The sequence below is a fragment of the Capra hircus genome, chromosome 8 (genome assembly GCF_001704415.2).
Source record: "Capra hircus breed San Clemente chromosome 8, ASM170441v1, whole genome shotgun sequence".
NCBI lineage: Eukaryota > Metazoa > Chordata > Mammalia > Artiodactyla > Bovidae > Capra > Capra hircus.
In genome coordinates, this window is record NC_030815.1 from 70,103,284 (window position 1) to 70,175,372 (window position 72,089).

At 44.9% G+C, this 72,089-nt stretch overlaps 1 protein-coding gene across 6 annotated transcripts; it reads right to left on the bottom strand.

Annotated features, from left to right (window-relative positions):
* Window positions 15,914-57,460, bottom strand: LOC102175959 (tumor necrosis factor receptor superfamily member 10B). 6 transcript variants are annotated; one of them, XM_018052327.1, is made up of 8 exons: window positions 56,926-57,460; window positions 31,786-31,885; window positions 31,038-31,151; window positions 29,921-30,032; window positions 28,849-29,096; window positions 28,294-28,410; window positions 17,628-18,220; window positions 15,914-16,031 (listed from the first exon to the last, which is right to left on the bottom strand). In XM_018052327.1, exons 1-7 carry the CDS (start codon window positions 57,082-57,084, stop codon window positions 18,117-18,119), a joined length of 954 nt encoding a protein of 317 aa, XP_017907816.1. In that variant the 5' UTR covers window positions 57,085-57,460; the 3' UTR covers window positions 15,914-16,031; window positions 17,628-18,116. The 6 variants fall into 6 exon arrangements, with proteins under 6 accessions (XP_017907816.1, XP_017907814.1, XP_017907815.1 ...); XM_018052325.1 differs by lacking the exon at window positions 56,926-57,460 and adding an exon at window positions 35,992-36,371; XM_018052326.1 differs by lacking the exons at window positions 15,914-16,031; window positions 56,926-57,460 and adding an exon at window positions 35,992-36,371 and having other exon boundaries at window positions 17,318-18,220.

The following is a 72,089-nucleotide window of genomic DNA, read 5'->3' on the forward strand; positions in this document are numbered from 1 at the left end:
GGATAATAAATCTAATAAATCAGCTAAGCTCATCTCATTTAGAGAAATAAACCTCAAGATAGAAAGGTCCTGCAAAGGACAGGAAACCATTAAAGACAATGACACAGCCAACTTGGAAAAGAACCAAACAGAATGAGCAGAAATAAAGAAGTGTCATAACGAGAAGCAAAAATACAACAGACGCGTTTGAAGACACTTGACCTCTTCAGGAAAAGGAGACACGTGGCCACACAGCAGGGGCATGCTGATAATGTATGCAGCCCCCTGCCCAGCCCCCTGCTCTCCAGGAAGAAACCCTGATCTGTAGCTGCATCATTTGCCAATTTCCGTGGTGTAAATACTCCCGCTGTGGCCTGTTTCATGTACCAAAGGGTTAACACCCGGCTGGCAGAATTCCCGATGAGCCAGAAAGAGCTGACTCTGGCACACAACCGGCCTGGAGACATGGGAGGACATCAAAACCGCAACCAGAGGGTCACAGACTTCCGCCCAACTACCTGGGACCAGGGAAGAGCCGTCCTTGGGAAACTTTAAAGACAAGACTCTTAAAACATGTCCAGAATTCCCTTGATAACTTTGCCATTTCCTTCTCCAGTTTATAACAAGTACGCTTCCACAAAACCAAGAGAGGCCCAAAGGAAGCCAGGTGGGGTGTATAAAAGCCTCAGCACTTAAGACTCAAGAGACATAAAAACTTTACAGCCAAAGAAATGAATGTATAATGGTGGAATTATGAATAGAGATATGAATAGCTTCGGGACTAGACAATGGCCCCTGACACCTCACTGTAGGAGAGGCTCATGGCATAAGCACTAAGCCTGGGGGTAAGAGTGAGATGGAGGCTGAAGACCACATTTTGTTGTTGTTTTCAGTCACTAAGTCACGTCCGACTCTTTGAGACCCCATGGACTGCAACACACCAGGCTTCCCTGTCCTTCACCACCTCCCAGAGCTTACTCACACTCCATGTCCATTGACTCTGTGATGCCATCCAACCATCTCATTCCTCTGATGACCCCTTTTCCTCCTGCCCTCAATCTTTCCCAGCATCAGGGTCTTTTCCAATGAGTCAGCTCTTCACATGGGTTGGCCAAAGTATTGGAGCTTCAGCTTCAGCATCAGTGCTTCCAATGAATATTCAGGGTTGATTTCCTTTAGGATTGACAGGTTTGATGTCCTTGCAGTCCACAGGGTCTCTCAAGAGTCTTCTCCAACTCCACAGTTCAAAAGCATCAATTCTTTGGCACTCAGCCCTGTCCTATAGTCCAGTTCTCATCGGTTCAGGGCAAAGAGTCTGACATGAAGACCCAGCACCCAGGTTCAGACTGGCCCTGTTGGGCCCAGTGGCCTTGATCTCCTTGCCCCACCTCTCAGAGCCTCAGTTCCTTCCCTCGGTAAAGGGATCTGACCCTTGTACCACAAGCCAGGTCAGGATGCCCACAGAAGGTGGGGTGGGGATGCGGCTTTGCATCCAGGCTGACAAGTCCCTGAATAACATCTGTTGCTGCATTATCCTTACATACGGAAGTTGTTGAAATTAGACTTGAGGTGCCTATAAGGTCGGACGACCCCCACCCCAATGTCCAGGCTATGAGGAGGGACCCCGCCCCTCAACTCCATGGTCATCACCACGCTTAGCCAAGTCTGGGAACTGTCTCAGACACCAGCGCATGGCCACAAAGCCTCAGCTGGAAACTGCAAGAAACATGCCCCTCTCCCCTGTCCCGTGTCCATGGCAACCCTGCCCACCCCTCAGCAGATGAAAGCCCCTCCATTCTAAGATGGAAGAACCAAGGTCCCTGAGTGGGGAAGCCACTTGCCTGAGGCTGCTCAGCCCCCAGGAAGTGGCCGGGCTGGGTCTCGGACCTGCACACGTGGCCTCAGAGGGGCCTGTGTGGGGTCTGAGCCTCTCTGGGAACTCAGGTACCCTTACCGGCTGACCAGCCATCCTCGAGTCTGGTGTGGAGGTGGCTCCCATCCTCCAGCAGGCACTTGCTTGCTTGCTTTTCAAAAAGCAATATCCATCGAAGATGGACAGATACCGCCACGGCCCACACCAACTCCGAGGAGGAATGAGGAGAAACTACAGCCTGCCAGCCCTGGGGTGCGGTGGCGAGCCCTCAATGGCAGCTTGAAAGCAAACTGACCTTGTAGGGTTCACGTGTCTGTGGCCTTAACAATTCTGCCAAATCCGGAGTCAAGTTCAACATCAGGGAGGTGTGGGCCTTGGTCACCCCCAGCACACAGCCGGGATTTTCCTGTGTGGCCTTTTCGGCAATTACCAGTGAACATAAATAATGCCCTGGCTTTGAGTTTGCACTTGAAAAATGCTGATGGGTTTCAGTTACAAGGAAACATGTTGGCCCACAAGTTCCTCTTGTCCATTTCCTGGGAACGCTGGCCACTAACCCCACAGCCATCTGAGAGACAGAGCAATGGGGGATGGGCGGAAGAGGCGCTCCTGCAGAAGGCAAGCCTGAGCCACCTGCCTCCAGGACCTTTTCCTACCATTTCCATCCTGTCTGCTGTCCCAGGGGTCTCTGACATGACACCCCTCCTGGACCCTCATGTGTGAAACTCACTTCAGGGGCCATCTTCTGGATCAAGGTGTCAGATCCTGATTTGACAATGAGGGCCCCTCTTGTGGGTGGCTGGGGAAGCAATTTTCAAGGTGAGGTCCTCTGGGCCCACGGTGCCTGGCAGAGGGTGTGGGGGCAAGTGGGTCACCTCTGGTCACAGCCAGTTGGCCAGGCTCAGCCTCCATCTGTCCTATATGCAGTTATGAGCACATTTCTTCCAGACCCACCACTACCCCCTCCACTGGGTTCCTGGCCCAGGCACCCAGTGTTGTGTAGGGGTCTCTGTCTGGGGTACCTCTGGGGCACTGGACAGGGGACTGGGGACTTTCGTAGACACTGGAGGGGAGCGCCTTCCTTGGGGAAGTTTCTGACAGCTCCTGGGAAACAGGCCTGCACGCTCCCCGCACCTCTAAGCATGGACCAGGGTCAGCAGTTTATACACCCTGGGAGCAGGTGAGAAGCGCACTGTGGGGCACCTCTAGACCTGCTAAAAGTCAGAACCTGCATCTTGATGACGTCAGGGGCTTCCGTGCACACCCTGGGACCCTGCACCAAGGCAGCCAGGCCAAGGCTATGTCCCTGCCAGACCACCTGCCCTGCTCAGCTCTCCAACCACGCGCCATGCCTCCCCCATCCATGGCTGTACTCAAGGGGTCCTACGTGAGCTCCCCCCATGCCTGGGATAACTGCTCGTGTGTAAAGGCTCAGCTTTGTGGTGGGGTGAATGATGCCCTCCAAAAGAGACACCCACATCCCAACTCCCCATATTTGCCAGGGGGCCTTTATTCGTAAATGGGGTCATTGCAGGTGAAATCAAGTTAGATAAGGTTACAGTGGATTAGGTGGGCCTTATGCAGAATGATGGGTGTCTTTATAAGAAGAGGAGAGACACACAGAGACGAGGAGGCCATGTGAGGAGGAAGCGGAGGCTGGGGGGATGTGGCCACAAACCCAGGAATACCTGGAGCCCCAGAAACTGGAAGAGCTGGGAGTGACGCTCCTCCAGAGCCCAGGTCGGGGAGCCCGGTCCTGCTGACCCTTGACTTTAGACTTCTGGCCCCCAGAACTGGGAGACAATCGATTAGTGTTGTTTTAAGCCTCCCCGCCACCCCAGTTTGTGGTCGTCGGTATCAGAAGCCCCACCTGGGACACTCAATGATCTGTGTCCCTAAGATCCACCAATCGACCGCTACCTCAGCCAGGCCAGTCTTCCCCCGGTCATCACGGATGTCTTCTCAACAATAAACCTCCTGACTCGGGGGAAAGGCTCACGCTGCACACACGGGCCCCATCAGTGTGGGGCTCAAAGCCCATGTTGCCTCGGAGCGGCTCAGCCTCACACACCTGCTGGCCCAGGGGGAGCAAAGGGGGTCACACACCTCTGAGCCCCTGTGACCTCCACACCCTGCCCAGTCATAACTGCAGACGACCGGGCCAGCAGACACTCCAGGAGGGCAGACGTGCTTATCTGTCCCCATTCCTCTTGCTTCACTGTCCTTTTCCATCCCCCCACCCCTGCTCCTGGGCTTCCCTGGGGCCTCCCTTGGGGCTCAGCAGGTAAAGAATCTGCCTGCAATGCAGGAGACCTGGCTTCGATCCCTGCGTTGGTACGATCCCCTGGTGAAGGGAAAGGCTACCCACTCCAGTATTCTGGCCTGGAGAATTCCATCGACTCTATAGCCCATGGGTCGCCAAGAGTTAGACACGACTGAGCAACTTTCATTTCCTTCATCCCTGCTCCTGGTCCAGCCTGTCCAGCTGGCCCTCATGTTTGGGCCCGGGGGACACTGGTGACATCTGGGGACATTTTCAGTTACATTTATGAATGCTGCAAGATATTAAATGCCAACAACACCAAGGTTGAGAAATTCCACTTTAAGACTCTTCATCTTTTGGGGGTCATTGTTTGAGTATCCAATGGAGTCCCTGGATTTCTTTCTCCCTGGGGAAACACGCATAAGCCCCAATTTGGTTTCACAGTGGGCAAGGTAGTGTGGCTGGGCTCTCTCCGAGGTATCTTGTTCCCCAAACCTTCCACTACTTGTAATCAGAGCACATCCGGGAAGGACATCTCTCCACTAATCAGGCTTGTGTGGACCCGCACACACCCTGCACGCTGCCTGTGCCCAGTGGCCCCTGAATAGACTCTGGTCTCGAGCAGGGGCAGGCAACAGGCTTCCTGGGGCCTGACTCATCTCAGGGGAAAGCTCGGGGTTGCAGGGGCCATGGAAAAGTCGGTAACGATCTGAAGACACCACAGGCAGATGGCTCATGCTCAGCTCCAGCTTTTTGAAATCTTCAACCATTTAGTTTATGCCAATAACAGTTTCACCTAAAAAGGGCCCAATCAGAGACTTCCCTGGTGGTCCAGCGGTTAACACTCTGCCTTCCAATGCAGGGAGTGTGGGTTCAATCCCTGGTTGGGGAACTAAGATCACTGCATGCTTCGAGATGTAGCCCCAAATTTTTTTTTTAAAAAAGGTCCAATCAACTGCTGAAAAACTTTTAAGGCTATAGAACCAAATTATCACTGAAATTTGGGGTCACTGTGACCTTGTGATTTGTATTAATAAGAAGAAATACATGTTTGGTCTTTGCCCTCGATCCTGGCACAGAGCTCCTAAAACTCTGGGAATTACCTAAGTGGGGAGAGCAGTCAAGGTGTCTCTTGTTAGGTGAATGAGGTGACTTTTCAGAGAGTGCCTCCTTTCCAAAGGGGGGCGCTGCTTGCCAGGGTAACTAAGCACATGGTTAGAGGATTGGAATTTCTGGTCCCTCCTCTGCCCCCACAACCTCCCCCGACCATGTTTAGGAAAGCCCGAAGCGCTTCTGGTTGAAGCAATCACAACAGCCAGTGACTGAATCAATTGTGCTGGTGTGATGACTCCTCCATAAAAACCCCCAAACAGGGTCTGGACAGCTTCTGGCTTGAGGAACACATGCAGATTTGGGGAAAGTGAGGCTCGGAGAGTGTGAAGTTCTGTGCCTCCCCCACACACACCCTGTCCTATGTATCCCCCTCCATCTGCTGTTCCTGAGTTTATTACCTTTTACAATAAGGCTGTGATCTACTAGGCAACATGTTTCTCTGAGTTCCGTGACCACTCGACAAATTAATAGAACCCAAAGTCATTAGAACCTCTGAACGGGTAGCCGATGGGTCAGAGCGCAGGTGACTATCAGGGCTTGCAAATGATGGCTGGAGTGGGGGCAGAGTCTTGTAGGGCTGGGCCTTTAACCTGTGGGGTTTGGAACTACCCCCTGATAGGCAGTGTCCACGCTGACTTAAGTTGCAGGAACCCCAGCTGCTGTCACAGAAGTGCTGGGTGGTGCCGGGGAAACAACACATGCATGTTGGAACTGGAAGAAGCCTCGTCACTTATTGATACAACTCGATCTTTCCTGGTGGCCATAACCAATGTCTTTATGCTTGATGTTTATTTCAAAGTCAGAAGTTTTAAAGAAGATACGTGTGGAGAAGGATTTAACTGGACTTGGAAAGGCTCTTCTTTCTCCTTTGTGAGCATGGCCATTCCATTATCATATGAGCAATAATGATATATGCCTGAATGTTCACATCACCAGTGAGAATTTCCCGAGTACCAGACTCTAAGTTAAGTACTTTAGAATAACCCAGTGATGTAATGACTTGTTTCCCAGATGGCTCAGCAGAAAAAAAAACCCGCCAGCCAATGTAGATTTTGAAATGCAAGAGACCTGGGTTCAATCCCTGGACTGGGAAGATCCCCTGGAGAAGGGAAAGGCTACCCTCTCCAGTATTCTGGCCTGGAGAGTTCCATGAACTGTATAGCCTATGGGGTCACAAGAATCATACACGAATGAGGGACTTTCACTTCATTTTCAAGAGCTATGACCTGAATCCAGATTAAACTGGAGTCTCCAAGTGTCATCTGGCATTTCTTCCCTGAAGCCAGCCAAAACCCACACCGTTGCATTTCCAGGGGCTCCACTTAGCCAGCTGGACAGAATACCCAGCGCGGTTCAAACAGTTGACAGACAAGCAGGAGAGGACTCACAGGCAGACGGCTTCCCTCCGGTTTCAGGTGGAGCTCCAGGCCCACATAGGAACCAGCTCTCTCAACCCCTGGGCTCAGCAGCGCCCTCATTCTCAGGCCAGCAGCTCTGCCCTGATGGGCTCAGGAAGGTCACCAACTGCCCCAGGCGGACCTCACGCCCCTCCCACTGCTGGAGCCTGACCTCACCCAGCCCCACCCCTTCTGGCAGAAGGCCAGCTCCTCTTCCCTTGATTCCAGCGTGAGGCCCGGCCCTGGGCCCCAATTGGTCACAGCACCAGTCCTGAGCCAATCACGGTGGCCAGGGGAGATAGAACACACCGATTGGCCAGGTCCAGATCATGTGACCGTACTCTCCAGGACACGTGTGAGCTGCTCCCCTTGTGCCAGTGGTGGAGACAGTGCCATGCCCCAAGAGCAGGGCTGAGAGTCCAGTCACGGTGTCCGTGTGCTCAGTGTCCTGGGACGGGCCTGCGCATCCTCTCTACACACCACTTTGTCCTCTGCAGGCAAAATATTCATGACACACCTCTTCCCTTCCCAAGCGCTGTTTCACACACCCACATTCAAGGGAGCAGGGCCTCCTGTTTGAAGATAGTCTAGGAGATCTTCTCTTGACCTCTGGGTTTGGTTCTTGTATCATGTTAAAATAATTTATTCAGTCTAAAAACCCCCTCAAGCACCACCACATGCTGCTTTGCATATTCAGGATTCTTAGCTGTTTTGAGTTGAGGGCATGGCCCACGGGCCTCCCAAAGGGAATGAATTTTGTCCAAGGAAGCACCTGAGAGGCTGAATCACTGAATCACTTTGCTGTACACCTTAAACAAATGAATAATTGTAAATCAACAATACCTCAACTTAAAGAAAAGATATTCCTTCATCCAAAATTGTTCGAAATTTTGCGAAGTTTTTCTTTCAATTGTTGTTTCTTCAGTTCAGTTCAGTTCAGTTCAGTCACTCAGTTGTGTCCAACTCTTTGCAACCCCATGCATTGCAGCACGCCAGGCCTCCCTGTCCATCACCATCTCCCGGAGTTCACTAAGACTCACGTTCATCAAGTCGGTGATGCCATCCAGCCATCTCATCCTCCATCGTCCCTTCTCCTCCTGCCCCCAATCCCTCCCAGCATCAGAGTCTTTTCCAATGAGTCAACTCTTTGCATGAGGTGGCCAAAGTATTGGAGCTTCAGCTTTAGCATCATTCCTTCCAAAGTATACCCAGGGCTGAACTCCTTCAGAATGGACTGGTTGGATCTCCTTGCAGTCCAAGGGACTCTCAAGAGTCTTCTCCAACACCACAGTTCAAAAGCATCAATTCTTCAGCGCTCAGCTTTCTTCACAGTCCAACTCTCACCTATACATGACTACTAGGAAAACCATAGCCTTGACTAGACGGACCTTTGTTGGCAAAGTAATGTCTTTGCTTTTCAATATGCTAAGTTGGTCATAACTTTTCTTCCAAGGAGTAAGCGTCTTTTAATTTCATGGCTGCAGTCACCATCTGCAGTGATTTTGGAACCCAAAAAAATAAAGTCTGACACTGTTTCCACTGTTTCCCATCTATTTGCCATGAAGTGATGAGACCAGATGCCATGATCTTCGTTTTCTGAATGTTGCACGTTAAGCCAACTTTTTCATTCTCCTCTTTCACATTCATTAAGAGGCTCTTTAGTTCATCTTCACTTTCTGCCATAAGGGTGGTGTCATCTGCATATCTGAGGTTATTGATATTTCTCCCAGCAATCTTGATTCCAGCTTGTGCTTCTTCCAGCCCAGTGTTTCTCATGATGTACTCTGCACAGAAGTTAAATAAGCAGGGTGACGATATACAGCCTTGACGTACTCCTTTTTCTATTTGGAACCAGTCTGTTGTCCATGTCCAGTTCTGTTGCTTCCTGACCTGCATGTAGGTTTCTCAAGAGGCAGGTCAGGTGCTCTGGTATTCCCATCTCTTTCAGAATTTTCCACAGTTTATTGTGGTCCACATAGTCAAAGGCTTTGGCATAGTCACTAAAGCAGAAATCATGTGTCTTTTTTGGAACTCTTTTGCTTTTTCCGTGATCCAGAGGATGTTGGCAATTTGATTTCTGGTTCCTCTGCGTTTTCTAAAACCATCTCGAACATCTGGAAGTTCACAGTTCACGTAGTGTTGAAGCCTGGCTTGGAGAATTTTGAGCATTACTTTACTAGCGTGTGAGATGAGTGCAATTGTGTGGTAGTTTGAGCATTCTTTGCATTTCCTTTCTTTGGGATAGGAATGCAACTAACCTTTTCCAGTCCTGTGGCCACTGCTGAGTTTTCCAAATTTGCTGGCAAATTGAGTGCAGCACTTTCACAGCATTGTCTTTCAGGATTTGAAATAGCTCCCTGGAATTCCATCACCTCCACTAGCTGTTTGTAGTGATGCTTTCTAAGGCCCACTTGACTTCACATTGCAGGATGTTTGGCTCTAGGTGAGTGATCACATCTTTGTGATTATCTTGGTCGTGAAGCCCTTTTTTGTACAGTTCTTGCCACCTCTTCTTAATGTCTTCTGCTTCTGTTAGGTCCATACCATTTCTGTCCTTTATCAAGCCCATCTTTGCATGAAATATTCCCTTGGTATCTCTAATTTTCTTGAAGAGATCTCTAGTCTTTCCCATTCTCCTGTTTTCCTCTATTTATTTGCATTGATCACTGAGCAAGGCTTTCTTATCTGTTTTTGCTGTTCTTTGGAACTCTGCATTCAGATGCTTATATCTTTCCTTTTCTCCTTTGCTTTTCACTTCTCTTCTTTTCACGACTATTTGTAAGTCCTCCGCAGACAGCCATTTTGGTTTTTTGCATTTGTTTTCCATGGACATGGTCTTGATCCCTGTCTCCTGTACAATGTCACGAACCTCAATCCATAGTTCATCAGGCACTCTATCTATCAGATCTAGTCCCTTAAATCTATTTGGTTCTTAGTATGTGTCTAACTGGTTTGGTGGTGTTTTGTGAGGTAGAGATCCAACTTACTTTCCCATATGGATACCAAATTGTCCCAGTGGGACGATTCTTTGGTCCTTTCTCCTGGAAATGTCCTTTCTGGGTTTACATATTTAGAAGATTTTTTAAAAATGCCAAGTATCAAGAACTTCAGATCTTTTTTATTTTGTAGAGCACCCCGGAGGTATGTTTCCATTTCTGTGTCTTCTCTTTACATTTCACCATTGCCAGTTTCTAGTATACACAAGTACCCTCAGAGGGTTCTCTGTAGTGTACCATGTATGTTTCTGTGAGAACAGAGGATGTGAGCATGGAGGAGGGTCTGAGTCCATAGTGACCATGTGACCATGCTCAGCAACCCCAATATTAAGTCTGGCTGAGACCTCCTAAGACAAGGTCTGTGTTTCTTCCTCTTGGCGTCTGGATATGCAAAACGATGTTGGTGGATGGGGACTTGGATCTCTGGGTCCAGCAGTGTAGAGATATATCCATAGCCTGCTTTGCCATTATATTTTCCTCCTGTAGGCTCTGCTGAGCTGGTGTGGAGATATTTCTGCTAACGGCTTGAGAGGTCATCAATCCTTCTGCTTCTCATCCCCTGCCTCATCTGTACTTCTGTCATTTTTAAAAAATATAGCTAATTTTCAATGTTGTTCATCCTTGTATCATTCTGACACTCAGGCCCCTGTGGTTTAATAGACCTTCAGCTCCCAAGAGCTCTTTGCCTGGTGGAGACATGGAGAACTCAGGGAGCAACACTACATCACACTGGAGCCTGGACCAGAGAGAAGGTTCTTGCCAGGAAGGCTCCATCCCTGCTCTGGGGGGTTCGGAGTTATCACTTGTGATTGTGCATCCCCCAGGCCCTCGGTGCAGGCCCCACTCTGAGGTCTGGAAAGGAGGTGGCTTCCCTCATTGACACAGAACTAGTATTTTTTTGTCCTCATCCTTGTCCAGTCCCATTTGGCTCCCAGGTTCTACCCTTGACCCTCGCCCACAGGATCAGGAGAGCCCAGTTCTAGAGGAGTTTCATACAAGGAGGAGCTCCTGGAGACACTCCAACCCCTCGGCCTAAATAAGCATTTCCTTGGAGTTTCACAGCCCAGGAAGGAGACACTGGTTTTGTGTCCATTTTACAGTTGAATATGTTGAGCCTCAGATCATTGTGTGATTTGCCCTGGGTCACTCTGCAGGTCAGTGGGTCAGCTGGGATTTGAACCTAGACTCTAGGTGTTTCTGCCCATCAGTTAAATTTATTTCAGGGTTTTTTTTTTTTGATGCATTTGTATATGGGACTGTTCTGTTCTCTTTCTGATGGTTCATATCTTGCTATATTGCTGAGTTTATTAGTTTTAATAGTTGTCACTTGGTGGAGTTTTTAAGGTTACATATAAATCCTGTTGTAATCAAATAGTGACAGTGTAACTTCATCTGTTCCGATGGGGATGCCTTTAATTTCCTTTTCTTGCCTAGTTACTCTGGGAAGGACACTTTCACTACTATGATGAGCAAGATAGGTGAGAGTGGACATCCTTGTTCTTTCCTGATCTTGTAGGAAAACCTCTGGTGGCTCAGATGGTAAAGCATCTGCCTACAATGTGGGAGACCCAGGTTTGATCCCTGGGCTGGGAAGATTCCCTGGAGAAGGAAATGGCAACCCACTCTAGTACCCTTGCCTGGAAAATCCCATAGATGGAGGAGCCTGGTAGGCTACAGTCCATGGGGTTGCCAAGAGTCGGGCACAACCGATGGACTTCACTTTCACTTTTCACCTCTTTACCACTGAGTTGGATGTTAGCTGTGGTCTTATCTTGTATACCATTTAGTATGTTCCATGTATAACCACTGAGAGATTGTATCAAAATTGATGTTACCCTTTGTCAAAAGCTTTTTCTGCAATTATTGAGAAGATCATGTGACTTTATTCTTAATTTTGCTTATATTGGGTATCACAGTAATTGATGTGCAAATAATAAATCATACTTGCAGGCACAGAATAACTTACATTTGATCATCGTGTATGATTCTTTTCATGTATTCATCAATGTGGTTTGCTAATCTTCTTTTAAGGATTTTTACATCCATGTACACCAGAGTCAGGGTTCTCTGGTGGTTCATATGATAAAGAATCTGCCTGCAATCCAGGAGACCTAGGTTTTACCCCTAGGTCAGGAAGATCCCCTCGAGAAAGGAATGGCTACCCACTCCAATATTCTTGCCTGGAAAATTTTCTGGACAGAGGACCTGGTGGGCTACAGTCCATGGGTCACAAATACCTGGACATGACTGAGTGACTCACACTTATAAGACTGCTTCTTGTCATTCTTAATATCTAAATTTAAGATTTTATCTCAGTCAAAAATTATAGTCAAATGCAAAATGTCAAAAGTCCAAGAGTCCTTAGAAATAAATAACAATAAGGCATAATGATGAAAGCAAAAAGGACTCCACATAATTTACTTTTCATAAGAATTTTAGATCTTCAGAGGAATTCTCATTAAGCTGAATTAAAATGCAGGCTTTAGTTTAGAATGGAAACCTTTTTTGGTATTATGTTTCTATGTTGAGACTGAAATTTCATTATGTATGTATGATATATTAAGCAATACTGTGTGGGTATTAAAATTGTATTTTCAAAACCTTTAATGACATTTATAAGCACTTATAGTGGAAAAATAACTAGGAAGAGAAGATGATCCCATGTAGGTTTAATGACATTGCATATGTGTTGCATGATAGTTTTCAGATTGTATTTATTTATTTTTAATTGAAGAATAACTGCTTTACAAAGTTTGGTTGGTTTTCCTCATACAACAAAAATAAGCCATAAGTATATTATCCACTCTTTGGTGAGCCTGCCTCCCACTTCCCACCATCCCACTCTCTATGTCGTCACAGAGCTCCCTGCTGGGCTCTCTATGTTATATAGCAACTTCCCACTAGCTAGCTATTTTGCATATGGTAGTGGCTATGTTTCAAAGCTACTCTCTCAATTCGTCCCCCCCTCTTCTCCAGCTGAGTTCACAGGTCTTTCCTCTACATCTGTGTATCTATTCAGTTCAGTTGAGTTCAGTTCAGTTCAGTTCAGTGGCTCAGTCGTGTCTGACTCTTTGCAACACCATGAATCCCAGCACGCCAGGCCTCCCTGTCCATCACTAACTCCCAGGTTTACCGAAACTCATGTGCATTGAGTCAGTGATACCATCTAACCATCTCATCCTCTGTCATCCCCTTCTCATCTTTTGTCATCTCCTTTTCCTCCAGCCTTCAATCTTTCCCAACATCAGGGTCTTTTCAAATCAGTCAGCTCTTCACATCACGTGGCCAAAATATTGGAGTTTCAGCTTCAACATCAGTCCTTCCAATGAACATCCAAGACTGATTTCATTCTCTTGCAGTCCAAGGGACTCTCAAGAGTCTTCTCCAACACCACAGTCCAAAAGCATCAATTCTGTGCTCAGCTTTATTTATAGTCTGACTCTTACATCCATACATGACTACTAGAAAATTCATAGCCTTGACTAGATAGACCTTTGTTGACAAAGTAATGTCTCTGCTTTTTAATATGCTGTCTAGGTTGGTCATAACTTTCTTTCCAAGGAGTAAGTATTTTTTAATTTCATGCCTGCAATCACCATCTGCAAGGAAGGATATAAGCATCTGAATGCAGAATTCCAAAGAGTAGCAAAGAGAGATAAGAAAGCCTTCCTCAGTGATCCATGCAAAGAAATAGAGGAAAACAATAGAATGGGAAAGACTAGAGGTCTCTTCAAGAAAATTAGAGATACCAAGGGAATATTTCATGCAAAGATGGGCTTGATAAAGGACAGAGATGATGTGGACCTAACAGAAGCAGAAGATATTAAGAAGAGGTGGCAAGAATACACAGAAGAACTGTACAAAAAAGAACTTCACGACCAAGGTGTGATCACTCACCTAGAGCCAGACATCCTGGAATGTGAAGTCAAGTGGGCCTTAGAAAGCATCACTACGAACAAAGCTAGTGGAGGTAATGGAATTCCAGTAGAGCTATTTCAAATCCTGAAAGACGATGCTGTGAAAATGCTGCACTCAATTTGCCAGCAAATTTGGAAAACTCAGCAGTGGCCACAGGACTGGAAAAGGTCAGTTTTCATTCTAATCCCAAAGAAAGGCAATGCCAAAGAATGCTCAAACTACCACACAATTGCACTCATCTCAACGCTAGTAAAGTAATGCTCAAAATTCTCCAAGCCAGGCTTCAGCACTACGTGAACCATGAACTTCCAGATGTTCAATCTGGTTTTAAAAAAGGCAGAGGAACCAGAAATCAAATTGCCAACATCTGCTGGATCATCAAAAAAGCAAGAGAGTTCCAAAAAAAACATCTATTTCTGCTTTATTGACTATGCCAAAGCCTTTTACTGTGTGGACCACAATAAACTGTGGAAAATTCTTCAAGAGATGGGAACACCAAACCACCTGACCTGTCTCTTGAGAAACCTATATGCAGGTCAGGAAGCAACAGTTAGAACTGGACATGGAACAACAGACTGGTTCCAAATAGGAAAAGGAGTACATCAAGGCTGTATACTGTCACCCTGCTTATTTAACTTCTATGCAGAGTACATCATGAGAAACGCTGGGCTGGAAGAAGCACAAGCTGGAATCAAGATTGCTGGGAGAAATATCAATCACCTCAGATATGCAGATGACACCACCCTTATGGCAGAAAGTGGAGAGGAACTAAAAAACCTCTTGATGAACGTGAAAGAGGAGAGTGAAAAAGTTGGCTTAACGTGCAATATTCAGAAAACGAAGATCACGGAATCTGGTCTCATCACTTCATGGCAAATAGATGGGAAACAGTGGAAACAGTGTCAGACTTTATTTTTTTGGGTTCCAAAATCACTGCAGGTGGTGACTGCAGCCACGAAATTAAAAGACACTTAGTCCTTGAAAGAAAAGTTATGACCAACCTAGATAGCATATTGAAAAGCAGAGACATTATTTTGCTAACAAAGGTTCGTCTAGTCAAGGCTATGGTTTTTCCAGTAGTCATGTATGTATGTGAGAATTGGAATGTGAAGAAAGCTGAGCACTGAAGAATTGATGCTTTTGAATTGTGGTGTTGGAGAAGACTCTTGAGAGTCCCTTGGACTGCAAGGAGGTCCAACCAGTCCCTCCTAAAGGAGGTCAGTCCTGGGTGTTCATTGGAGGGACTGATGCTGAAGCTGAAACTCCAATACTTTGGCCACCTCATGTGAAGAGTTGACTCATTGGAAAAGACCCTGATGCTGAGAGGGATTGGGGGGCAGGTGGAGAAGAGAACGACAGAGCATGAGATGGCTGGATGGCATCACCGACTCGATGGACAAGAGTTTGAGTGAACTCTGGGAGTTGGTGATGGACAGGGAGGCCTGGCGTGCTGCAAGGCATGGGGTCGCAAAGAGTCGGTCGGACACGACTGACTGAACTGAACTGAACTGAACTGAACTGAATGTGCTGAGAGTGCTATATCTAGATGATGGAGAAGCAGTGAGGTTTCTATATATATGCATCATTTTATCTTCTGCAGGAAATATGTCTAACAAAACATAGAATAAATATTATTTTTAAATATACAATATTTGACCCTGTTTATAAGAGAGGCCTTTTTAATATGATAAAATTTTCTTTAATGTAATTATTTCTCCTAACAAAACAAATGCTTGTAAGCAAGCATTACCTTGAACAATGCTAAGTTTTTTTTTTAGACATGAACTAATCTTTTTTTTTTTTTCACTTATTTATTTATTTTTGGCTGCACTGGATCTTATTGCTATGCTCAGGCTTTCTCTAGATATAATGCACAGGCTTCTCATTGATGTGGATTCTCTTGTTTTGGAGCATGGGCTGCAGAGCGTGTGTGCTTCAGTAGGTATGGCACACCAGCTTAGTTGCCCCAGGGCCTGTGAGATATCCCTGGATGAAGGATGGAACCTGTCTCTTGTGCATTGGCAGGTGGATGCTTAACCACAGGCCCAACATCGAAGTCCTAAAAAAAAACTTTTTTTTTTTGAAAGGGGAATTCCAGCCAGTTTCTTCATTTACAGTAATCACAGTGATTCAACAGTAACAGAGTGAATTTATTCAATGGTCCCACACACTGAGCATCCAATGTACATGACTTTAATCCTCATTTGTTGCTGTTGTTCCATCACTCAGTTGTGTCCGACTCTGTTACCCCATGGACTGCAGCATGCCAGGCTTCCCTGTCCTTCACTATCTCCCAGAGTCTGCTCAAACTCATGTCCACTGAGTCGGTGATGCCATCCAAGCATCTCATCCTCTGTCACTCCCCTCTCCTCCTGCCATCAATCTTTCCCAGCAACAGGGGCTTTTCCAATGAGTCAGTTCTTCCCATCAGTTGGCCAAAATCCTTGTTCTCCAAAGGACTCTTATGACTCTTCTCCAGCACCTCAAATGATCTAGAAAAATAATTAGTATGAAATGATTGCCATTTTAACCATCTCCTGAACGTGCCTTTCTTTATTTTAGAAAACTCATTTCCAGATTTCCTGCTTTTGCTTAGAAGAAGGTAAGAGTTACATAAGCATCCACCTTGAGCAGGCTGACCAAGAAATGCATCCTGGCCTTGGTCTCTAGCTAGGAACTGGGGTTTGTGCCATGGGGTGAGAAGGTGGAGCTCTGCAGAGCCTTTGTGTAATTGTGTCTTTATAGGGTAGTCAGGGTCTAGAATAAGCTTGACTTTCAGCCAAAGCACCTCGTGTTATTTTCAACTATTACAAAAGGAAATGAAAGGGAATAAGATGTAGTGTTCTGGTGCTATACTCTGTTTTTTAAAAGCAGGGTGGTTATGCAGAGTCTTTGAGCACAGCAAAAAGGTTTTTTTTGTTTTTTTTTTTTCTCCTCCTATTTATAGCCAGATGAAATTCTTGAGAAATCTAGGTAAGGGGCCGAAGTTGAGGTTAACTGGTGCTAAATCCAGGAGAACTGGAGGAAGCCAGGAAGATGGAAGAAGAAGTGGATGGGGCTGCAATCAATAAAATCGACACCCTTCTCCTGCATCACACCCCTCTGAAGTGTAACCCATGGCACTTTGTCTTCAGTCAGTCCCTCCCTCTAGCCCCATGAGGACACGAGAGCAACTCAGCTTTGCCCACTGGGCACAGGGGTGGTGGGCCCAGTTAATCTGCCCCTTGTTAAGAAATTGGGCCTGCAGCCCAACACACAGGGCACCAGACCCATCCATTCTGTGTGTTTAGGCAAAAGTGGCTGAGGATCACAGTCCAACAAATACCAAAGCTGCTTCTGATTCCAGACTCACTCCTGAGTGCATTTTCTTTAAAAGTATAATCAGGCTCCCTCCTGATTGCACTTTGTCTCAGATTGCATAATAAACATGCTTTTGTTTAAAAAATTGTTTTGCATTGTCACTTCTGAGCTATGTTGATGATGTCATATCTGACATATTGACAAAGTTTGGCATTTTGTTTTTATTTTCACTCAAGCAGCATTGAAGAACAACCTGAGAAGTGTCACTCTTTTGGAGGCCAGCACTAAGGTGAAGGATATTGCAATATCCAGGCAGAGGATAATTCCAAAAGATGAACTTCAATAAGGTACTTATGAGCATATTTTCCATGGGATTTTAGTAGATGAAAAAGATCCAAATATGGAGAAGGAATGACAACCCACTCCAGTATTCTTGCCTGGGAAATCTCATGGACAGAGGAGCCTGGTGGCCTACAGTCCATGGCATCACAAAGAGACAGACACAACTTAGCAACTGAACAATGACAATAGACAATCAGGCAGATTTGATTTGGGGAAACACTGCTTGATGGAAATGTAGAATAAAATGGAGAGTGAAGTGACCTAGCAATATGGAGTACAGAGTTTTGGAAGAAATTGAAAGTGTATAGAATAATAGTTGCAAATATTCAAACAATAAAGTCTGTGGCTAAAGGAAAAAAAGAAAACTATCCAAATAAAGAAAAGCAAGTATTTGTAAAAACGGATAAAGATCAAGCTTTTGAAATTCAGGTGACAATGATGCTCACCGAGAGTTGTAAGCTATGAGGTCTTCATCACAGAAATCTTCTTCCTGTCACCAGGATGTGTATAGAAGGAGAAAAGCCCTTGGGGATATCGGCTTACATGAACTGGGGGAATCTTAGATTGTTTTTATGGCAGTGCCAATTAGTAGAGGCCCATAATCCACAGGCGGTTTCTCAACAAGACTTAGTTCACATGACTGTTCATGTTGCCTGAGGAATGAGCTATCTGTCCAGCAGGGAAGTTATCCACCAAGATGTAGCTGTTAGGAACCATATGGCTGAGGACGCACTTCAAGTTAAGATCACAGACAATGCTATTTGCAGAGACTTGTTCCCCATGGACTATGTCATTGCCTGGGGGACGATGAAAACAGGCGGGTTTGGTGGACGGCCCTTGAAAGTCTGGTTAATGATGAGTTCTCCAGTGCCAGTGAGCGGTGGGCCTTCAGAGGGATGCTGTGGGAGCTAGCTTTTGACTCTGGGCCAGAGGCCCTACGTGGACATGGACCCCTTTGACATGGCTGCGTGCCATAAAAGACGGTTACCGCACTGTCCTGAGGAACTTTGCTGTGATGGCTTGTTGCAGGCCCTTTGATCTGGAAGAGAGATCCTAGTTTTAGCAGCTGGTCATGTATAGCCATCTCTGCTATGTCCTAATGATTACAGATGAGTCACTAATTCCACCCCATGTTCAGCTACATATCTTGAAAGAAAAAGATCAAAGAATTTGTGCATCTGCCTTAAAACCACCACAGGTAAATACTATTCATAATCTTGTTTATTCCTCTTAACATTTTTAAACACCTTTTTTTTTAATACATTTTTTCATTTCACTAATTATTTTGCTACAATGTTACTTTTGATAACTCCCTAACATACTGTATGGGTCTAACACCAGTAAGTTAACCAGAATCCCATTGGGAACATTTTAATTATGTTGAAGTTTTTGATGTTTGAATACTACTACAAAAACATTTTGTCACATAAATGTCTATGTGTGTGTTAGTCACTCGGTTGTGTCCAACTCTTGGCAACCCACGAACTGTAGCTTGCCAGGCTCCTCTGTCCAGGGGATTCTCTAGTCAAGAACATTGGAATGGGTTGCCATTCCCTTCTCCAGGGGATCTTCCCAACCCAGGTCTCCTGCATTGCAGGCAGATTCCTCACCATCTGAGCCACCGGGGAAGCCCACATGTCTCTAAAACCCATGAGCATTTAACAAGGCTAATAGGTAGACTATAATGGTCATTCATGTGGAAATGGTTTCAGCAACTCAGGGAATGGAGCAAAAGCCACGTGCTTAATAAGACATTGTCTGGACACTCTCCAGGGAGGGCGGGGTGGAAATCCTGGGAAGTGGTTTGCATCAGGAAGATTCCAGACTCCTGTGGGATCGTAGCATAATGGAGGACAGAGACAGCTGTCAACGCCAGAGACCCTTTGCTGTGATTCAGCAGGGAGAGCATGAGGTGTGCCCAAGGGGACAGAAATACAAAAGAAACCAGAGGAATACAGTCAAGTGCCGAGACATGGTAAAACCCGCGTCTGGGGAGTCGAGAGAAAACAGGCCAAGATGACTCAGGACCCAGGAAAGGGATGGGTGAAAAGTCACTTCACTTTTTGTGGAAATCTATTCCAAAAACTGAGTTTTGTATTTTCTATTTGTCCAACTCAAACTATTGGGAGATGTCAAAAAAATCTTTAAAAGTTTCTATGTATTTAATGAAATTCTATAGAGTGAATGTTTAACATCCAGGCAGAGAGAGTGTGTGCACCCTGCTTATCTTTACTACTGGGGACAAATTTCTGGCCTTTAATCCTATTATTTTCAGTTTATAAAATGGACATGATATTTTTCAGATTTGCTTAAAGTTTAAGTTTTTTGAGCAAAGACTGTGGGCAATTTTGCTTAAAGGCTGTTTGAAGGGTTAACAGGACTTTTCAGGTGGTGCTAGCGGTAAAGAACCCTCCCTGTCAATGCAGGAGACCTAAGAGATGCTGGTTCCATCTCTGGGCCAAGAAGAGCCTCTGTAAGAGCGCATGGCAACCCACTCCAGTATTCTTGCCTGGCGAATCCCATGAACAAAGAAGCCTGGTGGGCTAAGGTCCATAAGGCTGCAAAGAGTTAGACATGACTGAAGCAACTTAGCATGCAACAAGCACCAATGGTTGACACACCTTAGGAGGGAGAGGTTGGCTACTGCCCTGTAGGGACTCGAGGTTGTCCCCTGCTGATCAGGGCCATGTACTCACATTCTAGGCTTCTTTCCTCTGAAAGAGACTTTGTTTCTCTTCCAGAAGAAAATACAGGATCTTTCTTACTGAAGAGGAGAGCAGGAGCAGTTGTGTCAGCCATTTATTTAAGCTCCGAGTTTCATAACCTGGAATTTATGCGTAAACCCCACTACACACACAGGTACACATGCCTCTACCCTCTCCCCCTATGGGGAACCAGGGCTAAGTTTACTTGGCAACAAAACAGTCTGATCCTTGATCCAGAGATCTCACAACGTGATGGTGTGTGTACAGTTGGCTAGTATGTATGTTTGTATGCATACATATACACTTGTATACTGTTATAAATACATGCTACCCAGGTATACGTGCACACTCATAAAGACTCACATAAATAACTGTGGTAAGGTAACTCGTTAACTCGCAAGTAGGATCTCAGACCTGTCAGAATTTCAGACAAAATACCGAGAAATGGATCAAGAGAAGCACTGGGATGTCTCAAGATCAGGATAAAAGGATGGTGACTTCCCCCACCTCCAGTCACTCACGTGCTCTGATGAAACAAGCTGCCATGTTTTGTGCAGCCCTATGGAGAGGCCTGAGCTTCCCTGGTCGCACTGGGGGTAAAGAACCTGCTTGCCATTGCTAGAGACCCAAGAGATGCCAGTTCAATCCCTGAACTGGAAAGATCCCCTGGAGGAAGGCATGGCAATCCACTCCAGTATTCTTGCCTGGAGAATCCCATGGACAGAGGGAGCCTGGTACAGGATCACAAAGGGTCGGACACAGCTGAGGCGACTTAGCATGCACATATACACATATGGAGAGGACTGGGCTTCCCTGGTGGCTCAGCTGTGAAGAATCCACCCACTAATGCAGGAGACTTGGGTTTGATCCCTGGGTTGGGAAGATCTCCTGGAGAAGGAAATAGCAACCCACTCCAGTATTCTTGCCTCGAGAACTCCACGGATATAGGGGCCTGGTAGGCTACAGTCCATGGGGTTACAGAGTCTGACATGATTGAGTGACTAATAAACAATAAATGGAGAGGCCCACATCACAAGGACAACGGACAGCCTCCTGCCAACTGCCCCCAAGAACTGAATCCAGCCCCCACCTCATGTGTTTGCTTGGAAGCATGTCCTTTTCCATTCAGGCCTTGAAGGGACCACAGCCCCAATCTGGTGAGACTCAGTATCAGAGAACCAAACTACCCTGAACCATTAGAAATGGCGATGTAATAAAGGCTGTGACAAACCTAGATGCCGTATTAGAAACAGAGACATCACTTTGCTGACAAAGATCCGTCTGGTCAACGCTATAGTATTTCCAGCAGTCATGTACGGATGTGAAAGTAGGACTATTAAGAAGGCTGAGCACCGAGGAACTGATGCTTTGTTTAACCGTGGTGCTGGAGAAGACATGAGAGTCCCTTGGATAGCAAGGAGATCAAACCAGTCAATCTTGAAGGAAACGAACCCTGAATATTCATTGGAAGGACTGATACTGAAGCTGAAGCTCCAATACTTCGGCCACCTGATGGGAAGAGCTCACTCATTTGAAAAGATTCTGATGCTGGGAAAGATTGAAGGCATGAAAAGAAGTGGTCGACAGGATGAGAAGGTTGGATGGCATCACCGACTCAGTGGACATGAGTTAGAGCAAAGTCTGAGAGAGGGTGAAGGACAGGGAAGTCTGGCATGCTGCAGTCCATGGGGTCACAGAGTCAGACACGACTGAGTGACTGAACAACAAGAATAAGGCTGTAGTTTTAAAACACTAAGTTTTAGGGTAATTTCCACTAATACATGCTCTTACCTATCCTGCAAAACTGCTCAGATGCATCCCATATGTGAAATGTTAGTCGCTCAGTCCTGTCTGACTCCTTGTGACCCCATGGACTGGGACTTGCCAGGCTCTTCTGTCCACGGGATTCTCCAGTCAAGAATACTGGAGTGGGTTGCCATTTCCTTCTCCAGGAGATCTTCCAGACCACAGGATTGGACCTGTGGCTCCTCCATTGCAGGCAGACTCTTTATCATGTAAACCACCAGGGAAGCTCAAGCCTATTGATTATATAATATTGCCCATAACACCCTCACCACCCCCTCACCCCTCAGCTACTCATAAAGTGTTAACAGACACAAAAACAAATGGAGGCCATCAGTCTTCTCCATTCAAGGACAACTTAGATGATTTGATATAGGGGTCTCACACAGGCAACACTGCTTTTCAAGAATTTAAAGTAATTATAAATTCACCTCTTCCTCCTGATTTGTGATCTAAAATATTTTTCTTCCCACTCCTGATGTAATATGTAATTGTTCACAGGCAGGACTGGGGGCAGTAAAGGGGGTGTGCAGCTCTGCACTAGCACCTTTGCTCTGGGGAAGGGGACGGGCTGGGACCACAGGGCTCCCCCAGGAAATCTAGGTGGGTGGGGGATCCTACCCTAAGGCCCTAAGGTCCAGGGAAGGCAGTTGGGTCTCCCATGAGGTTGCAGGGCTGAGCCACTAAACCCCCTGTGATGAGGATACAGAAAGGACAGCAGGGACAGAAGGGGAAGGTGGCCCCAGAGTGGCAGGAGGCTCACAAGTGAGGGGCGGCAGAAGAACTCCAGCAAGCAGGGCCCCACCAGCCCTTCCCAACAGCTCTGTCAGAGCCAGTCTGTACATCCAGGGAGCCCAGCAGGCCCAGATAGGACTCAGAGACACCACAGCAGGGAGGCTGTGCAGGAGCCCGGCCCCTCTCCCAGGGGAACAGCGGGAGGAGGTGGACGGACGAGGGGCTGAATTCCAGTCCCCTAGGAATCTGGCATCTGAAAATCTTGAGTCAGAGCAGGAGACACACCCATGCAGCCTGAGGCATAAAGGGGAGAAGGAAGGAGTGGGTCACACAGCAAGAACACACCCCTGTACCCTTCACTCAGAACTGCTCCAGAGAACCAGAGGATGGGGAAAAAACACACACACATGCCTCTTTTTATATAAAATTACATATTTAATTTGGTCACAAATTCACAAAATTGTATATTTATAGAAAAGTATATAATTTCATAACATTTTGTAGTTTGTATACTTTTTATAATATTCCATATTTGTCAAAATGTACCAAAGTATATATCAAATTATAATATTTGTATATAACATCACATATTTAATTTGGTCACAAAGTCATAAAATTGCATGTTTACATAAAATTGCAAAATGTTTATGTAACTGCCATGTAGTTTGGTCACAAATTCATCCAATTGCTTATTTATATAAAATTATAAAATTTTTGTATAACATTGCATATTTAATTTGGCCATAAATTCTTTAAACTGCATATTTATAGAAAAATTGCAAAATTTGTATATAACACTGAATATTCAACTTGGTTCAAAATCATAAAATTGCATGTTTACATAAAACTATAAAATTTGTATATGACATTGCATATTTAATTTGGTCACAGATTCATTACTGAGGAGAAACTTGAACAGGCATCCAGCCTTCAAGTAAAACTTGAAACTGTCACATTTGCATTGGCATAAAGCAGTAATGCTTCCCAGATGGCTCAGCAGGCAAAGAACTCGCCTGCAATGCAGGAGACACAGGACACGAGGGTTCGATCCCTGGATTGGGAAGATCCCCTGGAGTAGGAAATGGCAACTCCAGTATTCTTGCCTGGAGAATCCCGTGGACAGAGGAGTCTGGTAGGCTTAGTTCACGGGGTCGCAACGAGTCAGACAAGACTGAGCGACTAAGCACCCACCGGAAAGCAACGAAGGAGTCAAGTTTCACGTTTCTTGAAGGTTCTCATTAGTAAAGCACACAATAAACGTGTACAAATGAATATACATGACAAATACTGACAAGGCTGATACTTTAGATGGGCACTCAAGGAAGCCTTCTGAGAAAGGGACAAGTGACCTGACACTGGACCATTTATGTTTTTAAACTGTTTTACAAATGCACATGTTTCTGTAATATAAAGGGGACAGTTTCAAATGCTATTGTACCTTGTTTGCTTATCTCAGCTGTGCAGACTCCTCACTGCGGCACACAGGCTCCTCTGGCTGTGATGCGCAGGCTCCACAGCACATGGGCTCAGTAGTTGCAGAGCACGTGCTTAGCTGTGGTATGTGGGATCTCAGTTCCCCAACCAGAGATTGAACCCGGGCTCCTTGCATTGGGAGTGCAGAGTCTTAACCACTGACCCACCAGGGCAGTCCCAAGAATTCATTTCTTTCTCCTGGGGATGAAGGCAGAGTGTCCTGCACAGAAACAACAGCAAAGACAGGAAGCACCCGGCTCCAGGACAGGGAGGGGCATCAGGGCCAGAGGGATGTAGCACCAAGACCTCGGGGGTCGGCCCTTCTACAGACACACGTGACCTCCACACACTGTGTCCATTTGTACCTACATTTTAGGCAATTCCAATTTTGACCACACCAGTCACATCAACCTTAGGGAAGATGGCATACAAGCCTTGAGATGGACTAGACCAAAAACCTCCCTGAGAATTGCTTCTGCCATTAAATTATCCTTCAGTGATCGGAATACTATGGAGAAGGGTTTAGCAGAAGTAAAACATTAAAAAAATTTTTTTAATTAAAAAAAACACAAAACCCTAATATAGCAGGCATTTGAAGTCAGTTCTCACAGTATTTAAGAATCGGCATTTCTGTGTCTTTTCTGCCGAAGGTCAAAGCTTACAGAGGGGCTGAGATCCTTAGTTAGCCAATTTAAACACAATAAAGGCAATTCTGGGCTCAGAGCACCAGTATCAAGGAGGGGCCCATCTAGTGCAGAAGAAGCCAACACTGAACATAACCCAGGAGCCTGTCCTTTCTTCCTCCCAGAAACCATGGCAGATTCCTGTCCTCTATTCCTTGAGTCCAGATGGAATGAAGGTCACTGATAACAGAATCTATCTCACACTCATATGTAACCCACGTCCCACCCTAACCTCCCAGAGGAGTAGGAGGAAGCCCAGGGAACGACAGCCCAGTGCACGGTCACCAGACACAGCACGGGGGTGCCACTTCCCCTCCCTCTCTGCTCACTTGTTAACATCTCCCTACTAAAAATACAAATATTCACCCAGCTAAAAGATGACATGTTTAAAGCCTGGACCCTAAAGAAGTCTCCAGGTAATCCCAAAGTGGTCAAACGCCCCCAGCAGTGGGCTTGCTCTCCTTCACTGTTGTTGTTTTGTAGGCTTTAGTTTGTTTCTTTTTGCCTCATGGCTTGTGGGATCTTACTTCCTGATCAGGGACTGAATTTAGGGCTGTCAGCGCAGAGTCCTAACCACTGAATGGCCAGGGAATGCCCTCCTTTTGTATTTCTAATTGCTTTGGTTTGCCAGTCCTCAACCAGGTAGCCCACATAAGCCTAGAAATTATATTTGCAAAATGTTTTTCTACACATATAAATATATGCACAAACATAAAAGTACAAAGACATACGAGATGTTTGCACATTAATGATGTATATTACAAGTCACGGGGCCTCCCTGGTGGCTCAGTGAGAAAAGAGTCTGCCTGCAGCGCAGGAGACCCAGGCTCTATCCCTGGGTAGGGAAGATCCCCTGGAGAAGGAAACGGCAACCCACTCCAGTATTCTTGCCTGGAGAAACCCCAAGGACAGAAGAGCCTGGTGGGCTACAGTCCATAGCGTCGCAAAGAGTTAGACATGACTCAGTGACTAACACTTTCATTATAAGTTACGTCATTAAATACATACATATTAACATGAATGACAAATTTCAAACAAATACAAATAAAAACTAGAAGTCTATTAGGAGTGTGTCCTGAAATGAAAGACTGAGGTCCTCAGTCAGGGCACAGCAGAGCCTGTCTCACTTTCTTCATAAACATGTTAATACTTTCCTGTTTTCAGCAGGCACTCTTGAATTGTCTGTTTTGTAAATTTTTGTCCCAGCATTTCCAAGACATCCATCATGGTGTTGACTGAGGTCCTCTGTCCCTTCTTGGTGACTGGCAGTATTTCACACAAGGCATCCGGAGAGACCCAGGCCTATTCTCTGCCCACAAGGATCTCATTTCATGTGAGGCCCAACTGCCTCAGGAGCGAATCACAGAAGTCACAAGGAAAAGATAGCTGCCAAGTCACTGAAGAATAGCTTCAGGCCTAAGCTGAGGGAAAGTCACAGAGACAGAGTCGGAACAGGCTTTCACAAAGGCAGAGGACCCTCAATTGAGGCCTTGACTTCAGGATGGGAACCTGAGGAGCTCCCCCTGCTGGTAAGCCTGCTGCTCTGCGCCCCTGACCTGCTTCCCAACAGCAGAGAAACAAGCCACACTGGCCTTGGGCATTGGACTTCGCCAGCACCCAGGGCAGTTGGGGGCAGTCCAGGTCAGCAGAAAGTCCTGCCCTAAGCAGGGGGTGAGGGCCCATCTGGAAGAGGAGACTGCTGTCACAGAGGGAGAAGGCATCTGTGATATGAGACAGAGGGTGGGACAGCGAGCGAGGGCAACAGACCTCAGAGGAGGGCACCTGCCTTTGTCAGGAGGGTGAGGCTCCCTGGCTGTCACCTCTGCACTGGGGACAAAGCAAAGGCCTGGAGGGAGGAAGGTCTCTGGCCTCACACCCTGCTCGGCCTCAGGGCCTGACACTGTGGTAGAGCTGGATGGGGACAGACTCTGAGCAAGAATTTCATCATAAAATGGAGCAAACACCACCCGCCTCATGGACTGTGCTGCAGATTCAATGCTGTGTGTGTGAAATGCTGTGCACACCACCATCCACAGTACACAAGGAGGGCACCCAACACAAGTTTATATTCTCTAACAGTTACACTGAAAACATGAAAAATAACAATACTAGTTTTCATAAAATATGGTACTAACTCAAAGTATTCTAAAAATTTTCATTTTAATATGTAGTATAGATAGCTAATGGGAAGTTGCTTTATAATACAGAGAGCTCAATCTGGTGCTCTGTGATAACCTAAGGGAGGTGGGATGGGGGCGTTTGAAGGAGGCTCAAGAGGGAGGGGATATATGTGTACCTAAGGCAATGGGACCCCACTCCAGTTCTCTTGCCTGGAAACTCCCATGGACTGAGGAGCCTGGTAGGCCGCAGTCCATGGAGTCGTGAAGAGTCGGACATGACTGAGCGACTTCACTTTCACTTTTCACTTTCGTGCATTGGAGAGGAAAATGGCAACCCACTCCAGTGTTCCTGCCTGGAGAATCCCAGGGATGGCGGAGCCTGGTGGGCTGCCGCCTATGGGGTCACATAGAGTCGGACATGACTGAAGCAACTTAGCAGCAGCAGCATGGCTGGTTCATGTTGCTGCATAGCAGAAACAAGCACAGCATTGTGAAGCAATTGTCCTCCAATTAAAAATAAGTTAAAAAGTTTTTTCACTGCAATATGTAGTGTTAGTTGCTCAGTTGTGTGTCTGACTGTGACTTCATGGACTGAAGCCTGTCAGGCTCCTCTGTCCATGAGATTCTCCAGGCAAGAATACTGGAGTGGGTTGCCCTTCCCTTCTCCAGGGGATCTTCCTGACCCAGGGACTGAACCCTGTTCTCTTGCATTACAGGCAAATTCTTTACCATCTGAGCCACCAGGGAAGCCCCTCAACATGTAATCAATATACAGAAAAAAAAAAAAAAACTGTTAGCAAGACAAATTATAGTCCTTTTTTCTACCGACTCCTTGAACAACAGTATCGAGTTATATACTACAGCTCATCTGCTTTGGCCACAGTTCAGGTGCTCCACGGGGCTTCCCAGGTGGCGCCCATGGTAAAGAACCTGCTTGCTAATGCAGGAGATGTAAGATGTGGGTTCGATCCCTGGGCTGGAATGATCCCTGGAGGAGGGCATGGTAACCCACTCCAGTATTCTTCCCTGGAGGATCCCATGGACTAAGGAGCCTAGCAGGCTACAGTCCATGGGGTTGCAAAGAGTCGGACATGATTCAAGAGACTTAGAATGCATGGACAGGGGCTCCACAGCCTCCCTGGGCCAGTGGGTGCCCTGCCGGACAGCACAACCTCTCAGATGTCTCAGAGCGGGTCAACCTGGCCCTGAGCACCAGGGAGGAGAGAGGATGGTGGAGGAGGCAAGGACAGGGAGGTGTCGGGGGCCACTGTTAGAGGACAGAGGGGTGCAGGGTGGGAAAAAGAGGAGGGGGCAGGGAGGGAATTAGAGTCCTGATGGTTCAGGGACAAGTCATGCCCTCTCTGAGTTTCCCTAACAGCTATGGAGACAGAAATTAGGACACTGTCCCTCCTCCCTCCACTCCTGAACCACTGCCCAGGCAAAAAACACTCACTTTGAGTGAGGGTGTCTCAAACAGGGCCAGCGCTGCTAACCAGCCTTAGGCCAGCTCTCAGCAGGCCAGTCTCCCTCCTACATTCAGCCTAGAGCCCCCAGGCCAGTTGAGAGAGTCAGAGATAACAGCATAGGACAAACCTGGGACCACGTCCACGCTGGGCTTTGTTGTGGGGCGGAAGTAGTTACTGAGGGTCTGATGCTGCCAGATGCTAGAGAAACCAATCATCACCTTGCGCCAGCATTCATCAAAGAGACCTAGAAGAGAATAGACAACCACTGAGTGGTGGGGAGGGCCCTCTTGCCGCACCTCCCATCCTGGGACAGGGTGCAGGGTGGGGGCTCAGACACTGAACAAAGAGCCCCAGGCCTGTGACTGCAAGTGGGACATTCTGAATCTGGAGAACCCACAGGGAGGAGAAGAGAAGGGAGAAAATGAAGTAAAATGAAACCCATGTACAATCTCTGTGCAGTGCTACTGAACCACCCTCTTCTCCTGCCTCCTCCCACCAGACTTGGCCAGGGGGAAGAGGGGACCATCAGCTGGGGGCCCGATATGATCACGGTTTTGTAGGACCAGGTGAGGCGGGAGGGGTTTCCTTGGGAACAAGATCAGAGACAAGCCAGGAGGAACAGGAGGATCTGGGGAGATGAGGGAGGGAGCCAGCACCTCCTCCTTCCCTTCTAGAACCTCACCTTTACAGGAGCACCACACAACACATGCGATTAGGACAATGATGATTGTAACTCCAGTTACAATTCCAATCACCTGCCCTGAAGGGCCTGCGGAGGGAGAGGGGGTGATGGGTAGTCTCTGGCTCACGGTTGCTGGCTCTCCAGAAACTGGGGCCTCTCCATGGGTCAGGGCACCTGATTCTCGGTCCACACACTTGATGTCGCTCCAGGGGGTACAGTCCGTGACCATGACCTTCCCATCAGGGCACCTGGGTACAGACACAGGGGTGATGTAGGGGACCCATCAGGGCCAGCTGCCTGGATGAGGAGAAAGAGGGGGCAGTCTCCCATCCTGGGTCCCCTGACAAGACAGTGGAGGGGGGACAGGCTCTTGCTGTCTGCAGGGGAGGGTCCCCTCACTCCCCTCACTGGCAGGAGAAGGATCCAGGATTGTGTACTGCAGCCCCCAGGCTCCTACTGAGTGTGCAGAGCTGTCCTTCAGGAGCTGGGCTTCCTCTGCCAGGCCCACCTGGCCTCCCTGGGCTGCAAAGGAAGCTCTGTGAGGTGGGGGCCTCATCCAGGTCAAGGGTCAGAAGGCTGTGGGCACACGTTTGACTCATCCTCAGTCAAACTTGAACACGAGGCCTTCTCATCCACCTGTTGACTCTTCCTACCAATCTCAGCCAACACTGGAGCATCAGAGGATAGTGAATTACTATTGGCCCCTGAGTCCCCAAATAGGAAACATTCAGGTGCTACTGGGGAACAAGGGGCTGGGTGTGAGGCCTGTCGAGTTGGCTCCGGTTTTATGGGAAGCTTGAGGAGCACACGTGGCCTCATCATGACTTCTGTCTGCTGTGAGCACTTTGGTCTTTCTAGGCCCCTCCCAAGGAGACATGGGAAGGGGCCACAGGGTAAGCCGTGCAGGACAGACGGTGGTGGTAGGGAGTGCTGCTGCAGGCTCAGGAGACCCCACAGGCACAAGGCAGCTCTGAGAGGTGGGAGGAGCTTCACGGAAGCAGGAGAGAGAAATGGGTACAAGGAAACTGGGGTCTCCTGTGGTTTGGAAGCCCCGCAGGCTCCTGTGTCTCACCTGGTGGTGCATTTTTGACAGAATTCAGGTGCATCTTCTCCACGGAAAGTGCCAGCTTTGCACTGACACTCAGTGTCCTTGGTGGGGGTGCAGCGATTTTTTTCTTCTTCTCCTACAGACCAAAGATAAGGTTTTGAGGGTGTGTTTCCCTCATATGTCTCTCACCCCTTCTTCACCACCCAGATCTCCATCCACTCAGTTCAAGAAGTGATCCGGATGGCTTCCTGGCTGCTCCAATGGTTAAGAATCCGCCTGACAAAGCAGGGGATGCAGGGTGCATCCCTGGTCTGGGAAGGTCCCACATGTTGCGGGGCAGCTACGCCTGTGTGCCACAGCTACTCATCCTGTGCGCTAGGGCCTGTGCACCACGATGAGAAGCAGCAAGAGTAGCCCCCCTCCCCACAACGAGAGAAAGCCCTTGTTCCGCAACAAAGACCCAGAACAGCCAAAAATAAATGAATTACTCTTTTTTAAAGTAATTTTGGGGTCATTTTCTGTGGCAACACACATGGACCATCCATGGAACAGCCACTGTTCACGTGTCAGCAACAGAGGCATACAAAAGGGACTGTGCATCATTACGGATTGCACCAGGGTTGGGAAGAAAAACGTTTTAGATCACAAAGGAGGAGCAAGAAGTGGGGTGGGGTGAGGTGTAAGCTGAGGCGCTGTGGATGGAGAGGAACTCTTGGGTGATGTCCCAATGGGTGATGCCCTACTGGAGAGGCAGAGGGACCTCAGGTCATGAAGGCTGAGAGAGGCTGAGACCCCAGAGCAGAGGGCATGGCTCCCACAGGAGCCTGGCCCAGGATCAGACACATCACACAGCTCAAACCCAGCCCTGCCCCACTCCCCCAGGCCTTCTGCACTCTTACCATCCAGCCCCCTCCATCAAGGGACACGTTATTCCCCTCTTTCCAGCTGATATTTTGAAAGACTTCCCTACCAGTTGGCATGTGTTATGCAAATAACTTCTGTTTTCATTTATTTTACTGAGTAAGACAGGATGAAGACCTAGCTGGGTTGGAAATCAGCTTCCTGACTCCTCCTCCCATTTAAACCCCATCTCATCACACAGCACCCTAACTGCAGGCACAGGGGACCACAGGTTCTGTACCTGATTTGCAAGTCGTGCAAGGTAAGCAAGAAGAGAGGGTGTTTGAATGACTGGTGTAGTCTGTCCCATCGGTGCACGGGGCACAACCTCCACTGGCTTCTTCCATATAGAATCCTGGGAAGGAAGGGAAAAGCTGGTGAGTAAACCCCACAGGATTCCCTGAGGCTGGCAGTGTGGCTGGGGAGGCCTCTTTTGGCTATCTGTGGAATCCACAAGGGGAACTCTCCTCAACCGGGCTTTCATCTCTTGATTGTTCATCTACCACATACCCTAGACAGACCCTAGACCAGTACTGCCAACAGAAATATATTACAAGCCACACACCCAAGTCACATTCATAGCTGGCACAGGAAACAGTAAAAAGAAAGGTCAGGGGCTTCCCTGGTGGCTCAGAGAGAAAAAATCTGCCTGCCTATGCAGAATACATGGGTTCGATCCCTGTCTGGGAAGATCCCACATGCTGCGGAGCAGCTGAGCCCAGGTGTCACAACTCCTGAGCCTGTGCTCTGCAGCTCGGGAGCCACAGCTACTGAGCACACCTGCTGCGACTCCTGAAGCCCATGCGCCCGAGAGCCTCTGTTCTGCAACAAGAGAAACCACCCCAGTGAGACGCTCACCTACCGCAACTGGAGAGGAGGCCCCACTCTCCACAACTAGAGAGAGCCCATGCAGCAGCAAAGCCCCAGCACAGCCAAAAATAAACACATACACAGGAAGACAAGGGCTGGAGACCAGTCTTAGAATCTACCTGGTAGACATAACTTCTGTTGGAGGCTCCCTTCCAGTGGGGCTGATGACTGCTGGTCAATTTCATCCTTCCTTACAGATGTGGCTGAAGCAGTTTTGACCTATGGGGACAAAGCAGGGACAGGCATGAGTGGCTTCCACACTCTCACCCCTTCTAGGATCCACCCCACATTTCCTTGACCACTACCTGCAAAATGAAACAGGACTGGGATCTTTCTTCCCAGCTCTAAACTCTCATTCTTTTCATGTTTGTCCTTTGGCCTTTTGTGCTAGCAAGTAACTTTCACTTCAGTTTTTGCCCCTGTATTCTTTCCTCTTAAAATATGTTTATTCCAGAAAGTATGTGCTCCGATTCATCCAACTCTTTGCGACCCCATGGATTGTAGCCCATCAGGCTCCTTTGTCCATGCGATTCTCCCAGGAAGAAATTTGGAGTGAGTTGCCATTTCCTCCTCCAGGGAATCTTCCTGACCCAGGGGTCAAACTTCAGTCTCTTACATCTCCTATGTTGGCAGGCTGGTTCTTTACCACTAGCACCACCTGGGAAGCCCAGAAAGCATATGCAAGGGAAATTTTTTTTATAAGAATACAGAAACCACAGAGATCCCCTTGATTAGAGAAGACATCCAGTATTTTGTGTCTTGACTGCTTCTATTTGACCACATGCGTGAATACTCTCAGGCTCTCTCTCTCACATGTGCATGCACACACACACACACAATTTTCACAAATGAGGGTTCTACCATGCATACAATTTTTCATAATCAGGATATAGAATCACATATTGAGTAATGAACTTGTGGCTTTAATCCAACAAGCTGTCCCCAAAAGGAAGCTGTCAGTGTTCCACAGAATACCAGAATCACATGGAGAAAGAAGAAACAGCAATGCAGGGTTTTCAGCCAAGTCTCTGTGCTAAAAATGACACAATGGGGCCAGTCAGAAATCACTGGAGTCTGAGGATTCGACCAGGATTATGATGATAGTGTTCTGATGTTCAGGATTATACCGTCATTTGGGGGGAGACTGTCCTCATTTGTGGGAAATATACATTCAAGTGTCCAGTCATGGGATCTGTCATGTCAGCAGCTATGTTTCAGATGATACAGGAAACAAAGGGTTCTGTATAGTTTTGTAACTTTAATCTGGGAGTGATTTAAAGTAGAAAGTGACATTAAGAGGAAAAAAAATAAAGAAAAACAAAGGTAAAATGGAAACAGCTTATGTTGAGCCCAGTTCAACTGCCTAGATCTAAACAAAATGCAACCTGTTAAATATTTGGGGACAGCTAAGCTCACATGTGTCCCCTAATCATCCCTTCTGCAGTCTGGGCCTCCTCCGAGTTACCCCAAATTGGTGGACTCTCCTTTCCCTGCCCTCACAACCCTATGCCTTCCTTTCTTCCCTGGTTCTCCTCTCACAGACTCTCTCCCTCAATGTTTCATTATGAACAGTTTCAAACATCCAACGAAGTTCTAAGATTCATTCACTAAACTCTTATATGCTCATCACCTAAGTTCTGTAACTTAGGTGTATCACATACTTCTTTGTCTATCCACCCCTCTCTGTCCATTCTCCTAAGTGTCTTATTTTTATGATGAAATTCGTATCTGCAACTCTTCATACATTGGCGTTATGTCAGTAACTTGAGCTCAATATTTCTTTAGTTTATTTCAATGTTAAGATTTCCAAAGAAGGAAGTGCACAATCTTAAGGGGACCATTCAAAGAGCTTTTTGTTGTTTTGTTTTTCTTTTTAATGCATACAGTTGGGAAATCCAAACCCTCTATCTAGATCATGGAAATTAGCTTGCTCCAAAACATTCCCTCATGCCCCTTCCTCAGTTATCCTAATCTCTGATGTGACTCCAAGAGGGAGTAGCCTTCATCATATGGAGGAAGGGCCCTTCTACCCTGATAAAATGAGGCTTTTTTCAGACAGTAAAGAATCTGCCTGCAACAGAGGCAACCCAGGTTCAATCCCTGTGTCAGGAAGATCCCCTGGAGAAGGAAATGGCAATCCACTCCAGTATTCTTGCCTAGAGAATTCCATGGACAGAGGAGCCTGGCAGGCTACAGTTCATCGGGTCGCAAACTGTTGGGACACGATTGAGCAACTTTCGCCTTCTCATTACAGAGTGTTGTCAGTTCAAATTATTTTTCTGCATCTGTTAAGCTGTTTAGTTTTTCTATATAGTTTTTCTCCATTACACTGGTTTGTGTGTCTGTTTTAACTTTTTAATTAGAGGATAGTTACTTTATTGTGATGTTTTCTGCCATAGATTTTAAAGATCTATTTATTTGTTTTGGCTGTGCTAGGTCTTTGTTGCTGCGTGCAGGCTTTCTCTAGTTGTGGCAAGTGGAGGATACTCTTGATTTTCATGGGTAGGCTTCTCGTTGCAGTTGTTTCTCTTGTTGTGGAGCATAGACTCCAGGTGCACAGGCTTCAGGAGTTGCAGCCTGGGGGCTCAGTAGTTGTAGCACATGGGCTCAGTTGCTCCCAGGCCTGTGGGATCCTCCCAGACCAGGGAATGAATGGGTATCTCTCACAGTGCAAAAGCTTCTTAACCACTGGACCACCAGGGAAGCCTCCACACTGTTAATACAGTGAAAAACACTGATTTTCAGATGTTAATCCAACACTTATTCCTGAGATTAATCCCATTTGGTCATGGTATGTTTTCTTCTTTAAATCTTCCTGAATTTAGTTTACTATTTGCTTTGTAAAGGAATTTTGCCTCTGTTTTTAGGAAGGGTATTTAAACGTATTTTTTCTTCTTTTCAAATGTTTCCGTTAGGTTTAGGTATTAGGGCTATGTTGGCCTTAGAAGAACTAGTGAAGAACTCCTGTTGTCTGAAAGAATTTGTGTAAAGATTTTTGTTAGTCCTTTTATTGTCTGTATTTTTGTGGCCTCCCCTGTGACCTAACCTGGGGTCCCTTGGTTATCCATTCCCAGTCTCAGCAATCTCATGGATCCTTGAAACAATCTACTGGAATGGAAGAATCAAAACCATGGCACTATGGTGCCCCATTTTTACTTCTTAGACTGGCAAAGTGTTAAAGTTCAGTGTGCAAGGGTGCAAGGAAATAGGGCACCCTTGTGGACTCCTGGTGTGAGTTAAAACGGTCCAGTCTTCTTTGGGAGAACAGTTTGTCATTATCTAGACAAAAGAGTAAAATCATCTAACCCACTGACCCAGCAATTCCACTTCTAAGGAGTTACCCAACAGACAATGCACATGGCTACACTGGATACTTGACAGGCACCCAGACCCATTCATCAAGTGGTGTTCATTGAGTCCTACCTATTCCAAACCAATAGTTTAAAAACTAATTCTATACTTCTTGTGAATACAAAATGCTGTTTCTTTCCAGATTTTTGGTACTAATTTGTTCAATGAAAGATGCATATTTTCACGATTCCTGTAACTTTGTTAGACCTTTAACTTTTTTTTCTTTGAACCTATAAACAACTTTGAAAAGAGCCTCAAACAATGCAAGAAAGCAGCGCCAAGTGTGCACATTTTTCCCCACTGTTTCTTAAAAACGCTCACTCAGGGGCGGGGAAGCCGGTGGGGGGCCGGCCATGGAGTTCCACAGAGCTGGACACCAGTGAAGCGACTTAGCAGCAGCAGCAGCAGTGGTGAACCACACCCAGAGCCTCCAACTCCCCCTCTGAAAGAAAGTGGTGAGAATCTGACCCAAGCTGAGTTGATTGATGGTTTCTATTCATAAAGTGCAAGGAGCTGGAAGCAATTTTGAAGTTGTTCTTCTTTCAGAGAAAAGGAAATGTAAGGGTGCTTAAGGTAGTGGTGGGCGGGGGGGCGGGGGGAAGAGATGAGGCCTGCACTGAATGATTCACAAAGACACGGGTTAGAAGATAAATGCAGTGCAAAATAGAAAGAGAGAGGGAGAGAAGAGTGAGGAGGGTCAGCAGAGGGAAAAGGGAAGGGAAAGGACAGAAATGAAGATCTGATGCTCGCTGGGCCTGGGGCCAATCCAGAGGTCAGGCGCTCCAAGGAGCCAGCTCTTCTGGGCAGCGAGTAGATGCCAGGGATCCGCACTCCTCTAGCGCCCCCCACCAACAGACCGCGCATTGGACTTGCCCGGGCGGGTCCTGCCGGCATTTGCCCAGCCAGGTGCCCCCGGGCCTTTTCCGGGCCACCAACAGCGCCTTTTGGAGCCAGTACTCGCGGCGGGAACTCACCAACAGCAAGACACCCAGGACGGAGAAGATGAGAGCCCAGGGGCCCCGAAGTCGAGGCCTGGGGCCCTGGGTGTAACCTGCCCGGGAGCTCGAGGCGGCCGCTGTCCTCTGTCCCCGCTGCCCGGTGCGGTCAGGGAGCAGTCGCTGTTCAGGTTGCCGCGGGGTGACAGCCTCCAGAGCCATCAGAAATGAGTGTGTTTCGTGGGGCGCGAGATAACCCCTGCGAGGTGCGCAGAGCAGAGCTCTGCTGTTCAATCTGCCTGCCTCTACTTTTATACCACCCTGCCCTGATTGCGCCACCCGCAGTAGCGAATGAGCCACTGCTTGCTGATGTAATCATTACCACTTCAGCCAATCACGCGTGGCTCAGGGGAGGAGCCAGGACTCTACGGAAGGGGAATTTCCGCCAGCGATTACCCTACCATTTTTCATTCAGCGCCAGCCAGGTCTGTGCCTTTGAGAGGCTCACAATCTGCGTTCCAGGCAGGTCCTAACTCTGCCCTTTGCAGGTCAAATGCCCCACGGGTTGAAAAAATGAATGAACCACCTGTCTTCTAACTACCGCCTTCTGCCCACTCCTAGCTTCTGCTCCTCCCCACCCACCCTTTATTGACCAGGGCCCCACGGAGGCCAGAGAACATAGACAGCCAAGAAGGAGATCCAAGAGGTGCCCTGAGCTGTACTCTAGGGGAGTGATGGGTCAACTAAGAAATCTTCAACTGTTAGTAAAATCAGTAGGTTGCCAGACTCACCTGCACTTTCTGAGATTTAAGTACTTAAGAAATGAGACAGACCTGGTGAACCTTTTTGCCCTGGGCCTATATCATATAAATAGTGTTAATAATCACTTTATTATGGAATTACAAAGAAGTGTTTATTTAAAGGCAAAGAATTGTTGTTTATTTGCTAAGTCATGGCCAACTCTTTTGCAAGCCCACAGACTGTGGCCCACCAGGCTCCTCTGTCCATGGGATTTCCCATCCAAGAATACTGGAGTGGGTTGCCATTCCCTTCTCCAGGGGATTCCTGACCCAAGGATGGAACTCAAGTCTCCTGCATTGGCAGGTGGATTCTTTACCACTGAGTCACCAGGGAGGCCCCCAAAGGCAAAGGATACACACCATATTTTCCTGTTGTGAACTCTACTTTTCAAAGATCTTAAGTATCATTAGCCCAGTTTATAAGTTTACTTTTGTCACTTTTATTTTATAAACCTGAAGTTCTACCCAACAGAACATTTTGGAGCCTGGTGAATAACTCCCCAATATAAGTGGCATCCAGGAGAAAGAAGGTGGCCTGGCTGTGACTATGTAGTTTAAACACTTGATTTGCAGATGAATACATCCACCAAGTCCTATTTTATGTTCACAATTCTGAATGTCGCTGATTTCACAAACTGGGGTCACCATTCACAATGAGGCAATGCAGTACTTCCTATCATCAGGCTCAGAGAAGGGTCCAAGTCACCCTGGACTGTCCCATCTCCCTAGTTTGCCAGGACCAACAAGTTACCAAATCAGGATTTCCCTGGTGCTTCAGTGGTTAATAATCTGCCTTCCAATGCAGGGTTCTCAGGTTTGATCCCTGACAGGGGGAACTAAGATCCCACATGCCTCAAGCTACTGAGCTGGCACACCCCAACTACTGAGTCCCGCCCTCCACAACTAGAGAGTGCATACACTATAAGGAAAGAAACCCACAGGATGGAAGGAAGATCCCCCCTGCTGGAACAAAGACCCAAGGCAGACAAATAAACAAATACTGGCATTTAAATAAAATCTATTTTTAGAAAGGTAACATTCACTCCTCAGGGTTCTCAGTATCTTCTTCTACTCTTCCTCTCACCTCCCAGAGGGCCTCTGATGTGTGCGGGCTCTTCCCACGGACTCCATATTGCCTTCCCGAGCCCAAGTCTGTCCCTCATACTTCACTGGTGCTGGGCTCTCTATCCTACGAGGGTGTGAGTACTTCGGACAGCAAGGCAAGTACAAATAGTTGTTTTTTTTGTTTGTTTTGTTTTTTTTTTAATAAAAAAAAGTTTCCATCAAAGTCTGTAACAGCACCTTTCAGATTTACTCATGCAACATAAAAGAGAAAGGAACCCTTATTATGAAAACCTCTTCCACTGAAAGGAATAATCTACTCACAGGTGAGCCTGGTTCAAAAAGGAGTTAAATCCCTCTCTGCCTTTGCTTTCTATCCCTCATCACTTTGCTCCACAGGCCTGCTTCCTGTCAGAATATTGCAGACTGGAAACAAGGGTTTCTGTCCGGGGCTGCCCAGCAGAGGTGTTCTGGAAGTTGCCCCCCTCAGAAGCCTGGTGGGGGCCCAGGGTGGGGAAGAGCTTTCGTATGTGCTGTCTGTCACAGCAGTGCCCCCCAGCCAGACCCTGTGTTGGATTTTTTTTTTTTAATTGTGGACTCAACATGTCCACTGAGAGCTCTGAGTTCTGATGATCCAGAGTCAATAAATCCCTGTGTGACTCAACATGTCCACTGAGAGCTCTGAGTTCTGATGATCCAGAGTCAATAAATCCCTGTGTGACTCAACATGTCCACTGAGAGCTCTGAGTTCTGATGATCCAGAGTCAATAAATCCCTGTGTGACCTGAGGAAAGTTTGGTGTTTTGTTTGTTAGGAAAAAATTTTTAATTAATTAATTTATTTCTGGCTGTGCTGGGTCTTCACTGCTGCACACTGGCTTTTCTCCAGGTGCGGAGAGCAGGGCTACTCTCTGGTCCCGGCGGGCGGGCTTCTCGTTGCCGTGGCTTCTCTGGTTGTGGAGTACAGGCTTAGAGCGCAGGCTTCAGAGGTTGTGGTGCAGGAGCTTAGTTGCCCCGAAGCATATGGAATCTTCTCAGAGCAGGGATCGAATCCCTGTCCCTGCTTTGCCAAGCCGATTCTTAACCCCTGGACCACCAGGGAAGTCTGAGAAAGTTTTTTGTTTGTTTCATTTTATTTTTTGGCTGCCTTATGGCATCTGGGAACTTAGTTCCCTGACCAGGAAGCAAATTTGTGTCCCTGCAGTGGAAGCACAGAGTCCTAACCACTGGACCACTGGGGAATCCCCCTGTTTTGTTTTGTTTTTAATTTAAAAATTAAAAAAAAAAGTATACTTTGTCCCTTGGCTCCTGAGGCCTGAGGCAGGTCTTTTGGTAACAGTCCAACTAGGGGTGGGGGAAGTCCAAGCTAGTCCTGGGGAGGGAAGCTGCCACAGAGAACCCAAGACAGACTGGATGGAACTGATGACTCGGGCTGGGGGAGGTCCTGTGTACCCCCAGCCTCATCACCATCACCGAGAACCAAGAGAAAGCAAGAGAAATTTTAGCCAGCCCCCCAAAACCCTCCCCAGTCCCTGTGCTAAAGCCTGCAGTCATGCACGCTCTTGAGTCTGTTAACTCTCAATTTACATCCAGTCCTTCTTTCCTTTCTTTTTGCCTTTTGTTTCTCTTCACCCATTTCTCCCACCCCACCCCGCTGCCTCCTACTTCTGGCAGCTATCAATTTGTTCCCTGTATCTCTGAGCTTGATTTTTTTTTTTAAGATTTCATATATAATAGAGATTATATTGTATTCACTTTTTCTGTCCTGTTTATTTCACTTAGCATAATGCCCTCAAGGCCCATGCATGTTGTCACAGATGTGTCTTCCTCAATGTCTCATTTTCAATATACATATCTTTCACCTCCTTGGTTAAATCTATTCCTAGAAATTTTATTCTTTCTGATGCAATTGTGAATGACATTATTTCCTTAATTTCTCTTTCTGCTGGTTTATTATTAACATAAAGAAATACAATAGGTTTTTTCATACGGATTTTGTATCCTGTAGCTTGACTGAATTCATTTATTCTAAGAGTTTTTGATGGCTTCTTGAGGGTTTTCTACATATAATATCCTGTATCTGAGAATAGTAACAGTTTCACTTCTTTGTTTCCTATTTGGATGCCTCTGATCTCTTTTCCTTGCCTAATTCCTCTGGCTAGGACTTGTAGTACTATGTGGATAACAGTTGTGAGAGTGGCATCCTTGTCTTTTTCCTGATCTTAGAGGAAAAGTTTTCAGGTTTCCTGTACCACGCAGAGAACTTCCAGATAAGGAAGACACCTCTAGATCAGCAAAGGGTACTTCTTACTGCCCTTTAGTTACAATCAAAAAGCATTAAACAAGATTCAAATACCACTAGGCTTCTCTCAGACCTCTCTTGTGAAGGAGTTATGCTTTCAAAAGCCCAGTCACATGTGGGATCCTCCCCTTTTGAGGAAGGACACAAGAAGACACCAGAATGAATCCGCTTTGGAGGGTGCAGTCATTGTAACTGCCATTACTCTTTCTCCCGGGCAGCTGAGAATGGTACGGGTGACATCATGTGTCACCCCATCACCTTTTTGGGGCATCTTTTCATGGGCAGATTTCTCCCTGTCCTTAGCTGCAGTCAAGAGCCAAACAGGACAGTGCTGGAGAGAGATTTCTCATAGGAACCTTTATGTGTTATCTGATTGTTGCCATAATGGTATGTTTATTTTCTATAATAGTGTTAGTTGCAGTCTTGCTGAACTCTTTGCGACCCTATGGACTATAGCCTGCCAGGCTCCTCTGTCTATGGGATTTCCCAGTCAAGAATACTGGAGGAGGTTGCCTTTCCCTCCTCCAGGGGATCTTCCCGATGCAGGCATTGAACCCAGGTCTCCTGCATTGCAGGCAGATTCTTTACCATCCAAGCCACCAGGGAAGCCAGGAAATGCAGGTCCCTGCTTTCCGATACAGACCAGGGCATACAGGATGGGGGTGGGCTTTGTCTGGACCACTTCCCTTCCACGGGATCTTCCCTCCCTACAGTGATGACATTCCCCCTCTGAGGATCTCATGCTCCCTCTGAAGGTGTGAATACTCTGCCAGGGTCTGCCCTCATTCACCTGCAGAATTCTGAAGAGCTCTGTACAGACCTGCCCCTGTCCTGGCCCCAACAGAAAACCCTCTGACTTCTCAACTCCAGTCCTGGGCCTGACTTTTCTCCGTCATGGGGCAGAGCAAGTACATTGTGAGCAACCCTGACATCATAACGCCCCCAAATCTCCAGACCAAAATGAACGAACTGTTGCTAAGAACCAAAACAGGGACTTCCCTGGTGGTCCAGTGGCTGGGACTCTGTGCTCCCAGTGCAGGAGATCTGGGTTTGATCCCTGGTCAGGAAACTAGATCCCACATGCTGCAACTAAAGAGCCCACATGTCACAACTAAGACCAGCGCAGCCAAGTAAATAAATAAAAATAAATATTAAAAATTGTACATACATTAAAAAAAATTAAAAACAAAAGAACCAAAACAGTGCATGGGTATTTTTATATGTGTGTGTGTGTGGAGAAAAAAAATACCCCTCTAGGTTAACCCAGATATTCTATTTCTTCTAGGAAGCCTCATGTTCTAATAAGAACATCATCAAGAATCTAATATAATCTATTTTCAAATATATTCACAAGTTCTTGGCTCTCAGGATGCTGGTGATTGAGGTTTTTGGGAGAGAGGGTGGTTGAAGGGCGCCAACATAACACTGGATACGTGCCATCTTGGGAATGCACCTATCTTCTCACAGTTCTCTTCCTAACTGTCAGAGACAGCCCCACAGGAGGTGTAGTGTCCATGTTGGGGTGGGGAGATTGGGGGAAAAGTGAAATGTCAGGAAAAAAGCTACAGAGCTGGAGAATGGGAGTTTCCTATTGTGAGATGTCACAGGACATCTGGTGCTGGTTTGGAGGAAAGAGGGGAGGATAACTGAGCAGGAGCAGACTGTGGAGAGGAGAGATGGCCCTGGAGGCCTGTAGGGGGTTAAAGCAGCAGGCTGTGCTCCCGTGGCTCCAGGGTGAGGCAGAGGGGCCAATGGGCAGGGGCGGAAGGGCAGCCGCTCAGAGTGGATACAGCTCTGTACGCAGCACCTTGGCTTTGGGAAAGGGACAGAAGCCTGACCATGGGGCCTCCCAGGAACGCAAAGGGACAAGAGCTAGGGCCTAAGGTCCAGGAGAGAAAAAAAAAAGTGCGTCCATGTGAGGTTGCAGGGCTGAGTCACCAGGCCCACTGAGAAGGATACAGAAAGGCCAGTGGGGACAGAAAGAGAAGGTGGCCCCAGAGTGGCAGGAGGCTCACAAGTGAGGGGCCACAGGAGGACCCCAGCAAGCAAGATTCCTTCCTGACTGCTCTGCCACAGCCAGTCTGCACCTCCAGGGAGCCTAGCAGGCCCAGGTGCAACCCAGAGACACCACTGGGGGAGGCTGTGGGGAGTCAGGCCAGGCTGGGGCCCCTTTCCCAGGGGAAGGGCAGGGAGGAGATGGACGGAGGAGGGGCTGAATTCCAGTCTTCAAGAAACCTGCTGCCTGGAAATCTTGAGTCAGAGCAGGAGACACACCCATGCAGGCATAAAGAGGGGAAGGAAGGAGTGAATCACCCAGCAAGAACATACACCCCTGCCCCTGTGCCACTCACAGCTTCTCCAGACGAGACTGCAAGGAGGGGGAGGAAAGTACACACATGCTTCTTTTTATATAAAGTTATGTATTATGGTCATGGACTCATGAATATATGAGTCTTTTCTAGCCAGTGGATAATGTAGCTATTTCTTGTATTGTTTGATAATATCAACAAACTCTTCAAAGGGATCTCCAACTGCTTTCCTTTCTAGGAGAAGAGATAAACCAGGGACTCTGTGCCTTCTTCAGGAGAGGCACATGCAGAGGCTATCTGTCCTGTGTTCTTTTGCCCTATCTTCAAGCTCACAGTCCTTTCTTCTACCGGTCAGCTGCATAGTTAAACACGTGTAGTGTGGATTTTTCACTTCAGCTATTTGATTTTTCAGCCGTACAATTGTGTTTTGATTCCTTTTGATAGTTTCTATTTTTATAGACCATTCCCTGCAGTAATCCTCACTTCTTAAGTATCTGCTCCAGCTTTGATAAGTGTATGCAGCTGAGTAGCCATCACCCAATCAAGACACAGAACATTCCCAGCACCCCCACACAGTCTCTTGTGCCCCAGAAGTCCTTTCCCACCCACCCCACCAGGACAGGCACTCCATCCCAGGATATATGTGACTCAAATGAGGAAAACAGAAGTAATCATTATTCCACAAATTCGGAGACGCTTTGCACCATTATAGTAGTCTAAATAAGGAAATGAAAGCATGCGATAGTCTCCAGAGAAGGTGAAAAGATAAAATTAAGTACCAATTTTGATTTTTTGAAACCATCTCAAAACAGGAGGCTGCATCCACAATGATAAGAATTTCTACATGAAGCTAGGATCCAACCTCATTCTTTTCTTAAAATTTAATTTAGGACTTCCCTGGAAGCACAATGGATAAAATCTGCCTGCCAATGCAGGGGACACAGGTTCAATCCCTGGTGCAGGAAGATCTCACATGCTGTGGAACGACTAAGCCCATGCGCCACAACTACTGAGCCAGAGCTCTAGAGCCTGCAAACGGCAACTAATGAGCCCAAGTGCTGGACCTACTGAGGCCGCGTGCCCAGTGCCCATGCTCCGCAACAAGAGAAGCCCCTGCAATGAGGAACCTATGCACTGCACTGAAGAGTGGCCCCTGCTCACTGCAACTAGAACAAGCCCGTGCGCAGCAGTGAAGACCTACCACAGCCAAAAATAAAAATAAACAAATGGATCATAGGAAAATTGTTTTTTCACAGTTAGGAAAAATAAAACAAAGACCCACAACATCAGATCAAAACTACTGAGTTCTAGGAACCAAAGCTGGATGCACCTGTGCCCACGTGTGTGTGTGTAGCTGGGTTACAGTAAAAATACACTTGTATATTCACAAGTACAAAATATGCTTGGTGGCTTGACCCAGATTCTACTCTTCTAGAAAGTCACCTACTAATGTCATCAGAAACATATATGGTTTTATTTTCAAATACATTCAATGTAATAATTTTGAAAAAAATCAGACATTTTTAGTTTTAGGAGGATTATTACTAAATATTTTAACAACCACACAGTGGAATACATGCAACCTTTATTCAATCACTCAACCACCATAGGAGCACCCACTCTGTGCTGCCTGCTTTAGGTTTCAGGAATATATTGGCAGCTACTGAAAACAAGACAGGTAATAAGTAGCATAACATCTCTTAGAGCAACCAGTCTACCACAGCTGGCTCCCTTCCCCTCCATGAACCTGATCTCCCTCCTTCACCACTTCCTCTTGGGGCAGAAGATCGGACCAGAACGGACTTTTCCTGTTTCTACTGCAGTTCTGGGCAAGCAGAAGGGCCAGGGCCCCACAAAGCCCATCACATGCTCATCCGCATGGACTCTGTTGTTTTTCTACCTTTAGTTTCATTACTTTCTGTTCTAATCTGTATTATTTCCTTCCTCTGTTTACTTTACCTTTAGGATGGTCTTCATTTTCTCGTGTCTCACTGTATAGTATTAGGTTACTGATTTGAGATTTTTCTTCTTCCTTAATGCAGTCATTTATAGGCATAAATTTCTTTCTAAGTTTTCAGCTGCTTTAGCTATATCCCATAAGTTTTGGTATGTGGTATCTTCAGTTTCATTCATCTCAAAAGATTTTACAGTTTCTTTTTTGATATCGTCTTGGACTAACTGGTTATTGGAGAGTGTGTGTTTAAACTGTATCATGGCTGTGAAGTTCCCCAGCTCCTTCCTGTCTGTGATTTCTGATTCCATTCCATTGTGGTGGGAGGGCACGTGTTCTATTATGGCTCTCCTTTGAGATATATGGATATTTGTTTTATGAGCTAGGATATGGTTTATTCTGGAGAATGTTCCATGTACACTTGGGAAGAATGTCTTTTGTTGTTGACTGGAGTATTCTATAGATGTCTGCTAGGTCTAATTGTTTTATAATGTTGTTTAAGTCTACTACTTTCTTGTTGATCTTCTTTCGGTTCATTATGAATCCTTACAGATTAAGGAAATTACATTGCTAAGTGTGATTTGTGTTCTGAGTACTTTTTTCTAGTTTGTTTTTATCTTTGTCATGATTTCTTCCCTTTGGCTTTCTTCTTAATTTTTATAAAGCCTTTAGGCAAGTTTTATAATTTGTTGTCATACTGAAGAAGTTCATCCTCTCTCCAAAGTGGTAAGAAATTTTTTCTCATATTTTTGCAGTACTTTTCTGGTTTCATATATTACAATTAATTCATTGATCCACCTATTTTTAATTATCTAATAAGAAGAGTATAAAGAAGAAACATCATTATTTTTCAGAAGTCATCCTAGTTGCTGTATCATTATTGAAAATTTTTTATCATTGATAGGAAGTGTCATCATCATACCACATTATTAAGGAAAGGTTTCACAGGTTGGGTTTTTTGAAGAGCATCTTTCATTATTGATAAATATGAATTCGATGAGAGAGACAGATCCTGCAAGGAAGACTGAGGTCATCTGAAGGAGGAAAGCCCAGGAAGTGAAGGTCAAGCCTAGGGACATGGGGTCCTGGGTTGTGACAGCTCTTCCAAGTCTTCAGCTCAGTTCCAGATCACAGAACCCCCTTCCTTTGGGTCACTGTTTGACTCTCTACAGGTCAGACCCATTTTTCCTCTTGTTTTCCCGCCAGGGCCCAATGGCATGAGCTTTGTTTGAAGGCTCTTCCCTCATCACTGTATTTTTTCTGTGCCTCTTTGTGTCTCTTAATGACCACGAGCTCATTGAGAAAAGGAATTAGGACTTCCTTCTCTAAGTTCTAGAGGCCCAGGTGGTGCTGTTCAATAGAGTAATCACCAGGTCCTTATGGGAATGGAGCACTTCAAACAGCTTCTCTGAATCAAGATGTGTTGCAAGTGAAAAACACATTCTGAATTTCAAAGACAGTATTTAAGAAAAAAAAGTCCATCAATGTTTTGTATTGATTGTTGTTGTTTAGTCACTAAGTCATGTCCAACTGTTTGCGACCCCATGGACTGTAGCCTGCCAGGATCCTCTATCCATGGGATTCTCCAGGCAAGAATACAAGAATACTGCCTTCTCCAGGGAATCAGGGGATCATTCCCTTCTCAGAGGATTTTCTCGACCCAGGGATGAAACCTGGGTCTCCCGCGTGGCAGACAGACTCTTTACCATCTGAGCCACCAGGGAAACTCCTGAGCTTCCCTGGACTCCATTTTCTCCTCTCTTCCTATAGAGCCCCATCACCCCCAGGCTTTCCCATGCTGGTTGGGTCATCTGAGGCTGCAGAGGCCCCTCCTCATCCGACTGTGTGGCCCCACTCTGCCCCCTGCAGTGTCCGCAATGTCCATCCCCACACCTCTTCAACACATTTCCCCTTAGGCCAAGCTAGCTTTTCCACTGGGCACAGTAGGCTGCAGGTTAGGGCCCATGATCCCATCAGTGGCCCACGAAAAATTTTAAAATATATATGTAGAATCTAGAAAAACGGTACAGATGAACCTACTGCAGGGCAGGAGGAGAGACACAGATGTAGAGGACACACATCTGGACCTGGAACGGGCGCAGAGGTGGGGGAGGGAGGGATGGGACGAACTGGGAGATTGGGATTGACATATATACACCGCCATGTGTAAAATAAATAGTGGGAATCTGCTGTATAGCATAGGGAATTCAGCTTCATTCTCTGTGATGACCTAGAGGATTGGGGAGGTCCAAGAGGGAGGGGTATGTGCATACATACAGCTGATTCATTTCACTGTACACCAGAAAATAATATTGTAAAGCAATTATACTCCAAGTTTTAAAAAAATCTTGAAATCATACAAAACTATTTGGATGGAGTTCAGTCTCAGTTATATTCATCTTTATACCTATTGAGTCCTAAATATAATCTTTAATTTTTTTGTAAGCAAGAAGGGGCCTAGAAAGACCAAAGGTGCTGACAGCAGACAGAAGTCATGATGAGGCCACGTGTGTGCTCCTTCAAGGTTCCTATAAAACCCTGAGCCAACTTGACTGGCCTCACACCCAGCCCTTGTTCCCCAGTAGCACCTGAATCTTTCCTATTTGGGGACTTGAAGGTCAACAGTAATTCGCTGTCCTCTGATGCTCCAGTGTTGGCTGAGGTTGGTAGGAAGAGTCAACAGGTAGAGGACGAGAGGGCCTCCTATTTAAAGCTTGACTGAAGGATGAAGCTTAGCTTGTGCCCACACCCTTGTGACCCTTGACCTGGATGAGGCCCCCCTCACAGGACTCCCCCTGCAGCCCAGGGAGGCCAGGGTGGGCCTTGCAGAGGCCCTGCAAGGACAGCTCTGAACACTCAGCAGGAGCCCAGGGGCTGCAGTGCACAAGCCTGGATCCTTCTCCCGCCCAATGAGGAGGAGTGAGGGGATCCTGACCTGCAGGCAGCAGGAGCCTGTCCCCCCTCCACTGTCTTGTCAGGAGACCTGGGACAGGAGGTTGCCCCTTCTTTCTCCTTATCCAGCCAGCTGTCCCTGATGGGTCCCCTACATCACCCCTGTGTCTGTACCCAGGTGCCCTGATAGGAAGTTCGTGGCCATGGCCTGTACCCCCGGAGCAATGTCAAGTGTGTGGACCAAGAATCAGGTACCCTGGCCCATGGGGAGGCCCTGATCCATGAGCAAGACACGGTCCATCACTCCCTCTCCCTCCTCGAGCAGTTCACACACACACACACACACTCTTACAAATGAGCATTATACTAGTGCAAACAAACAAAAAATCAGATATCAGGATCAAACCTTAAGGAACTATCCTCAGGTTTTAAAAGACCTTGATCTTTTGTGTATTAACTATAGGTTTTGTTTTGTGAAGCCCAAGAATACTGAAGTGGGTAGCCTATCCCTTCTCCAGGGGAACCTCCCAAACCAGGAATTGAATCAGACTCTCCTGAATTGCAGGGGAGTCTTCACCAGCTGAGCTACCCAGGAAGTTCTACATATGGCAACTTATATCTATAACAGTCTATTTTAAGTTGACAACAAGTGTGATCCCATTCTAAAGCTCATCATTTTTAGTCTCCTACCCCCAACACTGTACATTTTTGATGTCACATTTCACATCTTTTCATCTTGAATATTCCTTTGTTAATTATTGTAATCATAGGTATTTTTACTGCTTTTGTCTTTAAGCTGCATATTAGCTTCATAAGTTAACAAACCAGTACTGTTACTAAATATTTACCTTCCAGTGAGATTTATTCCTTCATATCTGTTCTTGTTATTATTTGATGGCTTTTATTTTCAGCTTAAAAAAGAAAAATGTTTTAACATTTGTTGTAAGGCCAGTTTAGTGATTAACTCTTTTAGCTTTTGGTTGTCTAACCATAACTATAATGTGCTCAGTCATGTCCGACTTTTTGGAGCCCACCAGGCTCCTCTGCCCATGGAATTTTCCAAGCGAGAATACTGAAGTGAGTTGCCATGTCCTCCTCCAGAGGATCTTCCCCACCCAGGGATGCAACCTGCATCTCCTGAGTCTCCTCAATTGGCTGGCGAGTTCTTTACCACTAGCACCACCTGTCTGGAAAACTGTTTCTCTCTCTTCCATTTAGGAATAATCACTTTGCCATGTAGAGTATTATCGGTTAAATGTTTTTTCCCATTTAGCATTTTGAATATATTGTGCCACCCCCTCTGCCCTGCAATTTTTGTGCTGAAAAGTCTGTTGATAGCCTTATGGGGGTTCCCTTGTATGTAACAAGTTGTTTTCCTCTTGCTGTTTTTAATATTCTCTCCATATCTTTAATTTTTGACATTTTAATTATAATGTGTCTTAGTAAGGATCTCTTTAAGGTCTTTATTTGGAACTTTCTGAGTTTCCTGTATCTAGATGTCTGATTCCTTCCCCACATTAGGTAAGTTTTCAGCCATTATTTAATCAAATAAGTTTTTTGCCCTTTTCTAGTTCTTCTCCTTTGAGTGAAGATGCTCAGTCATGTCTGACTCTTTGAGACCCCATGGACTGTAGCCCACCAGGCTCCTCAGTCCATGGAATTTTCCAGACAAGAGTACTAGAGTGGATTGCCATTTCCTTCTCCAGGGGATCTTCTCAACCCAGGTCTCCCACACTGCAGGCAGACGCTTTACTGTCTGAGCCACCAGGGAAGTCCCTATAATGCAGTTTTGCCCTATAATGTCCTTTAATGTTGTCCCATAAGTTCCTGAAGCTATCTTCACTTTATTTCATTCTTTTTCCTCTCTGATGTTCTGATTGGCTGAGTTCCACTGCCTTGTCTTTTTAAAAACATTTTTAAAAATATACATTTGTCTATTTATTTGGTTGCATCAGGTCTTAGTTTTGTCACATGGGATCTTTCATAGCAGTGCATGGACTCTCAAGTTGTGGTGTGTGAGCTCAGCAGTTGCAGCGTGGGCTTAGTTGCAGCATGGCATATGGGATCTTAGTTCCCCGACCAGGGATTGAACCTACATCCTCTGCATTGCTTTCTGGTAGCTCAGCTGGTCAAGAATCCACTTGCAGTGCAGGGGACCCCAGTCCAATTCCTGGGTTGGGAAGATCTGCTAGAGAAGGGATAAACTACCCACTCCAGTAATCTTGGGCTTTCCTGATGGCTCAGCTGGTAAAGAATCCGCCTGCAATGCAGGAGACCTGGGTTTGATCCCTGGGTTGAGAGGATCCCCTGGAGAAGGGAACAGCTACCCATTCCAGCATTCTGGCCTGGAGAATTTCATGGGCTGTATAGTCCATGGGGTCGCAAATAGTCGGACACGACTGAGCGACTTTCGCTTTCCTCTGCATTGTAAGCTGGAGTCTTAACCACTGGACCGCCTTTGTCTTTGAGATGACTGATCCTTTCCTTACTTTACCTAGTCTGCTGCTGAACCCTTCTATTGATTTTCAGTTCAGTTATTGTATGTTTCAGCTCTGTGGCTTCTATTTGAGAGTTTCTTATATTTTCCATCTCTTTGTTGAAGTTCACACTGTGTTCATCTATTCTTCTCCCCAGTTCAGCAAGCTTCTTTATGACCATTACGTTGAACTCTTTATCAACTAAATTATTTACTTCCGTTTCATTAAGGCTTTTTCCTAAGGCTTTATCTTATTCAGTCACTTGGAACAGATTTCTCTGTTTCTTCATTTTGCTTGACTCTCTCTGTTTGTTTCTATACAGTAGATGAAACAACCACCTCTCTCCCAGTCTTGAAGGAGCGGCCTTGTGTAGGAAATGAATTTTTCATTCAGCCCTACCCCTGAACATTCGAGTACACATGTCTCTTTCAATTCTGGTTTCCTTGGTGTGTATGCCCAGCAGTGGGACTTCTGGGTCGTATGGCAGTTCGATTTCCAGTTTTTAAAGCAATCTCCACACTGTTCTACATAGTGGCTGTACTAGTTTGCATTCCCACCAACAGTGTAAGAGGGTTCCCTTTTCTCCACACCCTCTCCAGCATTTATTGTTTGTGGACTTTTTGATAGCGGCCATTCTGACCGGTGTGAGATGGTACCTCATTGTGGTTTTGATTTGCATTTCTGTGATAATGAGTGATGTTGAGCATCTTCATGGTGAGCTGTCTTACAGATGCTGAAACCCCAGGTGGAGAAGTTAACTACAATGACCAGACTGTACCCGGGACATGAGCTGCCTGATTCTAAGAACTGGCCTCAGAGAAACGGGAACAGATGGACCCTGGAACTGTACCTAAAACAATCAAGATGATGCTGGTCAGACCACCGATGACCAATTTGAAGATGACTATCAGAGCTGACTCTGCTGTTTCTATATGTGGCTCCCTCCTTGCTTCTGTCTATAAAAGCTCTTGCCCACAGGTTGCCAGTGGGGGGCAGGGAGTCGGCCTTTGGATAGATGTTCACCACTCTGGGCCCCCAGCTGCCAGCATCTGAAATAAAGCAAACTTTCCTTACCACCAACCTGGCCTGTTTATTGGCTTTTGGGCAGAGAGCAGCCAGACCCACATACACACTTTCAGTAACACTATCCCAAACGGGAAGATCTCAGTGCCTAGATTGAGGTTGACTGGAAGTCAGCCACATACACACACAAAGAAATTTACAGGCCAATATTCTTGATGAACACAAATGCAAAAGTCATCAACAAAATTTTAGAAAGCTGAATTCAACAACACATTAAAAGGAGCATACAACATAATCAGTGGGATTTAGTCTAAGGATGCAAACTATGGTTCAAAATTTACAAATCAAAAAAAAAAATCACAAATCAGTCAATGTGATATACCACATAAGTAAAATGAAGAACAGAAGTCATATGATCATCCCAATGGGTACCAAAAAAGCATTTGACAAATTCAATATTGATTTATGATAAAACTCTCAACAAACCAGACACAGAGGAAATACACCTCAACATAATAAAACCCTATGTGACAAGGCCACAGCAAACACCACATTCAATAGTGAAAAGCTTGAATTATCTCCTCTAAGATCAGGAACAAGATAAAGACACTCACTCTTGTCATCTTTATTTAACATAGTATTGGAAGTCCCAGCCAGAGCGATTAGGTAAGAAAAAGAAATAAAAAAGCATACAACTTGGAAAGGAGAAAGTAAAATTGTCACATTTTGCAGGTGACATGATATTATGTATAGAAAATGCTAAACACTCCATTAAAAAAAAACCTCTTAAGACTAATAAATGAATCCAGTATAGTTACAGGATATAAAAATCAGTATGAAAACATATGGTGCATTTCTTTACATGAATAACAAACCAGCAGAAAGAGAAATAAGAAAACAATCTAATTTACAATTGCATCAGAAAAATAAAATTCTTATGAATAGGTTGAATAAATTCAGCCAAGGAGGTCAAAGACCTGTATATTGAAAACTGCATTGAAAAAGACACAAATAAATGGAAAAAAAAATCCATGCTTATGGATTTGAATAATCAATATTTTTAAATGTCCATATACTCAGAGAAATCTATAGATCTGATGCAATTTTTATCAAAATTTCAATGGCGCTTTTCTCAGAAATAGGACAAATAATTAAAATTTTTATAGAACCACAAAAGACTCTGAAGAGCCAAAGTAATTTTTTAAAAAAGCTAAGGAAGGCTGGTGGCCTCTTGCTTCCTGATTTCAAACTATGCAAGTGAAAGTGTTAGTCGCTCAGTTGTGTCCGACTTTGTGACCCCATGGACTGTAGCCAGCCAGGCTCCTTTGTCCATGGAATTTTCCAGGCAAGAATAATGGAGTGGGTAGCCATTCCCTTCTCCAAGGGATCTTCCTAACCCAGGGATCAAATCTGGGTCTCTCCCACTGCAGGCAGATTCTTTACCATCTGAGTCACCGAGGAAGCCCTGTATTGGAAAGGGGGAGTCTTAAACACTGGACAGTCAGGGAAGTCCCTCAATTAAGGATTTTTGCATGTATATTTATAATAGATGTTGATCAGTATTTTTTTTTGGTAATATCATTGTAAATTTTTGATACCAGGGTTGTGCTGGCTTTATAAAACAGTGAAGAACTGTTGCTTATTCTTATTTTCTGAAAGAATTTGTATAAGACTAATATTATTTTTTCTATGAATATTTATAGAATTCATCAATGAAACTACATGGGCCTGCAGTTTTCATTGCTGTAAGATTTTAAGTGATGAATTCTAATTCATAAAAAGATATAGGGTTAATCAGATTTTCTTTTCATCTTGTATCTGTTCTGCTAAATAATATTTTCAAGGAATTTGTCCATTTTATTCAAGTTGTTGTCAAATTTATCAGCATTAAATTATTCATAAGTTCCCCTTATTGTCCTTTCTATGGCTGCAGAGTTTGTTATAATATCTTATCATTAATTGCTGATATTGCTTTTTTGTTTTTTGGCCTTTTTTCTTTCAAAATTTGGTTTGTTAATTTTATTAATTTTGTTAATCATTTCAGAGAATCAACACTTGGTTTGTCAATTCCTTTCATCATTTGTATTCTATTTCATTGATTTCTACTCATATTATTATTTTTTTTCCTATTCTTTTGAGTTTAATTTGCACTTATTTTATGGTGATTTAAAAATGTGAATCTTCAGGTCGCTTTTTTTTTTCTTTAATTAAAAAAAAATTTTACTCCCCATTTCTCCCAACCCCCTATTCTTTCTAATAGAACATCTTTAATTGGAAGAGTTTCCCAGGTGGTGCCAGTGGTAAAGAACCCACCTGCCAATGCAAGAGACTTAAAGAAATGTGGGGTCAATCCCTGGGTCGGGAAGATTCCCTGGGGGAGGGCACGACAACCCACTCCATTCTTGCCTGGAGAATCCCTTTGACAGAGGAGCCTGGCGAGGTACAGTCCATAGGGTTACAAAGGGTAGGACACAACTGAAGTGACTTAGCATGCACTCACACTTTAATTTGGAGAATGTGATGGCACCCCACTCCAGTACTCCTGCCTGGAAAATCTCATGGACAGAGGAGCCTGGTAGGCTGCAGTCCATGGGGTCACTAAGAGTTGGACATGACTGAGTGACTTCACTTTCACTTTTCACTTTCATGCACTGGACAAGGAAATGGCAACCCACTCCAGTGTTCTTGCCTGGAGAATCCCAGGGACAGGGGAGCCTGGCGGGCTGCGTCCATGGGGTCGCACAGAGTCGGACACGACTGAAGTGACTTAGCAGCAGCAGCAGCACATTTTAATTGAAAACTGCACGGTTTAAGCATGTGTTAGCAGCTTTTCACAAGTTTCCATGAAGTATATATTCATTACCATTTGTTTTGAAATTCAAAAAAATATTCTTTTGATTTCATCTAAGAACCATAATGATTTGAAGGATGTTGCTTAATATTCAAATTTTGGAGTCTTTTTCTAGAGACCATTCTTGACTAGCAATGTAATTTCATTAAAGTCAGAGAACAGAGGTTATATGATTTCATTGCTTTTAAACTTATTTAGACTTTTTAAATTGTCTAGAATGTGGTCTATCTTAGTGGAAGTACCACATTCATCAAAAAAGAATGAGTCTTCATTAGATGTTGCAAGTGTGCTCTCTGAATGTCAATTAAATCAAGATGGTTGGTTTTTCTTTTTCTTTTTTTTTAAATTTGGTCTCTCTGTGCAGCTTCGAGGATGTTAACTCCTCAACCAGCAAAACTTGTTGTGCCCTCCATAAGAGGGCAGATTTCTAACCACTGAACTGCTAGGGGAATTCCCATTATGGTTGACAGCATTACTTCTGCTGTTGTTTAGTGGCTAATTGTGAGAGACTCTGCGACCCCATGGACTGTAGCCTGCCAAGCTCCTCTATGGGATATTCCAGCAAGAATGCTGGAGTGGGTTGCCATTTCCTCCTCCAGGGGATCTTCCCCAGCCTAGGAATCTAACCTGTGTCTCCTGCATTGGCAGACAGATTCTTTACCACTGAACCACTGGGGAAGCCCGATAATGTTACTGCCCTTTTTCATTTTCATTAAAGGGTGATATGATAGTCCTTCGATTTCATCAATTTTTGCTTTATGTATTTTTAAAGCTCTTTTATTAGGCACAATATATTTATGGTTAAGATGTCTTCCTGATGAATTGACACTTTTAACACCACAAATGTACATTTAAAAAATCTTTGGTAACATCAGATGAAAACTTGAAATAGTCCTGGGCAATCCCTCAGTGTTGACATTCAGTTACCTCTGTTCTGTCCCCAGCTTGCCGATCACATTTCCCATCACCCAGATCAATACCCCCATGCTCCTCAGGGCAGGACAAAACACTAACATTAGCGCAGGCATCTTAGAACCCACACCACCCACACATTCAGGGGGAGCCCTGACTGCAGCCTGCTGAGTGAGTAGCCCTGTGCAGGGGCTGTGGGGCACTGGGGACAAGGCGAGGTCCTTCTTTTCTGAGCTCAGGGCAGTTCTGGCCACAGGAACCTGAGGCAGAGACAGCAATGCCCGTAAAGTCACCAAGGTGAAAAGAGCCTGGAAGGGCTGCAAGGCAGATGTGACAAGACTCCCAGTGGCAGGGAACAGGGGTGGACATGCAGGGGAAAGTCCCACAGAGCCAGGATCACAGACAAGAATGGTGGAGATGTGAGACTTTGCCACTCACAGACTTGTGGTGTGTGTGTGTGGAGGGTGGGTTGGGGGTGTGAGAGAGAGATAGAGACAGACAGAGGAGGGAGACAGGAGGGCTGCGGTGGAGCAGCAGTGTGGGACAAAAGAGAGAGGGAAACGAGGGAACTTCCTGGTGGTCCAGTGGTTAGGATGACGCACTTTCACTGCAGGGGTCAAGGTTGGATCCTAGGCTGGGAACTAAGATTCCTGCAGCCTTTGAGCCTTAGCCAATTAAAAGAAAGAAAGGAACTGAGAATGGACAATGGATTGTGGCAGCGTCTTCAGTTCGGCTCCACAATTTGTTCACTCTGCTACCAACCTGGTGAAGTTCAGAGATGAGTCAGGAGTGGGGATTTCTTTTCATGCTTTTAACTACTTCCTGCAAATGATGCAGTACTGTTAGCTGGGTTTGCAGAGTCTAATTGGACCTTGCTGCATGCCCGTGTTACTTTCCGGAGCTGATGCAACTGTTTTAGGGTCGTTTGATTTTCACTCTCCCTTGATAGGTCAACCAAAACAAGACTACTCTTTCTCCCTGGGGACAAATGGTGCCTAAAAGCTGCACCGTTACTTTTTTTTTTAACAACTGCTGCTGCTAAGTCGCTTCACTCGTGTCCAACTCTGTGCGACCCCATAGACAGCAGGTCACCAGGCTCCCCTGTCCCTGGGATTCTCCAGGCAAGAACACTGGAGTGGGTTGCCATTTCCTTCTCCAATACATGAAAGTGAAAAGAAAGTGAAGTCATTCAATCATGTCCAACTCTTAGTGACCCCATGGACTGCAGCCTACCAGGCTCCTCTGTCCATGGGATTTTCCAGGCAAGAATACTGGAGTGGGTCGCCATTGCCTTCTCCATTCTTGAACAAAAGATTCTTTAAATTCTATAGTGCTTTACAATTTTCAAGCTATTTACACACATGATTTCATATAATCTCACAATAACTCTTCCTTTCCCCTCATCCTTATCTTGCCCCTCCTTGCTTCCCTCTCCCCACTGGTAACCACCAGGTTGTTCTCGGTTATCTGTGAGTCCGCTTCTTTTTTTGTGTTACTCACTAGTTTTTAATTTTTATATGGCACGTGTAAGTGTAAGTAACATCATACAGGGTTTCTCTTTCACTCTAAACTTCATCAGCTGTGACAAAGCCATAGCGTCACACTTGTTCTCAAGGTCTTCCTGTGGTCTGAGACCTGTCTCTTCTAAGATTTGTGTGGCTGTGGGTAGTTGCTTTTACAAGTAAAAAGATAGCTAGGTTAACAGTAAACCCTTTCGCCTGGAATTCAGGGCAGCCATTAAATAGATTTTTCAGGATGAATGCCACACCTGTTTCAGCCTCAAAACAGAAATCAAAATAACATCTTCAGTCCCTTTCCTCCGAAACTAGACAGAGCCTCTGAGGCTAGCCGCTTGATTACTGGGGATTTACCCTGTAAGCCCTGTGGGTTGCTGCGGAAGAAAGTGGTGAAGGAATTTGCAAAAAGACCGACAGCAGCCGAAAAGGGGTGCTGAATGCAACGGAGGGTGGGAAAGCTACTTTTCTGTAAAAATCGAGAGGAAGAATAGATGCGTTGAGCATGTTCTAGAATCTCAACATAAAAGGGGAGGAGGGAGGGAAAGGAAGAAGGGAGACGGAAGGATGAGGGGGGAAGGAAGGGGAGCGGAGAAGCTTGCAAAGGGGTTTCCCATTCCTTTTCCTTTGGAATTTACTTCTGGGACAGCCAGACAAGCCTAGGACCGGGACGGAGAACACGGGCTCTTCTCCCTCTGGGCCCGGGTCGGTCCTGCCAGGCCCTGACCCTCCTCCTTTCCCCCATTCAGCCCCCGGTAGATCTTGCTCTGACATGGCCCGGCCGCAGCTGACCTGGGCATGCACACTGTCGGGTCTTTTCCCGCCGCCACTTACCCGCCACCCGGCGGCCTTCCGGAGCCAGCGCCCGCGGTGGTACTCACCCACAACACGACAGCCATGACGACGATGAGGTGCTTGAACCGAAGTGTGGGGCCACCGGGGCGCCCTGCGCCGGCGCTCGAGGAGGCCGGTGCCCTCCGTCCCCGGTCGGGCAGCGTTCGCTGTCGAGGTCCCCGCAGGTTGATGGTAGGCACAGTCATGAGGAATCTTCGCGGTCGTCCGTGGAACTTGGAAAGCTGGCCTCTGATGGCCAGGCGTCGGAGCTCTTCTGTATACCTCCGCTCCCGCGCTCTGTACTCTTCTAGAAAAATCAGGCGGCGGTGGCCCCGCCTTGTCTTACTCAGGATATTGCTCAATCAGTGTCGGGAAAATAAGAACCTCCGTCTTCCTCTCGACCGCGAGTTGAACGCAGCCTGCGTGCGCGCTCATTCGCTCAGTCGTGTTCGACTCTTTGCTGCCCCATGGACTGCAGCCCACCAGGCTTCTCTGTCCATGGGCTTTCCTAGACACGAATACTGGAGTAGGTTGCCATTTCCTCCTCCAGGGCGTCTTCCCGATTCAGGGATGGAACTCTCCTCTCCTGCATCTCTTGCATTGGCGGGCGAATTCTTTACCACGGAGCCACCTGGGAAGTCCGGAGCACGCAGAGCTGGCATTAAAGGTTCTTCTTGAACCAGATCCCTTCTCAGGGGCAACGACCCTCCTGAACTACCTCTGGTCCTCTGACTACCGCCTTCTGCTGGCTCTCAGCTTCTGTTCCTCCCACGTTCATTGACAGTATGGGTGCACGGGTATCACTGCCTCCAGAGTCACGTGGCAGCTCTGTCCCGGAAAGTTGTTGAATCAGACGTTTGCTCTTAGCATCTTAGTAGCCAGGTGCCTGACTGGAGCAGATACTCAGTGAACAGGTGGGTGGACAGAATGAAGGTCACAGAGCCGGCCATCGGTGGGTCTGAATAGGCTTCGGATCTCCTCCATCACTACCTGTGCGTTGCAGTAATGCCCGGGTCGACGTCTGACTTTCACACGCAAGACTTCATACCACCTCCTCTGGACTCTACTGCTCTTGCAGTCAGGCAAGCTAGAGGAATCCACTCCATTCAGCCTTTCTTGGAGATTTTTCTTCCCTGTAGATTTTTTAAAGCCTTTGGGAAACAGAACTGCTGGAGGCTAATTGACAGACGAAACCAAACAAGCCAGGAGGAGGAGGTCCCCACGTGGGTCAGGCGCATCCAGCTGTCCCGAAAACATCCGCACTCTGCTGGACTTAGGTTGTGGGGAGTCCCAGTACTGGGTAAGCAGCACAAGGCTAGGTCCTACTTAAGGGCGACTGTGGGCTGGGGACTGGGCAGGGGAGACACGAACCGGGACCCCTTTTGTATCAGTTTTGTGAGGCCGGTGTGGTAGGAATTAAAATTCCTTTTTCCTCCATATGTTTATCCAGCGGTTCCAATATCATTTATTGGAAACACTTTCTTTTGCCATTGAATAATATTACTGCCTTTGTTGAAATTCAATAGACCATCTATATGTTCCATTTCTGGACTCTATATTGTGTTCCATGGATCTATTCATTTTCTATCCTGTGCCAATACCACGTTGCCTTGATTGTGTGCGTGTGTGCTCAGTCGTGTTCCACTCTTAGCGACCCCATGGACTGGAGTCCGCCAGACTCCTCTGGCTGTGGAATTTCCCAGGCAAGAACACGAGAGTGGGTTGCCATTTCCTCCTCTAGCCGATTTTCTGACACCGGGATGGAACCGCGTCTCCTGCTGCTCCTGCGCTGGCAGGCAGATTCTTCACCACTAAGCCTCCTGGGAAGCCTGTTGTCTTGATTACTGTAGCTTTATAGTGAGTGTTGAAATCAGGTAGTGGAAGTCCTCCAATTGTTCTCTTTTTCCCCTGAAATTGTTTGTGTTTTCATATAAGTTTTATATAAATTAAAATATTTAATTTAAAAAATCCTGCTGGTATTTTAGTCGATATTGCATGAAAGTGATGACTGACAAAAATTGACATTTTAACAATATTGAGTCTTGCAATCAATGAGATGGTTTTATTTTAGACTGTTCTTACTTAATCTTGGCAACATTTTGTAAGCTTTCTGTATACAGATTGTATACATCTTTTACAAATGCATTCCTAAATGTTTTTGATGCTGCTTCAGTGGAATGGTTGAGATTATTGGTTTTTATTTCCAGTCCATGGGTCCCAGAGAGTGGGACGTGACTGACTGAGCATGTTTTAGACAGCTTATAATTTCACCTTGCTTTTTCCAGTTGGAGAATCTCAGCCTTATAATTGACATGTTTATTCTAGTTACATTCATTGTTGTAGCTTTATTCCAAATATATGATTTGCCACAATTTCTTCATTTTGCCTTCCTTTTTTAAAAATATTTTCACTGGGTATAAATGAGTAATGAGTCAACAGGTTTCTTTCACCACTTTAATTCTCAGCTCCATTGTTTAAGTCAGTTGTCATTCATCGGTCCTTTGAATGCAAAAAAAAAATTTTTATGCACAAAATTTTCTCTTTGTTACTATGATGTGCCCAGGTGGTGTTTTCTTTATATTTATCTTTCTTTGGGGCTTTCTAAGCTTTTTGAATTTGTAAATTGGTGTTTTGTACTACATTTGAGAAAATTACAGCCATTTTGTTCTCATTTGTTCAGTTATTTCTTTTCAGTCTTCAATTCCAAATATATTCCATGGTGGTGTCCCAAAGGTCACCAAGACTCTGTTCCCTGTTTTCTTTCAGTTTTTTTAACCTCTGCTCTTCAGATTGAATGCTCTTTAAATCTATCAAGTCTCTCTTCAAGTTCACTCATTATGTCTTCTGCAGTGTTCAAACTGTGTTAATAACATTCAGGAGAATTTTTAATTTCAGATAATGGGATTTTCAGTTCTAAAATTTCCTTTTGTTTCTTGTTTTATAGTTATCACTTCTATCCTGAGATATCCTAACTTCTGTTCATTTTAATAATTTTCTACAAACCAAACATATATTTAAAAGCTCCCCAAAAGAGATTCTATTATGAATTAGAGGTGAGAACCAGTAAAAAGATATAAACTTTACCCGGAATGAAGAGATATGTAATGGGGAGTATCAATAGCAGAAAATGTTAACATCCCTCTGTCTATGGGATTCTCCGAACAAACATACTGGAGTGGGTTGCCATTTCCTTCTGTAGGGGATCTTCCCAACCCAGGGATTGAACCTGGGTCTCTTGCATTGCAGGCAGATTCTTTACTGTCTGAACCACCAGGAAAGTCAACAGAGAAGGTATTATACTTTATTTACAAAGAAGTCTAAAGGGAAACCCAAAGACAACAGAGAATAGATAAACAAGCACAACAAAATTTTAGTCTCTGACAGCAACCTCTACAATAAACACCTTCTCCTAGCTGGACAAAAATAAAACCTCACCCTAAACATCTACTTAGCTCAGTTCCTTTAACAGGTACATTATGTCTAAGCAAAAAATTATATGGCATACTAAAAGACCAAAACCAAAAACACTCGTTGAGTTTTAAGAGATAGAGCCAGCACCAGAATGAGACACAGATATGGTGGAGATGTTGGAATTATCATATCAGGAATTTAAAACAACTAGGAATAATATGCTAATGATTCTAATGGAAAAGTGGGCAACATGCAAGAACAGATAGGAAATGTAAGCAGAGAGATGGCACTTCAAGAAAAAATTAAAAAGAAATTCTAGTAACAAAAAACCCCACAATGTAACAGAAATAAAGGATGCTTTTCATGCGCTCATGAATAGAATCGGCAGAAGGGGAAGTATCACTGAGCTTGAATCCATGTCAACAGAAACTTAGAAACTTACAAAAGGGAAGACAAAAGAATTAAAAGGGCAGAACAGAATATTCAAGAACTGTGAGATGATTTAAAAAGGAAGTAACATAAACATAAGGGGAATACCAGAAAGAAAAGGAAAAGAGAAGAAAAAGAAGTATTCGAGGAAATAATGACTTCAAATTTTCAAAGATAAATGATAGACACCAAACCACATATGTAGGAAACTAGCAGAACACCAAGCAGGAAAAATTAAAAAAAAAAAAAAAAGTTACGCATAGGCATATTATAGCCAAGCTACAAAATACCAAAGTAAAAAAAAAAGAAAATCATAAAAGAGGCCTGAGGTTCAAGAGGGAGGGGATATGTGTATATATATAGATAGCTGATTCAAGATGTTATACAGCAGAAACTAACACAACATTGTAAAGCAATTATTCTCCAATGTAAAAAATTTTTTTAATTGCATGGTTTCATGATTGATTGTGAATAAACTGAATTACAATTCTAAAAAAGAAGAATCCTGAAGGAAAAAGCATTTTACCTGCAGAGGATGAAGAATAAGAATTGTAAAAAAAAATAAATAAAACAAGAAGAAAGTGAGGTAAAATACTTAAAGTGTGAAAGAAAAGAAAATCCCACCATCCCAGGGTTCTTTGTGGAAGAAAATTATTCTTCAGAAGTAAAAGAGAAGTAACAACTTTATCAGACAAACAAAAATTGAGGAAACGTGGGCCTTGCAAGATATGCTTTTAAGAAGGGGTTTTCTTTGTTTTTTTTCCAGAAAGAAAGGAAATGAAAGAGGTTAGAGACTAAGATTTGCATAAAGAAAATAGCTTTAGAGAAGGAATAAAATAAAACAAATTTTTTTAAAGGCAAATTAAAATCTTTTACTTATTTTTTTTGAAAGAAAGTCTAATATATTCAACAGTTCTTTATTGAACACCAACTATGGACCAGTAACTATTTAGAATCTGGACAGCCAGAATGTCATCCTAGAGCTTATCCACTAGTAAATAGAACCACAAACCACTTTCTGATTCTTCAGTTCAGTTCAGTTCAGTTGCTCAGTCGTGTCTGACTCTTTGCGACCCCATGAATCGCTGCACTCCTGGCCTCCCTGGCCTTCACCAACTCCCGGAGTTCACTCAAACTCATGTCCATCGAGTCAGTGATGCCATCCAGCCATCTCATCCTCAGTCGTCCCCTTCTCCTCCTGCCCCCAATCCCTCCCAGCATAACTCTTTTCCAATGAGTCAACTCTTCACATGAGGTGGCCAAAGTACTGGAGCTTCAGCTTTAGCATCATTCCTTCCAAACAACACCCAGGACTGATCTCCTTTAGAATGGACTGGTTGGATCTCCTTGCAGTCCAAGGGACTCTCAAGAGTCTTCTCCAACACCACAGTTCAAAGGCATCAATTCTTCAGCACTCAGCTTTCTTCACAGTCCAACTCTCACATCCATACATGACTACTCGAAAAACCATAGCCTTGACTAGACAGACCTTTGTTGGCAAAGTAACCTCTCTGCTTTTGAATATGCTATCTAGGTTGGTCATAACTTTCCTTCCAAGAAGTAAGTGTCTTTTAATTTTGTGGTTGCAGTCACCACCTGCAGTGATTTTGGAGCCCCCAAAAATAAAGTCTGACACTGTTTCTACGGTTTCCCCATCTATTTCCCATGAAGTGATGGGACCAGATGCCATGATGTTAGTTTTCTGAATGTTGAGCTTTAGGCCAACTTTTTCACTCTCCTCTTTCACTTTCATCAAGAGGCTTTTTATTCCTCTTCACTTTCTGCCACAAGGGTGGTGTCATCTGCATATCTGAGGTTATTGATATTTCTCCCAGCAATCTTGATTCCAGCTTGTGCTTCCTCCAGCCCAGCGTTTCTCATGATGTACTCTGCATAGAAGTTAAATAAGCAGGGTGATGATATACAGCCTTGATGTACTCCTTTTCCTATTTGGAACCAGTCTGCTGTTCCATGTCCAGTTCTAACTGTTGCTTCCTGACCTGCATATAGCTTTCTCAAGAGGCAGTTCAGGTGGTCTGGTATTCCCATCTCTTTCAGAATTTTCCACAGTTTATTGTGATCCACACAGTAAAAGGCTTTGGCATAGTCAATCAAGCAGAAATAGATGTTTTTCTGGAACTCTCTTGCTTTTTCGATGATCCAGCGGATGTTGACAATTTGATCTCTGGTTCCTCTGCCTTTTCTAAAACCAGCTTGAACATCTGAAAGTTCATGGTTCACATATTGCTGAAGCCTGGCTTGGAGAATTTTGAGCATTATATGACAACTATATTAATTATATTGCTATGAAGTTTAACTATTTCATTCAGATTAGAGACAAATGATATTCTAAGATTACTTATTCTCATTTGGTCCAACAAAAACTCTTGAGTGAAGTCATTCAGTCGTGTGTGACTCTTTGTGACCCCATAGACTGTAGCCCACCAGGCTCCTCTGTCAATGGAATTCTCCAGGCAAGAATACTGGAGTGGGTAGCCATTCCCCTCTAGGGAATCTTCCCGACCCAGGAATCAAACCCAGGTCTCCTACATTGCAGGTGTCTTTACCGTCTGAGCCACAGAGAAGCCCATTTGATGTGACAGATAACAATTTGTTCAAAATGATACTAGCCAAAATGTATGTAGTGATGATAACTTCTTGATAAGTGAAATGAATGAAAACAGTATTAGGAAGGATAGGAGGGAGGGATTGGGATGGCATTGCTATTGAGTACTTGTACTACCTGTGAAGTGATATAGTGTTATTAGAAAAAGGACTTGGATTAGTTTTATTTTTTAAATACTTGTTATTTATTTATTTGGCTGCATTGTCTTTGTTGCAGCAGGTGGGTTCAATAGTTTTGGTGTGCGGGCTTAGCTGCCCTTTGTAAACCAAAGGACAGCTACTTAGAAAGTAAAAAAAGAAAAAGAAGAAGTACAACTTATATGCTAACAGAGGTTAAAAATGAAATCACATAAAATGTTCAGTTAAACCCATAGAAGCCAGAAAAAGTGGAAGTCAATACAAGAAACAAAGAACAAGGTAATGAATACAGAATAGTAACAAATATCTTAGATTTATAACTCAACTATATAAATAATAATTAAAACATCAGTGGTCAAAATGCCCCAACTGAAAGGCAGGGACTATCAAAGTGGATAAAAACAAACAACACTCAACTGCATGATGTTTGGAAAAAAAAAAAAAGGCAATGTAGATACAGACAAACAGTAAAAGTGTAGAGAAAAATATGCTAACACTAAAACTAGAAAGGTGGAATGCTTATATTAATTTCAGACAAAGCAGACTTCAAAGTAAGGAAAATTATCAGGATTACAGAGGGGCAACATGCAATGAAAAAAAAAGTCAATTCTGTATAATTTTTCCAAAGACATAACAATCCTTAATGTGAATGCACCTAACAACAGAGTGTCAAAATATACATGAGGCAAAAATTGATGGAAAGGCAAGGAGAAGTAAAAGAATCCACTATTACAGCTAAAGACTTCGTTAGCCTCCATCAGTAACAGATAGATCCATCAGGCAGAAAATCAGTACAATCCTAGCTGAGCTCAACAACACCATCAGTCAACTGCACCTGTGACATCTATAGTCTACTTTATCCAACAGCAACAGAATACATGTTCTTTTTAAGCTGACATGGAATATTCACCAAGATAGATCACAGTCTGGGCCATAAAACACTCCTTACCAAGTTTTAAAGAATAAAAATCTTAGAATGTCTGCTCTCAAACCACAGTGGAATAAAACTATAGAAATATATAACAGAAACAATTCAAAAATCCTAAAATACTTGGAAATTAAATAATAATTTCTAAATCACACATGGTCAAATGAAAAAGGATTTAGAGAAATGAAATATTTTGAACTAAATGGAAGTAAAAATAAAATTTATTAAACTTTGTGGGCTGCAGCACAAGCAGTGCGTGGAGGGAAGTTTGTAGCAATGAATACACGTTAGAAAGGAAGGAAGATCTAAAATCAATAATCTAAGATTTCATCTTAGAAAACTAGAAAAAAGAGCAAGTTAAATTCAAAGTAAGACGAAGAAAAGAACAAATAAAAACCAGAGCAAAAATCAACACAATTGAAAACAGGAAATTAATAAAGAATATCCACCAGACCAAAGCTGGATGTTTGAAAAGATCAGTAAAACTGAGAAATCTCCCATGAGGTTCATGGGATAGAGAGAAGTGGGGGGAGGTGGTGGAGAGAGAGAGAGAAATTACAAATTTCGAGGAAGAAGCAGAGACCATAACAACTAGTCCCAGGGATGTTGACAGAATAATAAAGTAATATTATCAACTACTACTATCTCTATAAATTTGATAATCCTGATAAAATGGACCAATTCCATTTGGTAGATTGGAAATCTACCAAAACTTAAACAAGAAGAAACAGACAATCTGAATAGGCCTATATCTGGTAAAAAAAAAAATCAAATCAGTAATGAATCAAATACCCAAACAGAAAGTACCAGGCCCAGGTGGGTTCATTGGTGAGTTCTACCAAACATTTAACGAAGAAATTCTACCAATTTTCCATAGTCTCTTCCAGAAAATAGAAGCAGAGGGAATACTTCCTAACTCATTTTATGAGGCCTGCATTACCCTCATATCGAAACGAAAGACATTACAAGAAAAGACAACTACAGACTAATATCTTTCAAATGCCCACACAAAAACCCTCAACAAACATTAGCACATCTAATCAAGCATAAGAAGAATCATACACCATAAACAAGTGGGATTTATCCCAGGTATGCAAGACTGGTTTAATATCGGAAAATCATTCCGTGTAATCCACCACATCAACGAGCTAAAGAAGAAAATGGTTTGCTCATATCAAAAGAGGCAGAAAAGCATTTTTGAGGAGAGCATGTAGCGACTTCCTTCATACTGTTAAGATGCTGAAACTTTAAATCCTGATTTTGCCCACATCTTCCTGGATGCTACTTCCCTGGTGGCTCTGACAGTAAAATATCTGCCAGCAATGTGGGAAACCCAGTTTTGATCCCCAGGTCGGGAAGAACCTCTGGAGGTTCTTGCCTAGGAAATCCCATGGACAGAGGAGCCTGGTGGGCTACAGACCATGGGGGTCACAAAGTGTCGGATACAACTGAGACTAACACTCCCAGATCCTACTGTGCTTGAATGGTTAATAAAACCACAGTTCAGTTCAGTTCAGTCGCTCAGTCGTGTCCAACTCTTTTCAACCCCATGAATTGCAGCACGCCAGCCCTCCCTGTCCATCACCAACTCCCAGAGTTCACTCAAACTTACGTCCATCGAGTCAGTGATGCCATCCAGCCATCTCATCCTCTGTTGTCCCTTTCTCCTCCTGCCCCCAATCCCTCCCAGCATCAGAGTCTTTTCCAATGAGTCAACTCTTCGCATGAGGTGGCCAAAGTACTGGAGTTTCACCTTTAGCATCATTCCTTTCAAAGAACACCAAAAAAAAGCTTCTCCTAAACCCTGTTTCAAATTGCTAGTGTCCCCTTCCTCCCTGCGGGAAGCAATAGGACTTTTTTTTTTTTTAATCTTCACTGTGAGAATCTGGTAGAGCTCCTGGAAGTAAAACTCCTCACTTAGCAGGATTGCTTCTAAGACTGGCCTTCTTGGTGTTTTTAATTTTCAGACTTATCCACACATATAGTTTTTTGATACTTTGATGCTGATTTCAAAGGAAGATTTTTCTTGCAGGTGTCTGCTCTGGTAAATGTGATTCTCTGTAGCTTATCTGTTTCCCCAGTTTTTGTGATAGAAGTTTGCCCTTTGACCTTAGTTCTCTGATGGGTCTAAGAGTTGTTCATTTATTGCTTTTTCAGATCTTTGTTAGGACAAAATGATGGCTTCCAAGTTACTTATATGCTGGACTGGAAATATAGAACAATTTAGAGGGAAAGAGTGGAAGAGAAGACAGTGAGATGAAAAAGAGATGAACTTGGACTTGCCTGGTGATCCAGTGGTTAAGAATCTGCCTTCCAATGCAGGGGATATGGGTTTCATCCCTGATCAAAGAACTAAGATCTCACATGTGACTAAGCCCCAGCTACTGAGCCCAGGTGCCACAGCAAAAGATCCTGCATGCCACAACTAAGATCCAATGCTGCCAACTAAATAAATATCAAAAAAAAAAAAAAAAAACAGGGATAAATTCTTTGGCGTTAAATTGAACAGAATCACAAATGGTCACTGAGTCATTCTAAAAAGTCATGGTGTTAATAGGTAGATAGCAACAGCCTCTGTGGTCTGGATGCTTTGAAGAAAGAAAAGGGATTTCCCACACCTGTGCTTTGCTCAAACTCCTCAGTCTGAACATGGAGGCAATTAAATTTAGAGGTATTTCAGCCCCAAACAGCTAAGAAACAAACAGTCATTCAAATAGATAAAAGATTCAACTATTGTATTAAAACATTGTATTCAGGTAAATATTGTTATGCTATAAAGGATAGGCTTTGATTAAATTGTTTCTTGATTCAGAGTTTGATCAATTAAATTCATTCATTATTCAACAAAGTCCTCCGGATGTGCCAGGCACTGTGCTAGAAACAAACATAATTAAGAATACAGTCCCTAACAGAGGGCACTTCAGCTAGTCAGAGATACAGGCACAAAAACAGAAACTTAGAAAACAATGTGGGGGACTTCGCTGGTGGTACAGTGGATAAGAATCTGCCTGCCAACGCAGGGGACATGAGTTTGCTCCCTGGTCTGGGAAGATCCTAAGTGCCTCTAAGCAACTAAACCCGTATTCCACAATTGCTTAGCCTACACTCTAGAGCCCAGGAGCCGCAACTACTGAAGCCCACGCACCTACAGCCTGAGCCCTGCAACAAGAGAAGCCACCTAACCTCAGTGAGAAGCTCATGCTCTGCAACGCAGAGTAGCCCCCACTTGCCACAACTACAGAAAATCCCCCGACCCGCCCAGCAACAAAGATCTAGTGCAGCCAATAGTAATAAAATTACAAATAAAAGGAAACAATGTGGCACATTAAATGATAGAGAGGAACACAAGGTTATAGAAGGATAAAGAGCGACACCTAATCCAGCCTAGAGCAGGAAGGAAGGAAGAGGAAAGAAAGACTGGGAAAGTCTCCCATAACACAGCAGTGCCTGAACAGAATATTAACAAGCCTGGCTTCTCCCCCTGTAAACCTCACAGTTCAGTTCAGTTCAGTTCAGTTCAGTTCAGTTGCTCAGTCATGTCTAACTCTTTGTGACCCCATGAACTGCAGCACACCAGGCCTCCCTGTCCATCACCAACTCCCGGAGTTCACTCAAACCCATGTCCATCAAGTCGGTGATGCCATCCAACCATCTCATCCTCTGTTGTCCCCTTCTCCTCCTGCCCTCAATCTTTCCCAGCATCAGGGTCTTGCAAATGAGTCAGCTCTTCGCATCAGGTGGCCAAAGTATTGGAGTTTCAGCTTCAACATCAGTCCTTCCAATGAACACCAAGGATTGATCTCCTTTAGGATGGACTGGTTGGATCTCCTTGCAGTCCATGGGACTCTCAAGAGTCTTCTCCAACACCATAGTTCAAAAGCAACAATTCTTCAGCGCTCAGCTTTCTTCACAGTCCAACTCTCACATCCATACATGACCTCTGGAAAAACCATAGCCTTGAGTAGACAGACCTTTGTTGGCAAAGTAATGTCTCTGCTTTTTAATATGCTGTCTAGGTTGGTCATAACTTTCCTTCAAAGGAGTAAGTGTATTTTAGTAAACCTCACAAGCTAAGAATAATGTATTTTCCTTCTCATTCCTCTTTTTGTCAAGTCCTAATGGCTGTAAATCATAGGGATGAGGACTAGAAATAAATGGGGAATGCAACAGGGTATGCATATTTATACAACAATGATGAGGCATTGCCAATAAACAGGAGAAATGACATGGGGCATTGTGCATCATAGAGGCATTGCAGTGTATGAAATATCTGCATTGTTTGTACTTTATGGCTGAAGTTAGGCTGCTTCAGTATCTGGCCAAAAACATATTGGGGCATCAGTACATAAATATCATAGCCATGACACACAGATGTTTAGGTGACACTCTGTTCTTCAGACTCCCCAGAACCAAAGGTTTTCTGCAATCACACATTTACAGTAAATACTACATTTAAAATCAGAAAGCAGGAGCTAGGAAAAAACTCAAGATCATAACGTAGAAACCTTTAATTCACAGAGGAGGAATCTGAGAGGAAACCTGCCTCTCTGAGTGCATGCAGCTCTTTACTACTAGAGATGAAACCAGAATGCAGGTCTAGGTGATTTCTTTCTTTCTTTTTTAATTGAATAATATCTAAGTGTTGAGCTATGTGCTGGGTACAAAATATGAAATTTATACTCACTGATACTTCTCTACTGTCCTCCACCCAACCTCCTGCCACAATATCATACAATCTTACTCACAAAGATTTTTTCCATAAAAGAAACACTACATGTTTTAGGGATACAGAATTTTTCTTAGTTGTAAAATACATCACCATATACTGTGCAGAAGGGGTGTAGATATGAGCTGGAGTGGGACCTGAAGAGGAAATAAAATTAAGACAAAGCCAAACAAGAGAAGAGTTGTGCCTTGAGTAATGACAGTGTGCATGCGTGCATGCTAAGTCACTACAGTCATGTCAGATTCTTTGGGACCCTATGGACTATACCCTGCCAGGCTCCTACAAAGACAGTGAACCATGAACCAAAGCATGAAATTGGCAACTGTTTGTAACTGAGGTTAAAAAAAATTGTTATGTCACTATTAACTATTAATTATATGACATGGAAGTTGTATTTTGTACAGTGTAGAGATAACAGTCTTGTTCGGCTCAGTTCAGTTGCTCAGTCATGTCCGACTCTTTGCGACCCCATGAACCACAGCACGCCAGGCCTCCCTGTCCATCACCAACTCCCGGAGTTCACTCAAACTCATGTCCATCGAGTCAGTGATGCCATCCAGCCATCTCATCCTCTGTCATCCCCTTGTCCTCCTGCCCCCAATCCCTCCCAGCAGCAGAGTCTTTTCCAATGAGTCAACTCTTCACATGAGGTGGCCAAAGTACTGGAGCTTCAGCTTTAGCATCATTCCTTCCAAACAACACCCAGGGCTGATCTCCTTTAGAGTGGACTGGTTGGATCTCCTTGCAGTCCAAGGGACTCTCAAGAGTCTTCTCTAACACCACAGTTCAAAAGCATCAATTCTTTGTTGCTCAGCTCTTTATACTGCAACTCTCTCACCCATACATGACCACTGGAAAAACCATAGCCTTGACTAGACAGACCTTTGTTGGCAAAGTAATCTCTCTACTTTTGAATATGCTATCTAGGTTGGTCATAACTTTCCTTCCAAGAAGTAAGTGTCTTTTAATTTCATGGCTGCAGTCACCACCTGCAGTGATTTGGGAGCTCCAAAAAATAAAGTCTGACACTGTTTCCACTGTTTCCCCATCTATTTCCCATGAAGTGATGGGACCAGATGCCATGATGTTAGTTTTCTGAATGCTGAGCTTAAAGCCAACCTTTTCACCCCCCTCTTTCATGTTCATCAAGAGGCTTTTTAGCTTCTCTTCACTTTCTGCCACAAGGGTGGTGTCATCTGCATATATGAGGTTATTGATATTTCTCCTGGCAGCCTTGATTCCAGCTTGTGCTTCTTCCAGCCCAGCGTTTCTCATGATGTACTCTGCATAAAAGTTAAATAAGCAAGGTGACAGTATACAGCCTTGATGTACTCCTTTTCCTATTTGGAACCAGTCTGTTGTTCCATGTCCAGTTCTAACTGTTGCTTCCTGACCTGCATATAGCTTTCTCAAGAGGCAGGTCAGGTGCTCTGGTATTCCCATGTCTTTCAGAATTTTCCACAGTTTATTGTGATCCACACAGTCAAAGGCTTTGGCATAGTCAATAAAGCAGAAATAGATGTTTTTCTGGAACTCTCTTGCTTTTTCCATGATCCAGCGGATGTTGGCAATTTGATCTCTGGTTCCTCTGCCTTTTCTAAAACCAGCTTGAACATCTGGAAGTTCATGGTTCACATATTGCTGAAGCCTGGCTTGGAGAATTTTGAGCATTACTTTACTAGCATGTGAGATGTGTGCAACTGTGCAGTAGTTTGAGCATTCTTTGGCATTGCCTTTCTTTGGGATTGGAATGAAAACTGACCTTTTCCAGTCCTGTGGCCACTGCTGAGTTTTCCAAATTTGCTGGCATATTGAGTGCAGCACTTTCACAGCATCATCTTTCAGGATTTGAAATAGCTCCACTGGAATTCCATCACCTCCACTAGCTTTGTTCGTAGTGATGCTTTCTAAGGCCCACTTGACTTCACATTCTAGGATGTCTGGCTCTAGGTGAGTGATCATGCCATCGTGATTATCTTGGTCATGAAGATCTTTTTTGTACAGTTCTTCTGTGTCTTCTTGCCACCTCTTCTTAATATCTTCTGCTTCTGTTAGGTCCATACCATTTCTATCCTTTATCGAGCCCATCTTTGCATGAAATGTTCCCTTGGTATCTCTAATTTTCTTGAATAGATCTCTAGTCTTTCCCATTCTGTTGCTTCTGCTATTTCTTTGCATTGATCACTGAAGAAGGCTTTCTTATCTCTTTTTGCTATTCTTTGGAACTCTGCATTCAGATGCTTATATCTTTCGTTTTCTCCTTTGCTTTTCACTTCTCTTCTTTTCACAGCTATTTGTAAGGCCTCCCCAGACAGCCATTTTGCTTTTTTGCATTTGTTTTCCATGGGGATGGTCTTGATCCCTGTCTCCTGTAAAATGTCACAAACTTCAGTCCATAGTTCATCAGGCACTCTATCCATCAGATCTAGGCCCTTAAATCTATTTCTCATTTCCACTGTATAATCGTAAGGGATTTGATTTAGGTCATACCTGAATGGTCTAGTGGTTTTCCCTACTTTAGAGTCAGTTAAATAAACACCTCTCTTTTAAAGATTTTGAGATGTGATCTTGTGTTCAGGTTTCCCTTGGATTTTTGGTTTTTTGGTTTTTTTTTTTGGAGTGAAGTAGAAAAGAGTAGCTTCAATTTTTTTTGCCAGGCAAAGGGGGCCACAGTGCGCTGATGCCCTTAAGACCATGTGGCCCACCCTGGAGAGGGAAGTAAGGAGTTTTATGGTGTTCAGGGAGCAGAATGTGGTCAACTCATGGCCAGTTCCTGGACTGGCTGGCATCAAGGCGAAGTTTCAAACATCGTCAACCTTCCCGTTTCAGCCAGTCCAGGGTCCATGTCCTTGTGGTCAGCGCTTTTCATCTGGGTGGCGGGTCTTCTTTTTCATTTGGGGTGGGGGGAGGTCTTCTTCCTGACATTCCCCCCTCAAGAGATGGGAGGCCCAATT

Excerpts from the sequence above, each read along its gene's own strand:
- LOC102175959 (XM_018052325.1), bottom strand. The coding sequence starts at position 36,174 with ATGGCTCTGGAGGCTGTCACCCCGCGGCAACCTGAACAGCGACTGCTC. Across the intron at positions 31,886-35,991 it reads TCCTGGGTGTCTTGCTGTTG|GTCAAAACTGCTTCAGCCAC; the intron begins GTGAGTTCCCGC and ends TTGTCCCCATAG. Across the intron at positions 29,097-29,920 it reads TGTCAAAAATGCACCACCAG|GTGCCCTGATGGGAAGGTCA; the intron begins GTGAGACACAGG and ends GTCTGTACCCAG.